The sequence below is a fragment of the Mytilus edulis genome, chromosome 2, assembly GCF_963676685.1.
Source record: "Mytilus edulis chromosome 2, xbMytEdul2.2, whole genome shotgun sequence".
In the NCBI taxonomy this organism is placed as follows: Eukaryota; Metazoa; Mollusca; class Bivalvia; order Mytilida; family Mytilidae; genus Mytilus; species Mytilus edulis.
The window spans coordinates 71,184,047-71,256,135 of NC_092345.1; the positions used below are offsets into that span (position 1 = coordinate 71,184,047).

Genomic DNA, 72,089 nt, shown 5'->3' on the forward strand with positions numbered 1-72,089 from the left:
ACTTAGTACGCCAGACGCGCGTTTCGTCTACCTCAAACTCATCAGTGACGCTCATATCGAAATATTTATAAAGCCAAACAAGTACAAAGTTGAAGAGCATTGAGGATCCAAAATTCCAAAAAGTTATGCCAAATACGGCTAAGGTAATCTATGCCTGGAATAAGAAAAACCTTAGTTTTTCAAAAATTCAAAGATTTGTGAACAGGAAATTTATGAAAATGACCACATTATTGATATTCATGTCAGCACCGAAATGTTGACTACTGGGCTAGTGATACCCTCGGGGACGAAACGTCCACCAGCAGTGACATCGACCCAGTGGTATAAATAGTTATCAAAGGTACAAGGATTATAATTTAGTACGCCAGACGCGCGTTTCGTCTACATAAAATTTATCAGTGACGCTCATATCGAAATATTTATAAAGCCAAACAAGTACAAAGTTGAAGAGCATTGAGGATTCAAAATTCCAAATATACCATGGTACATGTGAGCGAAGAGCGTGAGAGAATTTACCTGTCAACAATGAACAGTTACGACCTTGTTTCCTGTTGTAATTTGGGTAGCTTGAGAAGTCTGTACTTCTGCTTCATCTTTGTCTGAGATGAAGTCTTAATTTTTTTCTAAATCTGTATCATCATCCATACTGCAAAAAAAATCAATGGATACAAATATCATTTAAAGCAATGAACCAATAAGTATACATATTAAAATTTCCGATAATATCAAGCTTAATTATCTTTTCCATATTCTTAACTTGTACATTATCTGCAAGACATACGGGTAACTGACGTCTACGTTTCCCCAACTAGTGGTAGATTGTATGTGTTACTTTATTGTACATGTTATAAAATTCTTGGTTTGAAGACTTTTAATTCGTCCATATTTTGAATAACTGGTCTACATCTTTGATCTTCGTTTAATTCCGGTTCATTTGGATATCTTCACAGATCTAAAGTCTATCAATACTCCATGTTGTTCCGAAGTCAGAGTATCAAACACAGGGTTTGAGTTTATAAGTAATCTAGAAATATCAAAGATTAAATAATTTTTACGCCAAATCAGGCAAATGTATCTGCCTAAATTAAAAATTTGATTGAAAAGGAGAACTTTTGTATAGCATTCCATTTGATTTCCGAGGACACAACACGGTTTCTAGAATAACCTTCATAGTCTAAGCTCGATACCAAATATTTCGTTATCTTAATATATAAAACAGTCAGAGGAATATTATTGTAATCCTTTAGTTTGGATGTTTGTTCATTCTGTTGTCTTGCACATTACATTTTTTGAAGATTGTAGCATTTAACATTATGGTTTTACGTTGGCTGCTTTATTATATTCAATCACTAAATTTTCTTACAGTCTTGTTTAGAAAGTTACCAAATTAGTGGAAAGCTGTACTATCGATAAAGTCCCCCTCTCCATCTGTAACAATTGACATTTAGGAATGATAATAAATAATGAAAAATATAAATAAAATATGAAACTTAGCCCAGAAGAACCACTGCTTGAATGTATTGATCATCTTGACCTATTCAAAATTATTTATGACCCAATGACAATATGATAGGGATAATAGTGATATGAGAAATTGAATGAAAGAAACAGTACGAACTCTATTTGTAAAATTTTCACCAAAAGAACATTTACTGCATATCTGCCTCTGTCTTGCATTTGTTTGTAGGTTTCGTGTCATTTGGCGCGTATATAGTGAAACTTTTGATCCTTTGTCCTTCAGGCTTTAACAACTTTACTATGGCCTTCTATTAATGTTACGTATTGATTTCGAGAAATTCAAACTTTCCTCAAGTTCTTGAATATCCAAAATTTAACACAACAACTTTTCAAAGATACCAGATTATGATTGTGTATGCCAGACACGCGTTTCAAACGATTCACCAGTCGGGCGTTCGTTTGACATGGATGTATCACTACTGGTGTTGTGGTTGTTGTTACACGCATTAAGGGCCGCACGCCTCTGTACCATTTCTAGCTTATATTTATATTCTGTTGTGTGTGAATCCAAAAACTACAGGCATATTCAAGTTTTGGTCTCACTATGGACTGGTATGCACGGGATTTGATATCGGTGTTAGATAATTCTCCTCAGGAAGGCAAGAGATTTATTAACATTTGATACGATGTTGTCATATTAATTGTTCCATTTTAAGTTTGATTGTATGGTTACACCGAGATGTTTTGCTTAATAATAAATCCAGGTGCTGTTTTCTTCTCTTGACGAATCATTATTCATGCATGTTTCGTTCGGGTGGAAGTTATGTAATACAGAGCTAGACAATTGTAGCAACACCTGTCTGTTGTCTACGACTCCATGATGTCTTTTTTTGATGTTGTCTCGCAGGGGGTTTGGTCTGTCTTATTAAAGTAGACTCCAGTTCTACTTTTCATTTAGGTAAATAACATTCAATAGGTCTCCTTAATGGGTCTTAAAAGTTCAGCAAACGTAGATATCTATCTACACGTAGTGTTGAACGTCTTATTCTGACCAGACATGACTAAGCATATTTATACATCCCACACAGCCAATCTAATGAACTCATTAGGATTGTGTTTGCTGCCAAATATCCATATTTTATACCCGAAGAACGCATTCAATATGATATCCGACGTCCCTATTCACACAGGACATGACTGCATATTTATACATCCTGGTAAACGTACAGGACACCACTCTGGTGATAAACTGCTGTATGAGAGTATTCAAGGGATTACCACATTTTCTTTAAGACTGTCAACCCAGGTGGTTGTTCGTTTTTAGAGCAAATACGCTTTCATGAAAATCTTTAGTAAGTTTACAATGAAATTAATTAAAACATCGACAATATATAATATATATGAGTAAAACAAATAAGAATATGACAAACAAGATGCATCTATACTAAACGAGGTAATATGAATATAAAACTAGATCCTGGGAACAATATTTACATCGGTTCTAAGCTGAACAAAAATTCTATCAAATCAAACCGACAAATATAAATGCAATTTAATGAGGGTGAAAGGCTTTAACCTGGTTTTTTTAGATAGAGGGAAATAGTTATGCAACTGTTGGTAGGGAAAGATTTGCAATCCTCAGGACAGTATTAAACACAGAAAATTTTAGTCCACAACAAAGACGGTCAAGATAAATACGTTTCACTGTTCATGACTGTCAACATGCAGTTTAATACAGCGCAACTTTCCACAAACACATACAAGTAATAAGATATATTTTTTTAATGTTGATAAGCATTAAAAATATACTTTGTAAAACGACACCATTGTCGGAGCAGAAAGTTGATGGGCCAGGGGAATGTCAAAAAACGTCTCGTTCTTTTTCTAAAAAAAAGTTCATCGGAAAATACTAAGATCTGGTTGGTAAATATTACGTATCAACTTCAAAAAAAATTATAAGTATAAATTCTGTGTAATGACGTTGTTTGTCATCTTAATGCGTGTTATAGTATTTTTTAATTTTTATTTATGCATATTTCTTTTTGCTATTTAGTCTATTTTTTGCTCTCCTCGACGTAGACGCAGTCATGGTCATCGTCATTATACATCACTTACTTTGCATGATGTCTCTATAAATGACTTGCTGACATTAATATAAAAGCCGTTAGGTATTCATCACATTCGCACAAATTGTATTTATTACCCCTTTTAAAACTTCATTCTCTGTTCAATTTATGTTTGGAAAACACTGGTACAAACGTTAACACTCATTCAAACCAATACAAACTTACAACTTACATTTCGGATATTGCACTAGTTCACATAGGAAAAGATGAAAAAGAATTTTTTTTTCTGACACTTTTTTGGCCAACTAAAGGTCTCGATGGTGTCAACTTAGGCGATAACCTTCATTTCAATTGAGATAATTACAGGCTTGAGTATAGTTTCTTTTAATCCTTATGTATTTGTTATGTGTTTAAAATAGCTATTTACTAACTTTATCCTCTTCTCTGCATACTCTTCTTGAGTGTACTCACCGCAGCTATATTCCGAGGGATGTATACAGTTCCTTATATCTGTACATACCATGCATGTCCAAATGGAATTTCGGCACAAACACGAACAGCCTAATAGTTACTAGGATTATAACTTAGTACGCCAGACGCGCGTTTCGTCTACCTCAAACTCATCAGTGACGCTCATATCGAAATATTTATAAAGCCAAACAAGTACAAAGTTGAAGAGCATTGAGGATCCAAAATTCCAAAAAGTTATGCCAAATACGGCTAAGGTAATCTATGCCTGGAATAAGAAAAACCTTAGTTTTTCAAAAATTCAAAGATTTGTGAACAGGAAATTTATGAAAATGACCACATTATTGATATTCATGTCAGCACCGAAATGTTGACTACTGGGCTAGTGATACCCTCGGGGACGAAACGTCCACCAGCAGTGACATCGACCCAGTGGTATAAATAGTTATCAAAGGTACAAGGATTATAATTTAGTACGCCAGACGCGCGTTTCGTCTACATAAAATTTATCAGTGACGCTCATATCGAAATATTTATAAAGCCAAACAAGTACAAAGTTGAAGAGCATTGAGGATTCAAAATTCCAAATATACCATGGTACATGTGAGCGAAGAGCGTGAGAGAATTTACCTGTCAACAATGAACAGTTACGACCTTGTTTCCTGTTGTAATTTGGGTAGCTTGAGAAGTCTGTACTTCTGCTTCATCTTTGTCTGAGATGAAGTCTTAATTTTTTTCTAAATCTGTATCATCATCCATACTGCCAAAAAAATCAATGGATACAAATATCATTTAAAGCAATGAACCAATAAGTATACATATTAAAATTTCCGATAATATCAAGCTTAATTATCTTTTCCATATTCTTAACTTGTACATTATCTGCAAGACATACGGGTAACTGACGTCTACGTTTCCCCAACTAGTGGTAGATTGTATGTGTTACTTTATTGTACATGTTATAAAATTCTTGGTTTGAAGACTTTTAATTCGTCCATATTTTGAATAACTGGTCTACATCTTTGATCTTCGTTTAATTCCGGTTCATTTGGATATCTTCACAGATCTAAAGTCTATCAATACTCCATGTTGTTCCGAAGTCAGAGTATCAAACACAGGGTTTGAGTTTATAAGTAATCTAGAAATATCAAAGATTAAATAATTTTTACGCCAAATCAGGCAAATGTATCTGCCTAAATTAAAAATTTGATTGAAAAGGAGAACTATTGTATAGCATTCCATTTGATTTCCGAGGACACAACACGGTTTCTAGAATAACCTTCATAGTCTAAGCTCGATACCAAATATTTCGTTATCTTAATATATAAAACAGTCAGAGGAATATTAGAACGAAATTCATAACAGTGTGGTCGACAGAAAAACGTTTATTAGTAATTGTACTGAAAAGTTTACCTTTAACTTGTTTGTCGTGGGCGATGATTTTATGCTCACCCAGTCTATCGGAGGCCTTCAAGTGGGGATTTAAATAATCATTTGTTACAAATTCTGATACATAAAATGAAACTTTCTTTTCACAAATCATTTAAGGAATTTATTTTAAATAATTGTTATAACATCACTTACAACAGTTTCACTTTTAAGAATATTAATGTCCGGAGCTGATATCAATAAATAATAATAATAAAAAAAAGTTTTTTCATGGTAAAAAAAAACAAAAAAACTTTTAAGTTAATAGGGACCCGCGTTATTTCAGAAAATATCTTATTGATTAAGAGAACAAAAACTTCTACGTTGTGATCATTTAAGAGTGGCCTTGTATTTATTCAATACTAACCATGTGGGCTTTGTTTTTTTTATATACCATAAATCGATTCGTTCATTCAGATATTTGTCAGTTTGCGTTGGCTCTTCAAGTCCAACACACAACTTCTCACGAAATTGGTATTTTTCGTACAAAAATTACATCCATGTGATGTATTCTTTTCATGGAGAATGAATGTTGCACCTTATTTTATTTGTTAACGTGTTTTTGTGTGTGTATCATTGACGTATAAGACAACCTGAATCTTCTTTATTCAAATTTGAAACATAGGAGATGGCAATTATGACACAAAATAACTAAATTAAACATACAGCAGAAGAAAGATAATGAACATCGCTTTTATAGTCTTCTAAATATCGAAGACGCGTGGTCTTTTTAAAAATGATGTAAATTTATAAGGAAACAACAAACAAAATAGTTTGAATATTTATATTGGAAAAAGTAACGGTGTGTAAATCATAACAATTATTTTATTTCAATGAAAATCAAACTGTTGAATTTTTTTCCGCTGCGAGCAAATTTTTAATTTTGGTCGCATTTTGAAAATCAATAAATCTTGTATTCTTGTTGGAAGCTGCACTGTGTATATACCCGTTTTTTTCAATGCATGGGTAGGCATTATATTCGTGATTATTTTTCGAAAAACTATTATAAAAAGTGTCCTAGTTCAGTGAAAATGTACGTCATACTTATTTCCTAAACAAATAAATAAACAAACATTAATTAACATACAACACTACCAAAGGCCAGAGACTCCTTACTTGTATGATTTTGTAAAAAAATGCATCTTTTTAAAACAGTCGAAAACAAAATTGTCTGTCCAATGGAAAAGTCGAAGCCCAAAAAAGATGAACAGTGCATTATAGAAACATAGAAGCTGGTTGCAAAAGTTGACGACAAGATCTATTTTATAACTTGAGTATGGCCTAATACTATTAACCTGAAATAAATATATTTATAGCAATTCCCTTGATACGAAAGATCTACATGTTGCCTTGGGCTTTTTTTTTCCTTTTTTTTTTTGCTCTTTGGTTGGGTTTTTGTCTCAATGACAATTCAATTTTCATTCTTATCATAGATATAACTGCATGTTAAAATAAGAATATGAAGTGTGATAGACAATCAGACACATTCTTTCCAGGGACCAACAGGCGTTATCAAGCTATAGGTCCCCGTATGGCCTTCGACCATTAGCAAAATACACACTTTATAGAATGAAAGCTCCAAGAGGTCTTGGGATGAAAAAAACAAACATAAAAGATGAGCGAGAAAAAAAAAATAGGGATACCGCATGGAAATTGGAAAATGGTCCGCAACATTAATTTAGTCAACTCACTTAGTTGAAATTAAAGACCTGGCGAATTTTAGCCTTTTACAATGGATGTGATGTATGTTTAAAAAAAAATCATGGTTTGTTTGGACATTTTTATAAATCAAGTCTTGTTTTTAAATTATTTGCAAGTAAGTTTTAAGTCATGAACAAATAATCTCTCACAGAAAGACGTCAAATCCATCAACAAAAGAAAAAATTAATAGACGACCGACAACGCACAGAATATCATGTATGTGTTCCGGACCAAATGAGTATTTGGACCATACGCATATATCATGACCATAAGGGTATACTAATATGGTCCAACCATACACGTATGGTCCAAATACTCATAAGGTCCGGAACATATTTTATTTGCGATCACAAATGCACGAAGACGTCCATTTCTATGTAAATTGGGTCGATTTTTTTTATATAGATAAGATGAATGCGTTTCTGTTGCCAAGTGTTTTTCACAAGTATAGTAGCAGTATAGCAGAACGGTTTAAGTTTCCTATATACACCAAATGATACATTTTGCCAATACAATAACGTAAATGCATGCAAATTTCACAAGGTTTAATCCAAATAGCTTTCTGACTATCCAATAACATTTAAGTACGAAAAAGACAGGGCAGAAGTATATTTTGTCTTTATGTTTCGTATTTGCACAACTTCTGAAAGTGGATTATGCATTCGTTCTAAAATAAAATTAGACCAGATAAAAGTTAAAAGATTACATAACTCGACAATCGAAATTGTTAAATCCGAAAAAGATAATCAATCAATACATGCATTCAGTAAGTCATTCTTTTTTCTGAAAGAACATGGCTTTGCGATATCTTATTATGAAAATTGATTGTCAAAACATAAGAAAAACACAAGTAAAGGACGTTTAATTAATCAATATAAATCAAAACACAAATTCCTGATTAGTATTTCGAATTATTTTATATAGGCCTTGAGAACCTTTGGTGACCCCACGGTTTAAATGTTTATATTAAGGACGTCGTGAGCAATGGGCGTTATAGACGATCGTTCACCTAATCTGTCCCAGTCAATGGGATATTAAAGTGCGCCAATCAATGTCCATAGCCACACTGTTATGAATTCGATACTATTGTAATCCTTTAGTTTGGATGTTTGTTCATTCTGTTGTCTTGCACATTACATTTTTTGAAGATTGTAGCATTTAACATTATGGTTTTACGTTGGCTGCTTTATTATATTCAATCACTAAATTTTCTTACAGTCTTGTTTAGAAAGTTACCAAATTTGTGGAAAGCTGTACTATCGATAAAGTCCCCCTCTCCATCTGTAACAGTTGACATTTAGGAATGATAATAAATAATGAAAAATATAAATAAAATATGAAACGTAGCCCAGAAGAACCACTGCTTGAATGTATTGATCATCTTGACCTATTCAAAATTATTTGTGACCCAATGACAATATGATAGGGATAATAGTGATATGAGAAATTGAATGAAAGAAACAGTACGAACTCTATTTGTAAAATTTTCACCAAAAGAACATTTACTGCATATCTGCCTCTGTCTTGCATTTGTTTGTAGGTTTCGTGTCATTTGGCGCGTATATAGTGAAACTTTTGATCCTTTGTCCTTCAGGCTTTAACAACTTTACTATGGCCTTCTATTAATGTTACGTATTGATTTCGAGAAATTCAAACTTTCCTCAAGTTCTTGAATATCCAAAATTTAACACAACAACTTTTCAAAGATACCAGATTATGATTGTGTATGCCAGACACGCGTTTCAAACGATTCACAAGTCGGGCGTTCGTTTGACATGGATGTATCACTACTGGTGTTGTGGTTGTTGTTACACGCATTAAGGGCCGCACGCCTCTGTACCATTTCTAGCTTATTTTTATATTCTGTTGTGTGTGAATCCAAAAACTACAGGCATATTCAAGTTTTGGTCTCACTATGGACTGGTATGCACGGGATTTGATATCGGTGTTAGATAATTCTAAGTTTCTCCTCAGGAAGGCAAGAGATTTATTAACATTTGATACGATGTTGTCATATTAATTGTTCCATTTTAAGTTTGATTGTATGGTTACATCGAGATGTTTTGCGTAATAATAAATCCAGGTGCTGTTTTCTTCTCTTGACGAATCATTATTCATGCATGTTTCGTTCGGGTGGAAGTTACGTTATACAGAGCTAGACAATTGTAGCAACACCTGTCTGTTGTCTACGACTGCATGATGTCCTTTTTTGTTGTTGTCTCGCAGGGGGTTTGGTCTGTCTTATTAAAGTAGACTCCAGTTCTACTTTTCATTTAGGTAAATAACATTCAATAGGTCTCCTTAATGGGTCTTAAAAGTTCAGCAAACGTAGATATCTATCTACACGTAGTGTTGAACGTCTTATTCTAACCAGACATGACTAAGTATATTGATACATCCCACACAACCAATCTAATGAACTCATTAGGATTATGTTTGCTGCCAAATATCCATATTTTTATACCCGAAGGACGCATTCAATATGATATCCGACGTCCCTATTCAAACAGGACATGACTGCATATTTATACATCCTGGTAAACGTACAGGACACCACTCTGGTGATAAACTGCTGTATGATAGTATTCCAGGGATTACCACATTTCTTTAAGACTGTCAACCCAGGTGGTGGTTCGTTTTTAGAGCAAATACGCTTTCATGAAAATCTTTAGTAAGTTTACAATGAAATTAATTAAAACATCGGCAATATATAATATATATGAGATAAGCAAATAAGAATATGGCAAACAAGATGCATATATACTAAACGAGGTAATATGAATATAAAACTAGATCGCGAGAACAGTATTTACATCGGTTCTAAGCTAAACAAAAATTCTATCCAATCAAACCGACAAATATAAATGCAATTTAATGAGGGTGAAAGGCTTTAACCTGTTTTTTTTTTAGATAGAGGGAAATAGTCATGCAACTGTTAATAGGGAAAGATTTGCAACCCTCAGGACAGTATTAAACACAGAAAATTTTAGTCCACATAAGACGGTCAAGATAAATACGTTACACTGTTCATGACTGTCAACATGCAGTTTAATACAGCGCAACTTTCCACAAACACATACAAGTAATAAGATATATTTTTCTAATGTTGATAAGCATTAAAAGAGGGACGAAAGATACCAAAGGGACAGTCAAACTCATAAATCTAAAACAAACTGACAAAGCCATGGCTAAAAATGAAAAAAACAAACAGAAAAACAATAGTACACATGACACAACATAGAAAACTAAAGAATAAAAATATACTTTGTAAAACGACACCATTGTCGGAGCAGAAAGTTGATGGGCCAGGGGAATGTCAAAAAACGTTCTTTTAAAAAAAACAAAGTTCATCGGAAAATACTAAGACCTGGTTGGTAAATATTACGTATCAACTTCAAATAAAATTATATAAGGTGGCCGGCCTTGCAGTATAAATTCTGTGTAATGACGTTGTTTGTCATCTTAATGCGTGTTATAGTATTTTTTTATTGTTATTTATGCATATTTCTTTTTGCTATTTAGTCTATTTTTTGCTCTCCTCGACGTAGACGCAGTCATGGTCATCGTCATTATACATCACTTACTTTGCATGATGTCTCTATAAATGACTTGCTGACATTAATATAAAAGCCGTTAGGTATTCATCACATTTGCACAAATTGTATTTATTACCCCTTTCAAAACTTCATTCTCTGTTCAATTTATGTTTGGAAAACACTGGTACAAACACTCATTCAAACCAATACAAACTTACAACTTACATTTCGGATATTGCACTAGTATAGTATAGATGAAAAAGATTGTTTTTTTCTGAAACTTTTTTGGCCAACAAAAGGTCTCGATGGTGTCAACTTAGGCGATAACCTTCATCAGAAATTAGTTCAGTCAAAATACCTTTTTATTTTAAAGATCAGTCTGTATCAATAACTTCCTATACCTATACTGAACCAATTGCAAGTAAAATTTTCAATTACAAATACGTTTTGCAGGATCTCAACATTGATGACTTAAAGTCTAAACCTTCTGATTGCACCTGTGCTTGTTCCCAATTTACATATAATGCGGCTTGCCAAGTCATTACCGGAGACTGCGGCATTATCAAGAACACCTTCCTGTGAAAAGGTCCGAAATATCGTGAGCCTAAATCCATCAATTGAAAATACAACTTCAAAATACTGATTGATTCAGTCAAGGATTATGCCAGGCAATGGGCTAAACGCGAGAAAGAAGACTCTTTCCGAATGGATTAAGGCTGTGATGTCGTTGATACAAATTCGAATTAGGAAACCAAATGAGTCTAACAATACTCATGTTACGTCAATCTTTAAAGACCCAAATATTGCAAAACACTTGTCCTACTACCATGACAAATATGTTTCTTGTCCCCTCAGATAATGCCCTAACAACATCGTTACTGTATGTAAATCTCATTACATACACTGCTTGATAAATGAATTAGGTATTGACAATTCACTTGGAAACTCAACATATACCCTCACGACACTTACCAAAGAAGAAATCCTGGTAATCATAGGTCTGTTCTATGTTCCTTTGAAATTTCTACCAAAGATGAAGAACTGGATCTTCCATCACTGTATCGGATACCTAAACTACATACGTGTTCTTAAACACAAAGGTATATTGCTGGGTCTTTCGAGTGCTCAACAAAACCTCTTTATAAATTATTCAGCACGCAAAGCAGGACATCAAAATAATTGTGAAACTGCCTATTCTATTGGTGGCGTGAATCAGATGTGGATACTAAAAAATTCCAAAGATCTTTTAGAGTACATACAATCTAAGGCTCTCTAATCTTGCAATAGTATTAAACATTTGACTTTTCTACACTTTACACATGTATTCCCCATTCCAAACTAAAAGACAAATAATTGAAAGGTGTTGCTTTGTTTCATAAAAAGAATGGCGAACGTAGATACATGTATCTTGTCTTGGGGAGTGATAAATCCTACTTTGAAAAGAATTGCTATGATTCAAACAAAAAATTCCCTGTAACTGACATTATAAAGATGCTTGATTTCTTAATGGACAACATATGTGTTACGTTTGGGGGACGTGTTTCTCAACAGACAGTCGGAATTCCAATGGGAACCATTTGTGCGACTTATTTCTTTATTATTGAGGCTGACGTCATACAGGAAATTCTTAGGAAGAAAAATAAGAAGTTACATTTGTAGCAATTTCCTTTAACTTTACGTTCCATTATAAAGATGATGTTCTCTGACTAAATAATACAAAATTTGGTGACTATGCTGAAAGAATATATGCATTGAACTAGAGAGAAAAATAGAAAGGATACTACAGATAGACAAATCTACCTCATATCTTGACTTACATCTAAAAATTGAGAATGAGGGTCGGTTGAAAACAAAACATTACGACAAAAGATAGGATTTTAGCTTCCCAATTGTGAACTTTCCATTTCTATGTAGCAACATTCCAGCACCGCCTGCATACTGGGTATATATTTCCTAATTGATACGATATTCCAGGGCTTGTATTTCCTATCATGACTTCCTTATTAGAGGGTTGTTGCTCACAAGGAAGCTACTAAACCAAAAGTTTCAAATGGGGAAGCTGAAATCTTCCCTTCGTAAATTTTTAGGACGCCATCACGAGTTGGTGGACCGTTACGAAATAACCGTTTCACTGATGATATCGGATATGTTCCTTATGTCGTAACTACAATATCCTTCCCTTTTCACGAATGTCACCTACCGAAATAGACTATTTACCGGATTTGTAACATAAGTAATACGACGGATGTCACATGAGAAGCAGGATTTTGCTTACCCTACTGGATTATCCAGGTTTTGGTGGGGTTGGTGTTGCTTAGTCTTTAGTCATCTATTTTGTGTTGTGTGTACTAAAATTATTATTTGTCTGTTTGTCTTTTAATTTTTTAGCCATGGCGTTGTCAGTTTATTCTCAATCTATGAGTTTGACTGTTCCTTTGGTATCTTTTGCACCTCTTTTTTTGACGTGGCTCTGTACTTTTACATCCCGTCATAGTGCCATGGTTAAATTTTGTTTTCTTCCTTCATTCATCCTTGCTAATGTGCTTTTTTCTATATGCCTTTTTGTGCTTCTTTGTTACACATGTCGTAACTCTGTACTTTAACATCCCGTCATTGTGTTAAATTGCCAAATTTTTGTATTCTTTATTTTCCTTTTTGTTAATGTGCTTTGTCTCTATGACTTTTTGTGTTACAAACTTGTTTGTTTTTAAAGTGGTTGAGATTATAAAACAATGTTGACTGCTGTATCCCAAATTATGACATTTTAATCTATTGTGTCTGTTTGTTTTGTTCACACATCGATGTCAATATAAGGAATTTGAAGCGACTGTCATATAATTGAGAGGTTTAGCTAGCTATAAAACAAGGTTTAAGCAAATTCTGTAATTTAGTTCTTATTTTATTTCGATATTAACTTTTGTTCTCCTATAAGTTCAAAAGAAAAAAATACCTACACAAAAATACATGCATCTTTCGAAGGCAGATTGTGAGCCAATCTAATTAAAAACCGATCTCTCATCGCTCCTGTTTCTGATATGTCGCGTGGGAGATCTAACGAAACCCGCTTTGAGGTCACATGTGAGTGACCTCGTAGGTGTGTCTTTTTCGAACAATGAAATTGAGTCTTCCATGATCTTGGAAGTTTAACGTAAGGCAAAGGGATGTAACTCATTTTATTTACGACGAAATCGTCAGTCAAAATAATTCATAAACTTTTTTGATTGGCTTATTAATAGGTCGTTAACTCATTTGCATATCTTTATAAATTCATGACTTTTAGTTCACTCACATGTGACCTCAAAGCCGGTTTCGTTAGATCTCCCACGCGACATATCAGAAACAGGAGCGATGAGAGATCGGTTTTTAATTAGATTGATTGTGAGCTTGAATGAACGGTGACCCCATATTTTTATTTTATTTTTCTATTATAAGATAAAGTTTATTTATAGAAAAAAATAGCGAAATCTTATATTAGAAAAAAAAATGATTAATACCCGCGAGCCCCCTTAATCCACCATTTCCTACTTTACATAACACTACAAGGAGACAATTCCGTTAAACTCAGCAGTACGTTTTAACCACGTTTTATTGTTTAGGAAATATGAAACTTCTCAATGATCAAAATTGGTGTTTGTCGATCTGCATATATCCAACGAAAGTTTTCCGATAAAGAGTTTGGTTCAAGGTATTTGTTTTTTTTTTAAATGTTTTTGGTGGACGTTTCGTCCCCGAGGGTATCACCAGCCCAGTAGTCAACATTTCGGTGTTGACATGAATATCAATAATGTGGTCATTTTTAACAATTTCCTGTTTCCAAACTTTGAATTTTTCGAAAAACTAAGGATTTTCTTATCCCAGGCATAGATTACCTTAGCCGTATTTGGCACAACTTTTTAGAATTTTGGATCCTCAATGCTCTTCAATTTTGAACTTGTTTGGCTTTATAAATATTTTGATATGAGCGTCACTGATGAGTCTTATGTAGACGAAACGCGCGTCTGGCGTACTAAATTATAATCCTGGTACCTTTGATAACTATTTGTCAAAGGCTCAAAGTAAATATTTTGTCAAAAGTTTGAAAATGAAACAAACCAAATTTATTCAAGACCAGGTGTTTGATACCACTTTAAGATATTGCCAGTGCAAAGTAATGAATATGACAGTGGTTATCCATTCGTATGATGTATATGAAGTTTTGATTTTGCCATTTGATTAGGACCTTTCTATTTTGAATTTTCCTTGGAGTTAGTTTTTTTTTGTGATTTTGCTTTTAGTTTTCTTTTTTTAAAGGCGAACTGTTTGTGTATATAAATAAATATATAAACATTTATTAAATTGAATGGATTTGTAGTTCAAATGGGTCTCCTTCATTTAACAGCGCTTAACAGTTATTAAATTGAGAATGGAAATGGGGAATGTGTCAAAGCGACAACAACCCGACCATAGAGCAGACAACAGCCGAAGGCAACCAATGGGTCTTCAAAGTAGCGAGAAACTTCCGCATCCGGAGGCGTATTTCAGCTGGCCCCTAAACACATATGCATACTGGTTCAGTGATAATGAACGTCATACAAAACTCCGAATTATACACAAGAAACTAAATTTCAAAGTCATACCAGACTAAAAAAGGCCAGAGGCTCCTCACATGGGTCAGGCGCAAAATTGCGGCGGGTTTAAACATGTTTTAGAGATATCAACCCTTCCTTATACCCCTAGCCAGTGTAGAAAAACAAACGCACAACAATACGCACAGTAAAACTCAGTTTAAGAGAAGTCCGATGTCAGCAAATGAAACAAAAGAAAATAAACAAAATGACAATAATTCACAAATAACAACAGACTACTAGCAGTTACCTACATGCCAGATCCAGACCTCCATTAAACTGTTTGATAGATTATGTTTTTCACCTGAACGTATAAGATGTCTGCATGTTGAGTTATATTAACGAATTATTTCTTTATACTGATGATAAAATTAATTATCACATATTTTGTACTGATATGTACGTTTTTGCATGGCCAATAATAGCCGGAAGTCAAGGTTGGTTATCAGCCCTCGGGGCCGATATCGATATCAGCCCTCGAAATCCATATCAAGCCCCCGAGTTTAACTTCCGGTAATCTGTCAATCAAAGGCTATTTGTTAACAAGTTGAACACAATGAAAAGAAATTTAAAAAGTTACAAATGTGCTGTAGAAGAAAAAAGTAGAAATCACAAAAGTTCCAGTAAAATTTTGACGTCATGAAGAATTTAGAAAATATATGACGCCACACTGGAATGAGTATCGATATAGGATTCTTCCTAAGCATTTTTTAACATTTGTAATTTAACACTTTAAAGTCGTTTAATATTTGCAATTCTTAGAATTAATATGTTTATTGTTAATTATTTCTGACACTTTTCACAAAACGTTGTTAACCTACTGTGATACGAACTTTTTTTTAACTCACATTGATACATTTATTTTTTTGTTTTCGTTGAATATCTTTTGGTTTTTGATGAAATATCAAACATAATTTGGTGTAAGCTATTTGTTTTCTCTTGCTTGAAAATATGTGATAAATAGATTATAACATGTCATTTTCCATATGGTCCATGGTATCAGCCCACGACCCATATCAAGCCCTCGGGCTAAAGCCCTCTGGCTTGATATGGGAGTCTAGGGCTGATACCAGGGCCATATGGAAAATGCCATGTAATAATCTATAAGTAAATGTTTTGACTAGTTTGTGATATCGAAAAACCTGTTGTAATAATTTTTCTATCGCTAAAATATAATACGTCGTACAAGTTGAGAAATATATTCACCATAAGATGGTGACAAGGGAACGTCACCATCTAAAAATGGATAATTTACGATAGGAAATGAAAAATCATCTCTTTCATCATAAAGTTTTTGTATTAAGCTTCCCGTTAATGATATAGATATCAAGATCGAGGAAAGGGCAGTGGTCATTGTTAGTATGAGCTTTATTTAAAGTAAGTTCAACAGGATATATTTCTTTAGTATACATACTGAAGTCGTCATTATTGAGAGCTAATATATCATCCAAATATCTAAAAGTATTTTTAAATTTTTGTATCAAATGTTGTTTCGATGGGTCTTTGCTGATTTTAGTCATAACACATAACATAAACCTCCACTGAGTCATTTCGTTAAATATTCGAATGACATATTTTATAGTATTAATACTATTTAATTGATTTTTGTTTCATGCTATTGATTTGATATATGTTTGGTCAAGGCTTTTTAACACCAATGAAACGTTGTGGAATAGGCACTATATATGATATAAATATAAAGTCTTTATAAGAGGTCTAGTTGACAACAAATTAAATACCAAACATAAAGGCAAATTCGAATCGGAAATGTTCAAACGGCGGAAATCAAAAGGTCAAACACATCAAACGAATTTGAAACAACTGTCATATTTCTGATTTGGTACAACCATTTCCTTATGTTAATCTATCATGGCTTAAAACTTGTTTTATAGCTAGCTAAAGCTTTCACTTGTTTGAATATATTCCAAAATGCTAGTTCAAAGGAAGATAACTCTGGCCAGTCTTATAACACAATTGTATATTATATGTGGTGTGATTGTCAATAAGACGTCATTATGCCTCATAATTCAAATGACATCGATGCAAGTTACTACATCTCGCCGTCAATGTACACTTGTGTTTTCTATATCCAACTGAAATGAAATGTATGTCTTTAATACTTATTATTCATTAAAAACTATTTAGATCGGCAAAGCAAAGCTAACAAAATGATTACACTATCCGATTGGTAATTGCAACCCATAACTAATTCTGATAAACATTAGCACACTATGACATTACATGGTGTTGGTATAGGAGATGGAAGGCTTGTAAATGTTAACACATGAAGAAATTCGCAAAAATCATTCTAATGAATGAAAATAGGACATGCAAAATAGCAATATCTGGTTGTAAAAGTGAGAATGTTTGAATAAATTGTAATAAGGGCTTCAGGAGTACTATAGCAGAAGAAAATGATACCCCCACCTAATCCAATATCTCCTAAAAAATAGCTTATCTCCTGCGTGTGTAGGGGTAACCCAAATAAATCGAACAAACATTAACATACGAGGTGTACTATGACATTATATGGTAAATATTTTGAGAAAGTGTCCTTATATTAGGACTAAGGGTTTAGGTGGAGAAACAGATACAAATGTGTAATAAAGGGTTTAGAAGTGACGAAGTCCATCTAATCTCAGATTATTTTCCAGTAAAATTTGATGAAAAGATGAAATAAGAGGTACAAATATAACTCATACAGATGATAAAGAATTGGTGGAAAAAAAGTATTAACAGAAATAACAAACTCGAAGGTAAATTCAAACAAGGAGTAGCCCATCCTTACAAAATCAAACGGTAGATTATATTTGCCAACGGAACAATTGGAAACAAAATCAAATTCCTAACTTCGTATAAACATTGTCCGAAGAAAATGATTAGTTAAAAGCAACCTGAACCTACATGATAGTTGGGTAAAACGTTAGTTTCGTTATATTTAAAAATGAGTGAGTAATCAAAACGAACATAATTGGTTACTGTGACAATGACTAGGATCCAGCAGTCAAAACTGACAACATACTACACATCTGACCTAAACAATTTAAACAAACAAACAAATAAATCTGACTAAGACGCAAACAAAATATTTTTTTGAAGTTGATAGTACATACAGTTTAGTAAAACATAATCACATTATCACACAAACTATTTCATAATAGCATACAAAATGAAAACATCGCTATAAAAACCTCTCGCACTAGGAACAGCGAAAGCCAACTCAGCGTAATTTTAAAGCAAAATTATATCCAAGTTAAATTTGATCCGGAGGAAAAAATGTCACAGTAGTTGTTGTTGTTTTTTTATCCGGAGGAAAATATTTCCCTGGGATATTGTTTCCTTTGCTGTGAAATTCTATCTGGGTAGTTAACTTATTGAATAGTTATTAGAAAAAACTTATCCTTTAAAAAATACTATGAAATAATAATAGTGTATTTTGAAATAAAGCGAAATTGTTTAAAAAAATGTATTATAATGGGAAATAATTTCACAAATTATCCTTAAAAAAATGTCCTGAAATATTCAAGTCAATATCATCTTTTTAAAAAGAAAATTATCATGAAACATACTTATTAGGGAGGAAAACCAGAAGTAATTTCAAAGATCGTAATTGTGAAAATAATATCATGATTAAATAAGATTAGTGAAATACATGTAAAAGTGAGTTGTTTTTAGATCTCAGTACAAATATAAACTTAAAAGTAAGGTAGAAATATAGTTGCATTACTACTGTTAACAGTAATAGAAGAATTTGATTATGATGAATTTTTAACTATATGAATAGTTTTGTCTGGGGACAGAGATGTAGTTCTTGATTATATGGAAATCAGATAAATCATAGCATAACAATATATTGGAACAAAAGCATGTTTAACAGCTGGATAGTTTTTACCTGTGAAATGTTATCTGTCTTATTAAATCAAGTAAGTTGTAAGTCATCTTTTTATATAAATGAATTTATATATAAAAAATAAGATTCAAGGAAAATTTCACTATAAAATATATTCAAAAATATATTATATTAATATCTTTAAAATTTATAAATTGCTCATAATTACCTCCCTTTGATAAATTATGCAAATTTGGTCTACCTTTTTTAACATTTTATAATTATAGTCAGGTATAAATTGATTGTGAGTAACTTACATAGTAGTTAATGGGACTCTATTTCACACTGTTCTGTGAAATATAGTACGGCAAATATATACCGGTACATACTATCCACATAACACAGATAGATTTTCACTCCTCTGGAAAAAATCAACCTGTGAAATACCATGCCTGGAAAAAAATTACCGGGACAAATTATCCTCAGGATAAAATATCACAGAGGAAGAAATAAACCGTTACATAATCTCCTAACATCTAATTATTTACTAGGGTTAAGTTGGAATGTGACAGCTAAGGTGAGGAACATTGATAATTTCATTGCTGAGAAGGTTTAGTTTGCCATTGACTCTGGTACTTCGATTACCGTTGTGGTCAAATTTGAGGTAAAGGTGTTAAAATGCGGCGGTTGAAGCTGTGGCTTTTTTTTAAATCTCTATTTCGGAAGGTTATATTAACGGGAACCATTCAGATTTTGTTTTATTGATGAAAAAAAAAAATCATCAATACATATCAATTGGTCTAGCTTTTTTTTTTTTTTTATCTTCGTGCACAGATAGTTTGATTATTTAAAGATTTCTTATTTGTTTATAAGAATTCTCACTTTGTCTGCTTTACATTATTTCATTTCATTATAATCTATCAATTTAGATTTCTTAATGTTTTAGTTAGTCTAGTATATATCAAGTTATTATGGTTTTAAAATATTGCATAGATATGTTTCTATTAATTTTATCATTCATAGAAATTGAATAATGTCTGAAACAGTCATATCTGTCTTCATCACATGTGCATACTCTGTTCAAAACTCAAAGACTATTTTAAACAATGTGAGGGAAATAATGCACTACTATACTTAAACAGTAAAAACGAAATTACCTGAGAAAAACGATATTATAGAATAAAAATCAGCATGGAATATTTCACTGGACAACATCATAAAGCTATTCTTGTGTTTCGGTACTTAAACAATCTGGCTTTCCAATTTTTGACATTGTGCGTTCCTGTTTTAGAAAATACAATGAACGATGAAGAACAAAATATGAACATAATGAGATCAATTATAAAGCAACATAAACAACACAATAGCACAACAGATATATACGTGTTGACATACGGTCTTCAACAAAAAGTAATGCGGGGTTCACACATTGCCGATTATTGCTCCCCTTTGAGATCAGACAGCGATACGACACGAAAAGTGAAAAAGTCGGATTAGTATCCTCAATTATCTGGAATGTCCTAATATTGTCTGAACGCAGTCGTTTTAGTTCGTAACAGATTCCTACTGGTCTGGAAGGGTCCGAATAGTTCGGCAAAGCATCCCGACAGTTAGGTGCGTCCCGTAACATTCGGGGAAACTCAGCCGATTTTGTCTAGTCGGATTACAATCGTGCCTATGTCGTGACAGATTCTGCTGTATCGGATCGAATTCCTAACAACGTTCTGTGTATTCGGGACAGTTTCCTGTGGAACGGGAATAATCTGGAGAAATTTTTCATTGCTGTTTTTCTGCCGATTGAGTCCAAATTGCATCCAGATCTTGTCGATTGCAAAAACCGTTTTTGCCGAAACCGTTCCGAAACAATCCCGTTATTAATTCAAAATTCGTCAATGATACCCACGTTAGAGTCCCGACAATAGCATAATACAATACGACTGAGACCAGACAAAGCCGTTTGTAATGCGATAGAGCAGACCGTGAAAGGATTACGTTCCGACAGTACCTGATCATTCCGAGTATGTCGACAGTTTTCGAACGGATAACTTCCGTCAGCGTCGGTTCACTGTCTTGTCACTATCTGATCTCTGTCGGATTACATTCGGTAGAATCGGGACGCAGTACGGTGACAGACTCGATCGAATTTTACCTGGCGAAAGATACAAATCGGGTTAGAAGCGGATTTAGAACGGGATTGTCGGGATAAATTCGCTTGGAAACGGTTGAATATCGACGCTTCCTGAACAATATCTGATTGGTGTCGTGATTAAATTATTTTTTTTACAAATTTTAATTAAAGTTTGAATTTCCATCCACGATATAGGATCTTGATCAGACTTTTAATAAATTTTAATCGGGAATGGTCCTGTCAAGGACGGCAGTTAAAATCGTGAATGTGTGACCCCAGCTTAAAATAACAATATTACCGAGCTCCAAGGACATTTCAAAACGGAAAGTAATCAAATGCAAAATCAAGAGCTCAAACACATCAAACTAATGAATAACAACTGTCATAATTATTGACTTGGAACATGCATTTTCTTATGTAGAAAATGGTGGATTAAACCTGGTTTTTATATAGCTAGCTCAATCTCTCACTTCTAGGACAGTTGCATCAAATTCAATTAAATTGACAATGGTGTGTGAACAAAACAAACAGACATATTTGGTAGAAATGTCAAAAAAAGAAAAACAGCAGTCAAAATTGTGTTTAAATTTTAATATCTATAAAAACAATCAAACTATATCAAAAAGAAACACAAAAAGGCATACATCCTGCTAAACCTATCGATCCTTTAGATAAACTTATTATAAAAGATTACCAATTCAACACTGTAATTAGATCATGGTATATTGTTTTTATTGTTATAAATTTTGATTTTGTTATCAGCCAATAAACTAAATATTATTTTTGTATACATATACACATTCATGGATCTACAATCTATCGATACCTGTATCTTGGTATTGCATATGGTCGTGTTTTTCTCTGACTGTTTATGACGTTTTTACACTAAATCCATTGGATGTTGGATGTGTATTGATTGATTATTTATTCTTAGATGCATAATTTTTTTATCAGTTGTAAGTGGCTGTCAGTAACTGCAAGTACTCTCAGATCAGTGCGTGTGTATCTTTATTGTGGGGCTATACAAGTACCCTCTGTGTTTTTGTTAGATGTATTTCTATGTGTATTTTTCTGATGAGCTTTTTTTAACTGCATTTTATTGTTCGGTCTTATGTTGTACTGCTACACCACTGTCTCAGGTTAGGGGAGGGTTGGGATCCCGCTAAAATGTTTAACCTCGTCACATTCTGTATGTATGCTACTGAGATATCGTGACACCAAATCGCCTGCACTGTATCCGGTGCGCTAGACCACACGACCACCTTAGCTTCACAATAATAAAGCTTTCGTGAAGCCAAGGCGGTCGTGTGGTCTAGCGCACCGGATACAGTGCAGGCGATTTGGTGTCACGATATCTCAGTAGCATGGGCTCGAATCCCGGCGAGGGAAGAACAAAAAATTTGCGAAAGCAAATTTACAGATCTAACAGTGTTGGGTTGATGTTTAGACGAGTTGTATGTACATAATGTACACAGCCATGTATCACCATCATTGCTGGTGATCCGACGGATAAATCTGTTGTAGAGTTGTCACTGACTCAGACGTACTTATATAACTTGCAAAACCCAGAATGTTGTATACCTCCTTCAGTGTCGATGTGGCATGCAGTATGTTGGCGAGACAGAGCAGCCATTCAAAAAACGCATGAATGGTCATCGAAGTGACTACACTTGCAAGCCCGACCTACCCGTAAGTCGTCATTTGAGATCACATAGGCACGCACAAGCTGATCTCAAAAACCTTACCATCACAATCATAGACCACAACGAGGGTTGGTCGAAGGTCGACAGAGTCGCTCGGGATAGATTTTGGATAAGAAAGTTAAGGACAGTTTCCCCAGAGGGCATAAATGAAAAAACGTAGAATGAGTCACTTATTTTCCTGTCATCACTTGTTTCCAGTAACTCCGGCTTCCGTACTGGCTTTACAGTTCGAAGATTTTTTTTAAAAATACCAGTTTAAATCACAGGGCTCCATTCATTTGGGACGGATGCATAAGTACGTAGCCACGTTCAATTATTTTACCTTATTAGATAAAACTTATTTTTCTAATCATTAGTAAATTGCTATTCGTTTGGGAGGCTTAAATAATAATGTAGTTTCTGTTGCAATTACCCTACCGTTGTCAAGTTTGAAATATTATACCAACTTGGATCGGTTAGGGCATTTTTGATTACATGTACTGTAAGATTAATCGTTGACTATTTATTCAGTCGTTTTATACATATACTTCTTTTCTGTTCTATTCTTCGTAATAGATTCCTATTATAAGGAACACCCCTTATCGGGTAATATTAGATTATTAAAAAAGGGGCAAAACGAAACAAAAAAAAAATACAAAAAAATCACCATAGCACAACATAATGACTGAATATTACAGTACCGAGCTGTGTCTAATGGACTTTACCAAAAAAACACTATACAAAAAAAAAAATAATATTCATAAAAACGAAGAAAAGAATACTAAAAATACTGACGTTATTTTTTTGAAATATAATAAAAAACGTCAGTACGTAGATTTTCAAATTCAATACTATCGTTTATTATTTGTGAAGTTGATACGGATTACTAGTATTTATCAGCAAAGACTTGATATCTTTAGAAGAGCTTTTTTCAGAAAATGGACGAGACATTTTTTGACATACCCCTGGTTCATCAACTTTCTACTCAGACAGTGGTGACGTTATTCAAAGTCTGAGTAGCAGCTGCAATAAGTTTGTAAGTGTATATCCAATATACAGGCGAAGTTGGTATATTGCACATTATGTTATGGCCTTTGTTTACAAACATCCCTATAAAACAGAGTAACATTTACTTTGTGAAAATCTGCTTTTTTGCTTTTAGTTAAAAGTTTTAAAATGACAACGAAAAGATACATTAGTTTTCATTAGCAACACATTTGTTCGGTTAAGTAGAATGATTTTTAGGAGACTGTAACTCTTGTAATTCTGAAAATAACTAGATGTATATTTTACAGTGACATGGCCCTTATCACGTAAGAAACCGAATGACGGCATCGGTGACAGAAGGAGAAGAGGCTGGCGTTATCCTTTAAGCTATCATCACCAACATGTGCTATACAGATGATATCGATTCACCCGGTAATGCAAAGTTTGGTGACTATGGTTATCTTATCTCTACACCTGAACGCGAAGTCAAGGATACCATATATATGATTCATATCTTAAATTACACCTTTACATCGTGCCCTCATCAGATGAGAAGTATAAACTTAATATAATCTCAACGACAACAGACATTGCTTCAATTTCCATATTACGACATCTCAATTATATATGTAGCAGTAGCACCTGAATATTAAGTATAAATATATTTCACAGTTGATACCATATTTCTGAGCTACTACTTCAATTAATATTTTCCATATAAAGTTTGTAGTTTAGTAGGATGTTATTTTAAATAAGACTTCATCGTAATGTTGACGTAGTATGTTCCAATGTTCTACTGGCGTCATCAAACATGTACATGTTAACCGTTGATCATCTCAGTTACGGATGACCATGGATACTTGTATGTTCTATTGGTTCCAGTATTAGTTCCAAGCTCCTATCTTCCATTTTGACCTACAATGTCTCATCAAAAAAATAACTTTTTCACGTGAAATGGCCAACAAGATATGCGCCATTGATATGGAGAATTTGTCCACCATTGAGTTCAAAATAATCTTAATTCACCTCTGTTTAAAAAGTCTAATGGTTCGAACTGTTGAATTAATAACTTCAGTGTAGTGTTTGGTTTTCTTCTGTTTGTCATTAATTCGTCGTTTTTATTCTTGGCAATTGTGTTGTCTGTCATTTGATATCTTCTTGTTATTATAAAAATAAAATTGAGAATGGAAATGGAGAATTTGTTAAAGAGACAACAACCCGCCCAAATAAAAAACAACAGCAGAGGGTCAGTGATAATGAACGCCATGCTAATTTTCAAATTGTACACAAGAAACTAAAATTAAAATAATACAAGACTAACAAAGGCCAGAGGCTCCTGACTTGGGACAGGCGCAAAAATGCGGCGGGGTTAAACATGTTTGTGAGATCTCAACCCTCCCCCTATACCTCTAACCAATGTAGTAAAGTAAACGCATAACAATACGCACATTAAAATTCAGTTCAAGAGAAATCCGAGTCTGATGTCAGAAGATGTCACCAAAGAAAATAAACAAAATGACAATAATACATAAATAACAACAGACTACTAGCAGTTAACTGACATGCCAGCTCCAGACTTCAACTAAACTGACTGAAAGATTATGATTTCATCATATGAACATCAGGCACAATCCTTCCCGTTAGGGGTTTAGTATCATACCATCATAACATATATGAGAAGAACATAACCCGTGTCATGCCAACAACTGTTTTTAGAATAAATGTGTTTAGTTCCGATGCAAAGACCTTATCAGTGACTCAATATTAACGCCAAAATATGCAATCTTTAATGACTTGACAACAGTATCGTAATTATATCCCTTCTTAATAAGTCTATTCAAAGGTTTTATAAGTTTCTAATACCTTAGCTATTTTTATACTTTTAATATACACTTTAAACTATTAAATGAAACTCTGTATTGTTTTGTGCAAGCACCATTTATATATTTATATATGAATATGGTGCTTCGCAAGTCTTTAGGATTTTCTATAAACTAAAATGTGTGTTTTGTGTCTGTATAAAGAAAGAATGTGTTCACTACTATAATTGTTATAAAGTTTAACTACCGTTAGAATTTGTCTCCGAATATTGCCTTTTTGCCAACAGATGTTGTGTTGTTAAAGGCTCGACTTACATCCAATTAATGTAATAAATATAATTAAAACATTATATTTTATCTTGGTATTTTGAGTTTTAACTGTTTCACGAAGTATTAGTCTTGATATATTTGAAAGCAATTGATAATTCATGTTTTGATAATTTGTTTTGCTTGATCAAAGTAAATTTTTCGTCGCACGTATTCCATTTCACTAATTTAGGACAAAGTAAACATTGTATCTTACAAAGTGTCGAAATGTATCTAAAATGAAATAACTAATCCAGACACCTAAAAATAAAATGTAACAAGTTATAAGTCTCCAAAATACAAATACTTCAAACATGCAAACTATCATGTTGAACTTCATCTGCATCATGTTTAGATCTTATCGTTTTCTGACTGCATTATTAACCAGGAAACTCAAATAATTAGCCTCTTCAGCACTTAGAACCACAAGTATGCAAAACGGAATCAAATTCCTGCACAGTGACCACACCATAATATTCCCCATTCACAACAACTATTAATTAATTGTCTAAAGGTAGTTATTCATGTATTGATCATGTGACTCACTACCCACGTGATCCGTTTAGTCGTCTGCTAAATTCTCAGTAAATATTTATATCGTTCGAAGGATTGAAAGTGTATAACAATATATCTAAGATACATGTACTGAAGAAAATGGCTTATTTTATAAAAATGTTTTTGTTTTCATTTCTAATGAGTGGAATTATCACTTTTGGTAAGTAATATATTTATTTCTGTCCTTTTGGTACCAGAGTTGGTGAAAGTTTATATTTACAAAATTGTATACATACAATAGTAAAAATATATGAAGAAAAGTCAAAAAATGAATGAATGAATGAATAACTACATAAATATTTACAACTTATTTAAGAAACTGACATGATATTTGTGAAATATGTCCACAACATACATGTATTAACAGAGCGAACTTTCAATTGCATGACTTCTTATACTGCACATCAGCTTTTAAGTAAAGAATTGAAATGGTTTCAAGGAAAATTATATTTTAGAGGCATATCGGATCAAAAACATATAAATAAATAGTGGTGACCAATGATTAGTCATAAAATATGTTATCAATATATCTTAACAATGTAATCAATGGAATGTGATGCAGACTTAGGGATAATCGATCTACACAATAAAGTTGTACTAAAAATCTGAATCACATTTTTCAATAATGTTTTATTCATAAATTATTTGAATAACTTAAGCAATAATACTACAATGAGTTATTTGAAATCTAATTACATATCATTTCTTGCTTTCTGATACACTTCTTGAATGTGTAGATTCTACTTATAATAGAATCTACTACTTATATTTATATTGTTCATAATGAGAAATGATTCTCCATATTATCAGGGCGACAAAGTCTACTTATGCTCTCATCTAAAGTGTGAATGAAGGTTATTCTCATAAAATTACTGTGCATGTCATAGTTACAGACACAATTGATATTTACATTTACATATATCTATTATATATATAAACATGCACACTAAATTAAACTTGACTTAGCTAGGAGAGTATTATTTTATAACATGCATATTATTTTTAGATTGATAGTAGTGTCTGAGGATTTTGACACCAATATTTCATCTGAATATTGTTTCTTCCTTTATCCAAAGCTCATACTATACTGATATTTGTCACCGTAAGTCTGTCGTAGAACTTACATAGTACGCATTTTAATTGATTTTTTTAAAATAATTAAAAAATCGCTATTAATACAAGCAGGTGAATTTCATTGGCCAGTTTAAGAGAACAAGAATACTTTTTCAAAGGAAACACTTTTGTGCTTCCTTGTCGTAACTAATACTTTAGTATTTCTAACGAATCACGAATAAGATTTTAAAGCCTATAGCAATTGGAAGCGAATTAAAGCGGATGTCACCCGGTCCCCAATTGACTAGATGGAAACGCAACCAGTTTATAGATTTAAAACAACTATTGCACATGTATACATTTTGTACAAGACAATACAATATTTCTGTATGTTTTCGAAATTTTATAGAATTTAAAATGTCTTCCCTTTTTATGGTTTCCATGGTAACGGTAGCCATTTTGAAAAATCAGAAGTCAAATGTTTCATTTAAACAAGCTAATTATGATTTATGTAAAGTTTCAATTATTTTAAAACGCTTTGGATTTTTTTGCAAACTTGCTGTTTATTCGTTTATATGGCGCCATTTAAAATATTTCAAAGACCGTTTGCGCATTAACACATTCCGGGAATTCCGGGTAAGATAACAAGTAACATCAATTTTGGTCAAATTTAAAAAAAAAAAGGGATGGTAAATTATTATGGGTCACATTTCGTCAAAGTTTCGGCATAATTTTTCAATCCATTTCCATTTCCGAAACTATGTTCAATAAACTAATACAAAGATGTTATAGGATGCTCTATTTAAATTTTAGTTTTGTAGTTTCCATGGAAACGATGGCCATTTCGCATATTATAAACTCATCTGCATGTGCACAACTTCACTTTGGGGTCCTCGTTATTGTAAAATGCCATGAACATATTGCCATACAATTCCAACAACTATAGTCTGGAATAACATTAAGCAAAAGGGAAATCTTAGCAGCCCACTTATCCGGCATGCAAACAAGATGTCAATTAAAACATACCAACATTTATGCAATTTATTTGGTTAGAATACTGAAAGTTAACAACCATTAATCATTGTCTATAAAGTAACTACAAAGGACAGCTAAAATTTAACATATAATAGTATTACCTTCATCAATACGTGTATTTCTGTATATAACATTTGAAAAAAATAAGATTTTGACAAACATGAATCCCAACAAACAGCTAGAATTCCGATATAAAACAATGCAACAGACTTTTTATTCTTGAAGGTCATACAGAATTCGATTAAAATATCACCAGACACACCGTCCAAACAGAGAAAAAAGTATATATAAAAAAAAAAACGAATGGTGGTCCATGCAGTCTAAGTGATTACCATTTATTTCAAAAATAAGAAATATCATGATTACACTAACATGTAGTTATGATTAATTTGTAACATTATAACGTGCACAAGTAAGAGTAAAACATAAAGTTGTAACTAAAATAAACAAAATTTATGACAGGAAACTATATTTTGTATGAATAATTTATACCCAAAGCGCGTGTTGCTTCATTGTTTGAAGGTGTAAATTGCAGTTATAAAACTATGAACGCCATCGTATAATCTTTCTTTAGATTTATACTCTAAAAACTGATAATTAAACCTTATTTACTACAAGATTTAAAAAGAAAATGAAAAAAGCTTGTAAATAAAGATAACACGCTTTTTTAGAAAACAAACACTGAGTTTTCAAAATTATCGTTTGTTTATATATCAGACTTTACGGTATAGGTTGCGAGGGTATCACAAGCCCAGTAGTCAGCACTTCACACTTCTGTGCTGACATGAATTACCATTCAATTGATATGGTCATATTTATAAATTAACTGTTTACAAAATTTAGAATTTTTGAAATTCTAACGCTTTTCTATCGCAGGAATAGATTACCTTAGCTGTATTTGGCAAAACATTTAGGTATTTTGGTCCTCAATGCTCTTCAACTTCGTACTTTATTTGGCCTTTTTAACTTTTTTGGATTCGAGCGTCACTGATGAGTCTTTTGAAGACGAAATGCGCGTGTGTAGACAAAAAATTTAATCCTGGTATCTATGATGAGTTTATTGCTTACATCTACGTCATGAACTATGGTGAAAAGTTGTCTCATCTCCTATTTTTTATATAGGACCACGTCAAGTGATTCGCAGGACAGTATTTCCCTTTATCGCGCTCATTTTTTTTATATAGAAAATTCCATACAGAAATGATGCCAATAGTGTACCAAAGCTTTAAAAGAAAACGATTAAAGATCTACATGTCAATTCAAAAACAGTACAGAATATTGAAGATTATGTTACGTAAATAAAGAAGCCTATTACAAAAACTTGTTGACACTACGTTTAGTTCCAGATTGCTGTCAGATAAAATTTGAAATGAGCATTTTGAAGTAAAATATCTCAAGTTGCATTCGTTCTAGAGAAACTTGCAGAGCAAAACATGGGGACAGGTCGACGATAAACAGAGTACTGATAATGAATAGCATGGCAAATTTAAAAGAAAAATGTAGAAAGTTCTAAATATAATCTATAAAATACAAATATAAATCAAATTACTGAGGCAAATGAACCTTGCCAAACAACTTCATGTTCTCAGGTGCTGGGAAACGACAACTAGACACTGTTCAACAAGTGAAACTGATCGTATTGCCATGGAAAGTTAAAATTAGGTGAATATACGCATTTAAGGATATAATAACAGAGAAAAGGTGGAGGGTATTAGACTACGTCAATTGGAGCGTTTTTATTGCTATTTGTTCAACATATTTACCATGATGGTGAACCGTCAATATAAGAATTGAATATCTTGTATTTCATGATAACTGATTACGTTTAGCATTCCAATTTGTTGATCAAATGTTTGAATAAGCACAAAGCAACATAGACAGCATGCATGTCCAAACTAGGCGGGATTGGGTCCTGCAAACATGATTGTTTAAACCAGCCGTTTATGTGTATATGCCTGTCCTAAGTCAGATGCATGCAATTCAGTGGTTGTTGTTGCAGTACATGTATGTCATATTTGTTTACGTTTTTAGATTTAACAAAGAGTCAGCCTGATAGTTGTCTGGCTTGAGTAGTTTTACATTTGTATGTGCATTTTTAACTTGCTATATGTAATGGTTTGGTTTGGCTCGTTGTTGAAGGCCGCCATATGGTCTCTAGAGGAACTTTGTTTAATTGACTGTGGCATTAAATTTTCTAAATTTAGTATGAAAATCTAATTTAACTCAGATATATCTGTAACACAAACCTAAAAGATCCTCTGGTAATGACCACATCAATATGCTTGTAATTGAAAAAAAATCTACTAAAACTTCAACAGCATACCCGTATGACAGTCTTTTTTTCAGATTTATCAAATAGAAACTTAATTAACCTGTTGACCTGAGTTTTTTTTATTACATGAAATAATTACTGTCTATGCAGCCATGTGTTGTATGTTGGAATGCCTTTTTAGTTTTTATGAAATGTTTTTATAGAGTCGGCATAATCAAATTTACATGCAACTGGCTTAATGTTTGCCCTTGGCAGTGTTATAAATGACTATGTAAGTGAACGGTTAATATTAAGGTGTATATGATTCATACAAAATATCTCGCAAGAAATTGTTTAATAATTCTTAGTATACAGAACAAATGATAAATCATGCTGGTAGAATGTAGGAGATTATCCATTAAAAATTGACCTCTTACACATTGCCAAAATTATTCTATTTAAAATCTCACATATTTATACAACCATAGAAAAAAACGCTGTATGTCTACAGTGTAATTAAACTGTTGGTCTTTAGCACCATCCCTTACGAAGGGTTTATTAGGAAACACGTTGTTCAAATGGAATCGTTATTTTACGTTCTAACTACTAATGGGTGGGTAGGCTGCTGGCCTTTGATGATAAAATCTGCAAAAATGCTGGTGGCTTACTTAGAATTTCATTTCAGAGTTAATATATATTTCTATTGTAATAGTACCAACCAACTCCCCTCTACCAAAATTAACTTTAGACCATACAGACTGCTCCTAAACACTTTATTCTGTTTTTTTTTTTACATTTAGCCTTCAGTATTCTTGATAGAGTTTGTTCCAAGGACAAGTGTCTGATCCATTTTTCACTTTGAACAATAAAATATGTTTAAACTAGTAAGCACACAAATATTGGTATTATATAAAAAACAAGAATGTGTCAAAAGTACACGAATGTCCCACTTGCACTATCATTTTCAATGTTCAATGGACTGTGAAAGTGGGTAAAAAATCAAATTTGGCATTAAAGTTAGAAAGATTATATCATAAGCAACAAGTGTACTAAATTTCAAGTTGAATGGACTTCAGCTTCATCAAAAACTACTTTGACCAAAAACTTTAACCTGAAGCGGGACAGACGGACGTACGGACGGATGCACAGATGGTAGCACAGACGAACTAACGGACGGACGCACACGCCAGAAAACATAATGCCCCTCTATTATCGTAGGTGGGGCATACAAATTAATTAGTTTTCGCTAGTCCATATTTCAAGAGTATGCATCACATCAACATTGACAAGTTTTGCTTATAGTCCAGTATTGGACATTACAGTAACATGCAAATCACTTACTTTGGTATTCATATCAGTGACACTCACTTTATACACTTTAAGACATTTAAGTTTTTGTAACACAACTACCTTAAGCTGTTTATATATCATTAAAACACTAACTATGCTCTCTTTGACTTCGTTATAATTATGTTAATGTATATGTTAAAAGCAAAGCATAGTTATAATTCCAATCTGAAACCTTCTTTGTATAATAGGCTCAAATGGCATTTATCCAAGTCTTTCAAAGTTCGAAGAGAAAAGCAATTGCATTCATTGCCAGTTTCTCAATGATGAATTCTATGACGAAAATCTCAATTATTAAAAACTCGTAACAGGTGGTATAACGGATAATAATATTTATAAACTTCAAAGAAACTATGCATTATAATTGCAATGCAATAAGTGGAAACATCACCAGGTATCGTCTCACCGGTATTCAGTTTTCTCTTCAAAAGCTGATATATATTATTTTATTAACAGCTTATAAATTTTCTTTAATTTGTTTGATGCATGGGTGTGGTTTTGTTTTTGGCTTTTCTGACAGAATTTTAGTTGTATAGTTACAAAAAATTGTATAACTATGACATTTAAAATCAGTGTAATTTAATTAAATACGACAAGTTTGGTTTAGAAGAAAATGAAATTGAACAATATTAGAATAGCATCTCGGAAGAGAATAGGGGTAGTATTACAGATTACAAAGTGTTTCAAACTTCAATAATTTTTGTAAACTGAACTCCTTCCGAAGATGCACTCACTTTGTATGTTATTTTACGCTATATATACAAATTACAAGTTTGTACCTGAAAAAATAAAAATAAATTTTCTGCGATGATATTCTGCCAGTTTTGTATCTTATTTAAATAAATAAATGTATTTTAATGCAATCAGTGATGTAAGATTCATCTCTCTTTCACGCAACCAATCCTTCATAATCAACAGGTAGATAACAAGTGGTAAAAACCCTACACGTGATGAGTTCTGCAGACGATAGATGACGTATTAGAGAGAGCAAACCAAACATATTCTGCTGACTTGTAATAGACATATTGTAATTATAAATTCCCGAAATGTTATATTTAAGAATTGAATGCTCTTTTTTGTAAATTTATTGGGGTGTAAAAGCGTTGACCGCAGTACATATTTGTATGAAGCGCGGAAATGTGCGCACGGGAAGTTAACGCTTTTACAACTCTATAAAGTTACAAAAAAAAAGCATTCAATACTTATAAGGCAGCAACCATTTGATTTTCTGGTGGGGGGGGGGGGGGGGGGGCTATGTTTCTTTTTCCCTGTGCAAACTCTTTTTTTCGCGACAAGTCGAAAACAATTGTTTTTCTTTCAATTTTAGCATTACAAATAGTGGCAGCTGAGGGTGTAACAAACAATTTTTTTTTCAGAATTCAAAACAAATTATTTTTTTCTCCAAAAACTGGAAACAAATTTTTTTTTCTCCAAAAAAAACCATAGCACCCCCAGAAAATTAAATGGTTGCTGCCTAATTACATTTTTACCTATAGGATCATGAAAACACGCCTTTTATCAAGTTTTTATTTCATTTACATGTGCACTTTATTGTGGAACCTCGTGTCATTATGAATGAAAAGTTGCATTGTGTAATGCAATTGATTAAGGAATATCACGAGATTCCTAGTTAGCTAATCAGAATAATGTATTATAATGAAGCATACATCTAATGTAATTATTATATGATAATCGAACAGACTTTTTTTTGAGAATTAACGTTTATTCTGAATTTAATCAAAGAATTAAAAGCAAAACTGTTTTCCCGAGGGCTTGTCTTTGGTTAAAAACTGTATATTAACCTCTATATATGTCGTGTGTCTACTGTGTTGACACGTAGCTGTCTCATTGTCATATATATTAAATCTCCGTTTCTTTCAAATATTGATATGTAATACGTATTTCACTAAGACCAAAAAGTTGTCACCCTTTTTTTTGTCAAAAATAATTGTTTACTTTTCGATTTGTTGGCTCATGTATAGACTAGCCATCGGAGTGCATGCATGTATCTTCTAGACTGTACCTAAAGACAAACTGTGTAACCTTAGACATTGTCTGATCAGATCTATGCAGACTGTACAAGCCTTACTTGCACAATTATGATTAAACCATATCCTTTATGTTCTTTTATAAGCAAATTAAGATTGTTTATGTAGCTGTGTTCACATCCCTTTCACTTAAGAGTGCAATCTTAAGCCACTTTAACTAAATAGATGTCCCTGCTGTTACCAGTAAAACAGTAGTCAAAACACTTAACGAGCGGCGGCAAATATGTCAACAATCTTAGATCATATTTCAATCAATTCTAAGATGACTGTCTGCCATTGTAGTGTTTTAATGACAATCGTATTTCCCTTTCTAGCGTAGAGTATTAGATTTACGTCCTTCACCAATTTAGACAAAATCCGTGGGAAATTTCATTCATCCAATTAATACATAAAAACATACATGTCACGTGACCAACTAGGATGCTAAGGATAGAGGACAACTTAAGAAAGATCGAAACAATGCAATGACGACAATATATTAGACTAAAACGTAAAACGGTTCATTTTACTGTGTATTATGTATACTTTAAACGATGCGAATACAAAGATCAAACCTCTTCAGACATCGCGGGGGTGGAGGCGACAGGGTTACTTATTACATGTTGTATAATTGTCTCATTGGAAGTCATACCACATCTTATTATTCTACAAGGCTCAAGTATTAGATAATGTTAAATCATTAGACTAAGGGTTCAACGTACCAAAAAAACCTTTTTAACCTGAATATAGAGACTTTAATGAAAAGTAAATTAAACCCAATAGCACTTAAGGTGCATATTTATTGAGAAGACAGTTACAAGAAAATTTAAGTGGTCAAATTTTCTGACAGTTTTTACTTTGTATTTTATGTACACTAAAATTTATGAATTCATACAAACAATCATCGCAACTCTATAACATGATAATAAAGTTTCCAAAGAGTACAAAGCATTTGAATAAGTATTGTTGCGTATCAATCCTCTTCTCTGACTTTGTTATAAGCTTAAACACAGTTGATGTTCAAAAAATTGTTTTGTAAAACACGTGCACGAATTATTGTGAAATATTGCGTTTGAAAAACTTCCAGGATGCCATGCTGTTAATAACTCATTAAAATGTAAGCAATACATATTTTTGTGTCGATTTTATGTTGTTTTTTCTTTATCAAGGTGTTAAACGGAAATATAAAAAAGTTACTGTTGATCGATTTGAAAATTATTTCGTAAATGTTATGATTCTCTCTGTTTAACGCTCAAAGCTAACCGCAATAAGATTTAAAGATTGTGTTTTTTTTTTGCTTTTTAATTAACCCGTTTAAAACTGTCAAATTTGTAACTAAAATGGATTATATAAATTAAAAAGTAATCTGAAATTCTAGTAGTCAGACGTTACAATAACAACACATCTTTCTGATTTTTTTGTCAAGCTTCTGTCATGGGAGAACCATTGTAGCAAGTGTAGCAAATCAAGACAACTAAGATACTGGACCATACCAAAATGTTCATATATTGATATGAATGTATGTGGCTAAATCCGTTGGATGTGTACTAATTGATAATTTAGTCTGAGAAACATTGTTTATTTAGTATTCGAAATTGACTTTGACCTAGCTTTTAGTAAATGCGGTATTAATGGAAAAAAAACAATTGTAATCTAAAGTGCTTTTTTTTTGTCTTTTGTGTAGATATAATGAATCAAGTTTTTATTTGTAAGTATACTACATGCTATTACACCGCGGTTGAGGCAAGAAGTTTACGGTCTGGGTTTTGCTCATCGTTAAAGTAACCTACATCTGTTTACATCCTTGCCTTTGGGCTCTGTTAGCAATCATAGTACATCTCTTTCTGTGTTTATGGTAAAGGAGAATACACTGTTTATCTGGTCCGTATTGTATAAGACCTGATACATTTCCGTATAACCCTTATACTAAATCAAAGTCAACACTTTACAAATAGAATTTAACACTTCTTACAATATTGTTAATACTTTATATTACGGTATCTGTAATAACAAATTTATTTTTTCGAACAAAAACGAGAGAAAAAAAAGAAAAAAATATAAAAAGCATAAAACACTTCAACAAAAGCAAAAATCACCCTCCCATAATAAAACAAGAAAACAATTCGATTTGAATAATTCGGGGAATCTTTTTTTATTACTTTTGACAAGAGTTTCCTGTTTCTATATCTCTATTGATTATGATATTAAGATAAGTTATTATAAATTACTAGAACAAGCTGTCAAGGTATTATTTTTACAGAACAGTCAACCCACTTTAATAAGAAGTTGCAATGTTTAGTCCTGTTGTGTTCAATTCTAACGTAAAAAATAAGAAGATTGGATGTTATTGCCAATGAGACAACTCTCCACCAGTGGCCAAAGAATGTAAAAGTCTATAGGGATACAGTAAAAAAATCTCCCGTTGGCTGCAGTGCAATCCCCCCTACTGGAATTAAATTTATACCATGTGTACCATTATAAATCAAAAGCTATCATGTATCATTCATTGTATTGTAGCCAATTTTTTGCAACAGTCTAAACATAGGGTCAATCGGCTTTTTTTGTTAAGTAAACCTTTGACAAACATATACATTATCTTGAAAACAGTTGAGCACAGGACAAAGCTCTAACCACATGGGCGGTACTTAATGACGTAGAGTAATTTACAAAATTTACAATTTTAGGTCATCTTACGGCCTGTAACAACAAGAAAACCTCATACCGCATAGTAAACGATAAAAGGCCGATACAATTTGAATCAGGAACAAAAAACCAAACTTCTCTATTCTATGTGTTTTGGATGAGTACTGATTGACAATTTCGTCTTAGGTGAATGATTTTTATTATCATACTCTCAGATCTGTACTTTGTGTCTTTGTGTTGTTGGGATATACAAGTATCCGGCCACGTTCACTATGTAAAATATTAGTATCCATCTGATGAGTTAAGCTTTTTTCAACTGATTTTTATAGTTTGTTCTTATGTTGTACTGTTGTACCACTGAATCATGTTAGGGGTAGGGTTGGGATCCCGCTAACATGTTTAACCCCGCCACATTTTGTATGTATATGTGCCTGTCCCAATCAGGAGCTTGTAATAGAATGAAATTCAAAACAGTGTGGCTGTGGCCATTGATTGACACATTAAATTCACCCATTGACTGGGACAATTTACGTGAACGTTTGTCTGTAACGACCACTGTTCACGACGTACCTACGATAGACATTTAAACTGTGGGGTCGCCAAGGTTTCTTAACGCCTTTAATTATAAAATAATTCGAAAAATTAATCAGGAATAACCTTTATGTTTTGATTTATATAATTGACATAAATCAAAACATCGTGTTATTTCTGATTAATTTTTTCGAATTACTTTACTTTAAGGTGTTGAGAACCTTTGGTGACCCCATAGTTTAAGTGTCTTTAAAAGTACACAGTGCAGGGGCGGATCCAGCCATTTTAAAAAGGAGGGGGGGGTCCTAACCCAGGACAAAGGGGGGGGTTCCAATTACATATCCCCATTCAAATGCATTGATCGTCCAAAAAAAAGGGGGGGTTCCAACCCGCGGAACCCCCCCCCCCCCTCTGGATCCGCGCCTGTAGTGAGCAATGGTCGTTACATACATTTACAAACGTTCACCTAAATTGTCTCAGTCAATGGATGAATTTAATGTGTCAATCAATGGCCACAGCCACACTGTTTTGAATTTCATTCTATCAGTGTTTGTCGTTTGTTTAAGCGTGACATATTTGTGTTTCGTTCATTTTTATGCCCCATTTATGGGCATTATGTTTTCTGGTCTGTGCGTCCGTCCGTCTGTTCGTTCGTTCGTTCGTCCGTTCGTCCGTTCGTCCGTTCGTCCGTCTGTCCCGCTTCAGGTTAAAGTTTTTGGTCGAGGTAGTTTTTGATGAAGTTGAAGTCTAATCAACTTGAAACTTAGTATATATGTTCTGTATGATATGATCTTTCTAATTTTAATTCCAAATTAGAGTTTTAACCCCATTTTCATGGTCCACTGAACATAGAAAATGATAGTGCGGATGGGGCATCCGTGTACTGGGGACACATTCTTGTTTGTACATAAATTAGGATTTGAGTTTTCTCGTTTGAATTGTTTTACATTGTCATTTCAGGGCCTTTTATTGATGACTATGCGGTATCGGCTTTGTTCATTGTAGAAGTCCGAACAGTGGTTTATTTCTATGTCATTTTGTATCTTGTGGAGAGTTGTCTCATTTGCAATCATACCAAACTTCTTTTTTTATATTCCGTCTACATACTTTGTTAGCCTATTGTTCTAAAGTCTAAAATAGGGATGTCCATGTATTGCTTCATCACCACGTGTAAAAGAACATGACATTTTACCCTTACTGTAGTATGCGGAGTGTTTACTTAATTGTCATTTTTCCTCATTCTTTAAATTACGATGACCTATAATCGTTAATTTCTGTTTCATTTAGTCTCTTTGTGGAGAGTTATCTCATTGACAATCATACCACATCTTCTTTTTTTTATATTTAGGAGGAAATGTGGACGCAAAATACTGCGAAGATGCCTAAGAAATCTGTATTTACAAGATATTGTACAATATAAATATCTGAGATACCAAGGATACAAAGCTCATCTCGTACTTAATTTTTTATCTCACGATTCCTTCTTATCAGTTATTTGGCAGATAAGGAGTGAAATCAAAGTATAAACATCTGAAAATAACATTTAATTGGTTTTACAGAAACATCTTCTAGAATAAGTTTTCTACGTAGTTATCTAAACACTAATTAATTTGTTACTTTGCCATTAAAATTTACATTCCCGTTTTTTCCTCTGGTGAATTACCAATCGACATATTTTGATATCATTTGGTACACCCGCCTTTCCATTTATTCATTTACAGAAAATATAAACAATTCATGCCAGTATTATATAAGCAACAAAACCACAAGAACATGTACAAGTACAACAGTACTAAAAATTGATCCAAAGAAAGCTCGCAGCTACTGAAAATATAAAAGTATTTTTATAATCTGCTGGTAAACATGCATGTATATCATGTAACAAAAACTCAGGCGCAATGATTTAGTAACAGTAACAGATACTGTGTCCGAACACGTCAAGTTATTCATTTCGGGGCAAAATCGCTTGACCTAAGATTCGATAGAGATTTAAAAAACGCAGTCTGAAGAAATATTTAACTTAAATTTCTTGCGTACATTTTGAAAGTTTTGAAAGTTTAGAAAATGTTTTAGCAGATATGTCTTCAAGCAAGGCAATATTAACGGGGTGTTGTGTGTTTTTTGGGGGAGAGGTTGGCATGCATGGTAACATGCTCTTTGAAAAAAAAAAGATTTTGTCATATTTTGCATAAGCAAAATTTATGCTTTCATGTGTGGACATCTGGATCTTTATCTTATCTCTGGTAACTGTATGCATGATAGAGCATAACTAATGGTTAGTATTTATAATCTGACTTTGATGTGAAGTCTCTCACAACATCATAGACAAGTACTTTCTGATTAACTTTGACATGCATACACAAAAGTTTCTCTTTCATTCACTTTCTAAAATACTAGAATGAATGAAGATAGTCAAAATTTAAACAATGTTCTCATATCAAATGATTAAGAACAATGTGTCAATAAAACGCGTATTCAAAGAGAGCTAACTCAAAACACCAAATACCTCGCATAATGTTTTCTTCTTTAGTCGATTATTACATGCACAGCATATGTGAAGCATCCTTAAAGTTTATTTTCAAATACTTCATATTACAGTAAAACATCGTAGTACAAAATGTTCAAAGAATAATTAAAACAAAAAATTCTGGACTAGCTAAAAAATACAGACATTTCGTTTCAGATTTTATTCAATATCGTATTATCATTTGAAAAAATTACAAAAGTTTAACTTGTCTCCCCAATCCCTCAACAATTCGTAGGTGGCAGTTTAGATAGTTTTGCGGTTGACATTTTGAAATCAATAATCATTTGAAAATACACAAATCAGTTATGAATTCATTCTGAAAACGATATTCAAATTAAAAAAAAAAAATGACAAAAAAGGCATATCTTTATCTTTTATTTAAATTTCAACTTCAAAACGTCTTACCCACACAGTGCTCCATAGATAGTGCTGTCTAACCAGACTTAAGAATTTGATGTAATACATTATAATTTCATTTTTCTGTTCAAGTTATTAATATCTTTTACTTCATGCATTTTCGGCTATAGCAATTTCTATGGCATCTTATTAATTTATATTAAAAGGTTAAACGATGCATTTATGTTTTATTTCAGTGAGTTGTACATTGTGTGGTGTGAAGATATGTAGAAGGCAATACAGAGACAGTGATTATATAGAATGTAACACAGGACGAATATTGATAGAAAATGTTACACAGATAGACACAACAGAGGATGAATGGGCGCTCAAAAGTCTGAGACGAATATGTACTGGCAAAACTACTAAATGTGATGTACATCAAATATGTCAAGATCCAAGGATTCAAAACCTGCGTGTTACATACACGTGTAACGATCGTAAGTGTCATAATAATCATATACATTATATATACTGTGATGACAGCAGTATGCTTTATGACAAATCTACAAAATATGTATAAAATATCAATCTTCTTATTGCAGACTTACATGTATCTTTACACAGTTCATTTCAAATTATGGGATTGATTTATACTTAATTTCGCCAAATACATTTTGAATGATATTTATCGGACATTATGCTTTGATTTAAATGACTTTTAAGTAACATAACTTAAAAGCAATGTCTCACATGTTCGTATTTGCATTCCCTACACCCATTTTTGTTAGTATTTAACTTGTTAACTTAGAAAAATAAGTAATTTAATCAAATGAATTTTGTATCGATAGTGCCAAATTCCGAACCAGCAAAAACCTGTACGAGTGGCATCAAAGTATTGACCCAAAGCAAAGGCTTCATCTTTAGTCCTAGATACCCAAATATAGTAACCCTGTCCTGTTCCTGGATGGTTGTTGTTCCAGACAAACATTTCGCTATCCTCAGACTTCATGATTTGGAGAGACCCAGTGTGGACAGAGATAGTGGATTACAAATCAGAACAACCCGTAACTGCCCCAACAATGACATTCCACCAGGACTGGTGTATGAAATGAAAGGTCACACCAATGTTTACCAGGCATGTGGTGACGTAGACATCGATCTGGTAACCAATGGTATTTCAGGCTTGAGATTCTGGATATCATATGAAGGTAATACTAATATCAATAAGAAAAAGTAAAAAGTATCAATTTGAAAAAGTAAAAAGTATATTTCGCCACATACTATATTGTGTAGGTCGTGTATTAAAGAGGAGATCTAGAGTGCAATCATAATTGCCATAAATCACTACGGTAAGATTGAATTTTCCAAGTATATACCCGGCTTCTTTCCGTACAAAATTATTATAATTTGCCTTTTGGCGAAGGAGACAGCTTTGGGTCGGGTTCAGCATTCTATATCATTTTTATCTCTCATTCACGTACAGTACATATTTTAATTAGATTATCTCTACGTGTAAATATTTTTCATAGCTGGGGTCTTTCGAGTTTTAAATATAATACCTAAATACTTTTGACATGACGCATACTCCGAACGACAATATCATTTTTTTTCATAGAATTTTTTTTTTCTATATATATACAGGACGGAATTACACGAAAACTAAAGTGCTGTATGTTCATATAAATGCTTGTATGATGATGTTTCTTATATAGATGCAACAAATAAGAGTATAAGTAATGGTTCGAAGATTATGTAAATATTCAATCCTTTAGATTATTTCTTTCAGTAATACCTTTGGCACGGAACATCAATGTAGAATATAAAGCAATGTATTCATGTCCTGACGGTACGAGACTGGAGCAGGAATCACAACATGCATTAGTGATGCAACCTGATATACCTCCGATCCTTATCACAAGAAAGATTAGCTTCATAAATTCAAGTGAGTTAAGACATTAGATTTTCATTGTGCATTTAAATTTAACTAATAAAGTCTATACTTACCTGCTTAGGATTCAAAATAAAAAAAAATATACACACACATTTAAGTAGTCATTCAAAATTCTGTTGAATATAAGTAAATGAGGAAAATTTACAATAGAGTAACGGACGGTAAAAATACGAACACATTAAAAAGATCGGTGAAAGAAGCCGGTAATTGTTGACCTTTTTCATTTTATAAAATATTTTCAGTATTTTTTCAACAACTTAGGAGTCCTATGAATTTTCATCTGGACATTGAATAAAGTCTATCTTCTATTTTATATTTTCCGAGACCCATGTATTAGTCAGATACATGCATAGTTTTATAGACAGTACTTTAAACCAATGGTATCCCGTAAAAGACAACAGTATAGCTAGCAGATGTTCAACTCCACTATTCACATTCAACATTCCACAAAATATGCATGGACAAAAACATAATCTATGAGTGACAACGCAACATTTATGCACAAAAAGACCAGTGTGTTTTTATACTTCACTAATTGCAAACGATATTATTTTAATTCAGCTGTGCGAACTGATAATGAAACAGCTGTAGAAACGATTGAAAGAAAAGAATCAGAACAATTTAATACAGCAGAGAGAATGAGTAAGTAAATATGTTTACCTAAAGCAAAAGCCAATAATATAAAGAATATATTTGTACAACCAACATGCGATTTTGTACTCTAAAATTTGATTACATGGCCAATAGAATTAAACACTTTCACCAAGTACCATTGATCCAGCATTCCTAATCGATTAGGAACTTCTCTTATTTCAAGTATTAAAATTTAAATGAAATCACTAAATGGAATGGCTAAATGACATAACAAACAGGAATAAACCAGCCATCTTATGGGTGTTGTTAATTGTAAACAAAAGATAATATTCCCCTAATATTAACCACCATTGCATTGCGTCTAAAAAAAAAACGGATCCTGGTTCATAGTGAATTTGTTTTTTAGATTTGATTATACATGCTATCAAATGAAATTTTAGTATCCAAAACCTGAGCACTTGTGTTTATTGTTGTGTGGAGACAGTAGTTTTCAACACTTTTGAAAAAAATATAACAAATTCAAAATAAAGAAGTCCATAAAAAGGCCCCGAAATCACAAATGTAAAACAAGGACAGTGGTGTAACAGTACAACATAAGAACGAACAGATGAAAAGGCCTACATCATCAGATAGATAAATATAAATACATCTAACAAAAAACAGAGTGAATGTGGCCAGGTATTTGTACATCCCAACAACAAAAAGACAAAACGTACAGATGTGAGAGTACTCATTGTTACTTACAGCCATTTCAAATCCATTGACAACTATAATACAAGAAATCATGCATCTAAGACTAAATTTAAACTAAAGCTAGCTAGGCCACCTACTTGTATCACAGTTGTTTATAGTTCAAATATATCGACAACATGAGGTAAACAAAATAGTTCAAAAACTTTTCCGATTTTTTTAAATGAATTCGAAAATAGCAAACATATTACAAAGAAAGCCTCATTAGCAAAGTTGGAAAATAGAAAATTTTATAGAATGCTATATTTTCCAACCAAGGTACGCTTATTACGCCCCCTTTGAATCCCTCACTGCAAATGTTTATTTGAGAGAACAAAGTCTTGATAAATGTATTGACACATTTATCATTGTTAAATGGTATGTATTTTAATTTGATGTAACATCAACAAACAAGTCAATAAATATCATATTTGTTTTTCAGTATTCTACGTTGCCATAGCCATTGCATTCCTGAGTGTCCAAGCTCTTATAATTGTGGTCGTTGTTTGTATAAGGTAAGCAATTCTAACCAGGCCATTGACAAGTCAGCATGATAATACAATTATGAAATGTGGAGTAGTTGCCAAAGCTAACAACACTTCACCAGTGACCAAATGATGCACATGTAAGCGAAGTTCCCGCTTTCATATGTTTGTGTTTGTGAAACGCAAAATTATTCATATATTCTGAAAATGAAAGCTAACAGATATTATAAAAATATAAGTAGAAAGATAATACTATTTTGTTCCCACAATCAATTTATGGTATCATTTTGCAACGGTACTTTATAATAAATCTCGCTCTGTCAGAAACTATTTTAATGTTTATGTATTTTTGCCGCAATTTAGAAAATAGCCGACGAATAATGGCAACAGCAGTATACCGCTGTTTGAAATTCATAAATCTATCGAGAAAAACAAATTCGGGTTACAAACTAAAACTGAGGTAATACATTTTATTTTATAGCATTGCAAACTTTTTTCTAGACATTGATAATATGAAAACACACAAACTCAATACAAGTCCGAAGATCTTTTATATGTGACGACGTATGTGAGTCAGCGGCCAAATTTACACGATAATAACCTGTTACTTTGTGTAATTTATATAATTCAAATACCGACTGTCATTTAAGTGAGAGCTTAGATAGATATAAAACCAGGTTAAATCCACCATTTTCTACATAAGGAATGGCTGAACCAAGTGAGGAATATTACAGTTGTTATATCAGTATTACAAACCTAACCTTGAATTCCATCCTATTTTTGGGAAATGTTTAGAAAGTCTAATTGGGACGTCACTTTGTGTGTTTATCGATTTGGCTAACTTGGCTGTGTATTTTTATATGTGCTGGTTTAGGTTGTTTTATGTATCCGTTTTTATTCTGTAGATAGTCACCACTTCGGTTTTATCATGTATATCTATTATATAGTAATTTTATTCACTGTTTGCAAAAGTATGAATTATTCTAAATAATAAGGATGTTCTTATTCCAGGCAGAAAACACTAGCCGTACTAGGCATAACTTTTTAGAACTTTTGCTCAATGCTCTTCAACTTTGTACTTGTTTTGGCTTTCGAACTTTTATCTGAGCGTCACTTCTCAGTCTTGTGTGTAGAAAACGTGCGTCTGGCGTATTAAATTTTAAACCTGATACCTTTTGTTAGCTATACTTATTCGTGTGCTTCTCTGTCCTTTATGTTCTCCCATTTATTTGTATTGTAGTCCTGTCATGTAATGTTGTCATTTTAATGTTATATGTAACATTGCAATAAAAGCGGGAGGTTTGGCATGCCACGAAACCAGGTTCCAGCCACCATTTTTTTTCTTAAAATGTCCAGTACCAAGTCAGTAAAATGGTCATTGTTATATTATAGTTCGTTTCTGTGTGTGTTACATTTTAATGTTGTGTTTCTGTTGTGTTGTAGTTCTCCTCTTATAATTGATGTGTTTCCCTCAGTTTTAGTTTGTAACCCGGATTTGTTTTTTTCTCAATCGATTTATGAATTTAGAACAGCGGTATACTACTATTGCCTTTAGTAATCCATTCGTTTGATGTGTTTGAGCTTTTGATTTTGACATTTGATGACAGACTTTATATTGAATTTTGTAAGACTTCGGTATTTTTGTTATTTTACTTTTCAGGTATACCAACGGTATAAAATTATGTTAAAGTCATACTCAAAACAAAAATGGTAGCTAAAGACCTGCAAATACAATACTTAATATCCTAACTGAAGATAAAATTCAATTTTATGTTTTTCAGACGACAAAGACATCTTAAAGCAAACGGACCAGTTATCGACCATTCTTCCATACCGTCAACATTCCCGTCACCCTTCAACCGCCCTCTTCCACCAGTTCAGCCACAACATCAACAACTTTCAAATTCTCCTTCTTTAATGGACGGATACGGTATTGTTGCAGACGAGATTGATGAAAGTTGTTATGAACAGAGTTTTGAGTCGTCTGCTTATGCAGAAGTGGACGACACTCTACCATATAGGTCAAATATAAATGCATATAGTATGGATAAACCTAAACTTCATGATACAGTGGAGAATGTTTATTCTGAACTAAAAGACAATGAACGAGGTGGTTATTGTGAAATAGCTGATACTGTATGGCATAATGGCCCATTACCTCGAAATGATCAGGCAAAATTAATCAAGCCTGATACTAAAATACGCCGAAGTCAGTGTTCAAATTACAGTGGCAAATCAAGGAAATCTTCATTTGATGGACCTTTCTCACATTTTGATGAACACAGAAAATCCCACATGACATGCAGTGAACAATCCGATTCAGAGGACAGTTTGTTTGGTAACGAACAATATGATTATATTGAATCAGCACATGTGTGATTCTATTAATAAAACTTGTGATATCTCCGAATAGTTATATGGTTGAGTTTTTAGTCTTCATTTTAGCAAATTCTATCAATACAAATTCTCAAAAGCAATTTTAACGTCCATAAGTCCGAATTAAATACACAAAAAAAAATGTATAACTGCATGCTCTGCCTCAATTAGGACTTAATAAAAATATTTCAAGTAAATGTGGACGAGATCATTTCTCATGCACTACATATAACAAAAGGCGAACAAATCAAAATATAAAGTATCTCTCCTAGTGGTCATCACAATTATCAGTAAATCATTTTTTTGGCAATGTCGACCAGAATACTGAAGTCCGACTAAAAATGAATAATGTGTCATCACGTTATATAAGAATGTTGTCTAAGGTACACTTGAATCTGTCAAACTGTATTTTTGAAAGATCAAACAATTTAGTTAGATTTATTTGCATTGTGCAGCTTGTCCCTATTGGATTGCTTGAAACACGAAGAAAATCATTATAACCAAAACGAACATAACGAACTATCAAAGGAAAAGTAAAGGCTCTGACCAATTCTAAGCACATCCAGTGTATGCATTTATTGAATGTTCTACTATTAAAATGACTTGTAATGCACTCTAGTTCTCAATCTTAAATCTATGGTGATAATCTATTTTTGGAAGTATATCGAATGAAGGAGTTGCTTGTGTAAAATTTTGTCCATTGCAACACATTGAAATATTTTTCTGACATTATGAACCTGAATGTATATTGTTTAACTGGAATCCGAAGTCTTTATAAAGTTTGACTTGTATGCTGTTTTTAAACCGACCGTGCAAGGGCTGTATAGTCAGTCAAGGTCGTTAAAAACTTCCATTTGTTGTATGCTGTTTAAGAACACCGATTTGTACCTTATATTGAGCAGTCAGATGTAAATTAAAAACTAATGATGAACAAGCCTATTTCAGACTACATTTATTTGATATATCTACTGGAGTAGCCATCCCGAAAATGTTGATATACCATGTACGTTACTTGCAATCCTACCATCTCCGGCAGCTACTGAATGGTTCCGAACATAAACCGTATTACTTTTTGACACACGCGCAACAACTGTACCACTGACTGATCCATTCTCCCCATTTTTGGCACGTAGGAATGTCGTCCCGTAAACGGAATCGTTTATCATAAGGTCAGTTGAATGCTCGCTTGCCCAAATTCTGATGACCGAGACAAATACGTAGATCCCGGTATTTGGACATGTAAAAACCCCAGTATGACTGTTGTAGCCCTTTCCTTGGTTTGTCTTTGTTACATCAAAGTCTGCGGCCAGCTCCCGGAAACACGTGATTTGAAATGTAAGCATGAAATGCAATAACTTGAGGGATTTACTCACCGCCTATAATTCTACCAGTTACGCTGACTTCATATCGGCCTACAAAACCGTTAAATATACATCAATAAAACAATATTGATTAATATAAAATTCCGATTACACAAACATTTAACCTCTTTTCTGCATAATGAAAACTGCTTTCAAAATTGAATTTTAACTGTAAGATATAAATTAACGGTTAGATAAGAAGCCTTCCATGATAGAACATTGTAGTGTGCTTACCGTCTGTTGTTTTACAAGAACTTTCAGCAGATACATAACCAGTTATAACAACAAGGACAAGTATTAAAGACGTCAACATTTCAAGTTGTCCGAATAAAAAACCGTTATTTAGCTAATAAACGTTTTGTCAAACACAAATGTCATAACATGAAATGTGATATCTTTTACAAAAGGCATCAAGTTGTTAAAAAAAAACCGTAAAATAATACTGAAAAAACTGCGTTGTCTTCAATTGTAGACAAACTTTTCTGTTTCCCCTTTCACTTCTCTTCAATAGTTTAAGTAGGTTTTAAAGCTTTTTAAGCTGCAGAAGACTATAAGAATCTAATATTTAAAGATAAAACAGTTGATTGCAATTATGGTTACAATTGTTATAATGTAAACATGTAAGTTTTATTGCTAAAACCACAGAACATTTCGTCGCTTCAAAACTCATCATATTATTTGTTTCGTTACTTAAGACTGGTGTTAACACACCACAATCGTTAACTAATTCGAGCTATCTTTCTTGTCATAATGTTGTGAAAATCAAAAGTTATAGGTAGCATCTTTAACGTATTAATGTTTGAACTTTACCGATGTGTAATTTATTACATTGCTAAATCTTTTTTTACCCATGTCCTCAGTGATTGATATCATCTTGCATCCAGTTCGTGTTAAGTTATGGGGATAGAACAGTCTATAGGAGAAAACCCAATATAAGATAATATCCTATACATTTTGGAAACAAAAATATGGACTACTATGCACAATTTAATGTGTAAGAGCACACTGGATATAGCCTTAAATTGTTTACAACAACTACTCTGGAAATAAAAAATGAAGCATAATAATTAACAATATTGTCATATAAAATCTTCTTTACCATTCGAATTAAACAGCAAACACAAATGTACAAATCCACTTGCCCTCATTTAATTATCCTGTGGAAATCGCATTATCAGACGCTAATGAAAAGGTGTTTTCCTTCAGATATTTGATTGCAATTCTTGTGTGTTTTTTTTCTAATGTTATCTCATGCTCCTCAACCCAAAATTCATACATATAATACCAATAATAAAATCTAAATATGGGAAGAACCTATCCACATTAGGTACTAATGGGTGGGAGAGGGTCACAATATAAATAAAGGCAACAGTAGTATACCGCTGTTCAAAACTCGTAAATCGATAGACAAACAACAAAATCGGGGTAACAAACTAAAACTGAGGTAAGCGCATTCAATATAAGAGGAGAACAACGACACAACATTAAAATGTAACACACACAGAAACGGACTAAACATTAGACAAAATCCGATGAGAATAACAAATATATCATCAAAACCAAATACATGAATTTGGAATAGAAAAGTACCGTGACTCGTCCACACAAGACCCACCAGTGACGCCCAGATATAAAAGTTCGAAAGCCAAAACAAGTACAAAGTTGTACAGCACTGAGGAGCAAAAGTTCATAAAGGTTGTGCCAAATACGGCAAGGATATTCTGATTGGGATAAGAACATCCTTATTATTTAGAACAATTTATGCTATTACAAACAGTAAATTTTATCAAATGAATAGAAAAGATAAACATGATAAAACTGAAGTATTAACTAATTACAGAAAACAAAACCCGGACAATTACATAAAAAAAACCCCACCTCATCAACCTAAACAGTCAATGTGTATTGCCTAACCAAATGAAGTCCTTAAACAAACCACTTAGACGTTGACAGAATGAGGATGTATCACATGTAATGCCGCCAAAAATGTCGACCGATGAGGTTAAACCCATATCCTCAGTGATTAATATCATCTTGCATTCAGTTCGGGTTAAGTAATGACAATAGAAAACTCTGTTGTCCAAACAGCATATATGCAGGCCAATTTCAAATTACAACAGTAGCAAGGCTTCTAAAGGAAATGTATTCCCAAAACATAAACAAATAAACTTTTACAAATATTATTTCTTTATTTCCTTACAATAGTATTTCGTTATTTCCTTACCAATATTATTAACCATTTCAAGATATAGGTTCACAATTCTTTATAAAAAAAACTCCAAATTCAAATAATCTTGCATTTCAATTAACTCTCATGAATTTGACCACATACAAACTTAACATAATTGCGTAAAGGCAGTGCATTCATATCGAAATGAATTTTATTCGAATCAAATCTGCAGCATGTAGAAAGCTTTCTGTAAGCAAAGGGACTTCACCTCAAAGTGTCAACCATGGTGGTTTGTCTCCCACTTTTACTGTTGTTGGATCAAATCCACTCTTTATAATCCAATCCGAAGCATTGACAAATGTATTTCCACTTGATTCTTCTCAACTCTGTAAAAATATATTGACAAATAATAACTTGTTTGTTTGTACTTACTTAGCCAGCATAAGTCACTCTTTGAAAATGAAAAAAATCCTTTTGACTACAATCCACGTGGCAAAACCACTAGGGAATCAGTTTCTCTTGAAATGTAGACAAAGCAATGTAAAAAACAAAAGTTCAACCCGACATTATATTTTAGTATACATTATTATAAAAAATTATTCAACAGAATATTTTTTGTAACAAAAAATGTTGTATAAGCTTCATGTCTTTTAGTAAATGTAGTTTCTTCAAAACCCTAAGTACCACGAGCTGAATACAAAAATTTCAAACAGAACCGCTGAACTCGGACCTCGAAGAAGACACCTTATAATTCAATACACATCACTACTCCGGTCAACAAAACCAATATCATGTGACAAGTAATTCCAAACTAAATTCTTTCACTTTCTCAATCAATGTAGTTATTTTAAACAAAGTCTTAGTAGAGCATTGTCTGCATTAGTATCTACGATATTGATAATATATAAAAATCCGTAACACACAAGAAACAAGAAACATGAGAAACTACATTTACCATATAAACAATGTATTATTCTTCTTTCAAATGCATGTCTCCATATGGTCAGAGCCCCATTTATACATAAAATATTTCAACTCGACAGAACATGGCCCGGCGTTTAACTATTAAAAATATCTAGCCACCAGGATTAACAATTACCACCTCAGTGACAAGGTCTTCAATCAACAAAATGTTATTCCAATATATTTTGCCACCAATGCAAGTCAGTGAATATAGCAACATATTTTGGCTTAAATGAGATAAAGAGTTACAGACTTTTCTCGTCTAGGATAAGACAGCAAATGCCGCAAATTAACTATATGTATTTCAGTTCCGATCAACAGTCTCGAATTCCTGTTCGTTTTGTTATACATAGATTTAACAAATTTATTCAATATTGAAATATCAATGATTAATACGTGTTTATTTGCTTTGTTACTATGCAATTTGTACGATTTGGTTTGCTAAACAATGTTCCTATTCAATGTTTACAAAAATGCATTGTCTGTATTTTATAACTTCTGAAAATTGAGGCACACCTTCAGAGAACAAAACACAACTATATGCTGCATGTGCTCTTGACATGTAAGCAGATCTACGGATCTAAGAATAAAGTCAATAACGATGATCGACAATGCGTTTAATCGTATTGAAGAAGTTGTTTGAGATTGGAAGGTTGTTGATCAAAATAAAGAGATACCGACTTGTTGGTTAATGATTGCCATTGTTTGAATTGGTTTATAATTGTTTCTCGATTGTTATTCATATTAGACCGTTGGTTTTTCTGTTTGAATTTTTTTGGCAAAAAATTCAAACAGAAAAACCAACGGTCTAATATGAATAACCGTTGGTATTTCTGTTTGAATTTTTCATGTATGGACATGACTAGTGCAAAAAAAAATTCAAACAGAAAAACCAACGGTCTAATATGAATAGCAATCGAGAAACTGGGCTCTTTATAGCTTTCTGTTGGAAGAGAGCCAAACTGTTTACTACCTTTTACACATTGTGATTTGTAGATGTAGAATGGTTTCATTGACACTCATACCATAACTTTTTAATTTTATATATGACCTATCGGTTTGCATCTTCAAAGACCCATATGTTGCTAAGCACTTGTAATGCCTCCGTGAAGAGTATTTTATCGTTCCCAAAATCTCAATTCGACTTTTTACAGTTTTGCCTTCACCAAGAACGATCTAATATAAACATTTGAAAGCCAGAGATGTATGAATAGTTTAAAACGATAGGAGTATTCTTTTTCATTATCTAAGGTTGATATTTCCAGAAAGAGTGGGAACCTGATTTTTTTTCATTATTATCCTTTTTAAAGTATAATTTTTTTTACGATTGTTATAGATCATGTTAGTAAAAAGTAAAAGAACAAAAATACCAAACTCCGAGGAAAATACTAAACAGATATCCCTAGTCAAATTACAAAAAAAAAAGCTTAAACACATGAAACGAATGGATAATAACTGTCATATTTTTGACTTGGTACGCGTACAACAACATATTTGTCATGGAATTTGAACTGGGGTTTACAACATTTGGATCAATGAAAATAAATAATGGTTCATAGACCAATTTAGTTATTTTATTCCAGTTTTTTATCAAAGACCTCACAGCTTTAAATCATTCTTGCTTTCTATGACTTTTTAACATTTAAAGCATTGAGCCTGGCATAATCCTGACAAATTCTCTGCATATCCTCGGAAACGGGCTCTTTTATTGGATTTAATAAGGTATTCGTAATTTTATTTTCCCAGAAAATGCATGCATTAAACGTTTCGACTTTTTTTAAAAAAGTAATGAAAACTCCAGTGCTTTCTATTGCATTGTATATATGGTGTTTATATATTTTTAAAAGCATACCAAAGGACGGAATTCAGGCTTGTGTAACATTTTGCTGCTTACAAAACACATTGAAATACTGTATCTGTCATTATGTAAATGTACATCTGTATTATAATAAAACTGGTTTTTTTTTTGTAGACACTTTAAAATTTTCTGATATAATTCATTAGGAATTAAAAAAATCACACATGATAAAAAAGTCTATTTCAAAATACATTTATTTTGGTTGATGTAAACAATCTACTGGAGTATCCATCCGGAAAACGTTGATTTACCATCTTTGTCACTGGCAATCATACCAACTCCGGCTCTTGCTAAATTATTCCGCACATAAACCGTATCACCTTTCGACACATGTGCAACAACTGTACCACTGACTGATCCATCCACACTGTTTTTGGCATACAAGTATGTAGACCCATAAACAGAACCGTTTATCATCAGTTCAGTCGAATGTTCGCTTAAATGCATTCGGATGACCCAGACAAATACGTAAATCCCTGTCTGAGGACATGTAAATACACCAGTATGACTGTTGTAGCCTTTTCCTTGGTTTGTCTTTGTCACATCAAACACAAGTCTGCGGCCAGCTCCTGGATATAAGTCTTTTGAAATGTAAGCATAAAATGCAATAATTTGAGGGGTTGTCTCAATATTTATGCTTTTTCCAGTTACGCTCACTTCATATCGGCCTGCAAAATCATGAAATGTTCATTTTTTTAAAAAACATTAATGAATGCATTTGCACTTCTGTGTTGACATGGATAATCATTGATAGGACATATTTATAAATTAACTGTTAACAAAACTTTTGAATTTTCAAATTACTAAGGCTTTTCTACCTCAGGAATATATTACCTTAGCTGTATTTGGCAATTTTTTTTTAGGAATTATGGTCCGCAATGCTCTTAAATATTCGTACTTTTTCCACATTGATGCTTTCATTGCCGTAAAATGTAAATCACTGTTTTATAAAAATACTTTCCAGAAGAAAAAAAATGTAGTGTGCTTACCGTCTGTTGTTTGACAAGAACTTTCAGCTGAAACATGGCCAGTAATAACATCAATGACAAGTGTTATAGACGTCAACATTTCAAAACACTATCAGTCCGAATAAAACTCTGTTATTTAGGTGACAAAAAAGATTTTATAAACGTTATGTCAAACACTAATGTCATATTTGCGTGTTCATAACATGAAATTTGATATCTATAACAAAAGGCACCAAGTTGTTAAGAGAGTAATACTGAAAAAACTGCGTTGTATTCAATTGTAGATGTCAATCTACTGTTTTCCACTTTCACTTCTCTTTAATAATTTTTAGTAGGTTTTTAAGCTTTTTAAGCTGCAGAAGATATTTTTTAGCATGTAGTATTTAAAAATAACAACAAACAGGCAGGTTATTGCAATTATGTTTACAATTTTTATAATTGCAAACATCCATTTTTAAAGCTAAAAACACAGAACCGCTTTAAAACTCATTATAATATTAGTTTTCACACAAGAATAAAAATAATTCGAGTTATCTTTCTTTTAATAATGTTTATGCTTGCTATTTTGAAAATCAAAAGTTACAGGTAATATTATAACGTGCAAATGGTAGTTCTTATTGTGTATAATTTTTACTGATGTGTAAGTCAATTGTCTGTATAATACATTGCTAAAAAAAACTGCAAGGAATATTCAAAAAGGAATGCCATTAATCAAATGGCAAAATCTAAAGCTAAATTAGCTACTTGGATTATTGTTTTCCCAATTTAACTCAATTGGCATTGTTTTCTCTAAACATCACATTTCGTTATTCGTAATATATAACTGGATTATGTTTTAATGTAAATCCTGACATTTCTATCAATATGCCATAGGTATCCTGATTATTTTCCATTGGTCGTTATTTCAAACTAAAAACAAAGATGTCTATGGAAGTTTTATAGAACCGAAATGGATGGATTTAAAAAGATATTTTTCAGAATATATGTATTCTACATGTTGAGGGATTAAAGAAGAAATGTATTGTATGAGTCAATAAAAAAACAGCACAACACCCTACAACATATTGCGGTAAAGGTACCAGTTTTCAATAATAAACATATGTGTATACCAAACCATGAATTCATCGAGTGTAAAATAAATCTATTAAAGTTGTGCTAGTAAAAAAAGTGTATGTCAGCTACTAAATTTCGGTGACAATATATACAGCAACTTCATGAACAAAACACGATCTTGGTCAAAGTTATTGTTCAAAGTTAAAAGAAAAATTGTGTACAAAAATTTGAAAAAAAAATAGAAGACACTATACAGGATACATTGTATTCGTTCTTTAAACAATAAATAATCGAATTTAAATTGATATCATTTCCCAAAAATAATGCATGTATTTTGTTACCAACATGTATGACCATAAAATCCAATAAAAATATAAAGGAAAAGTTTTTGTAAATAAACAAATTATGAAGTAGGTTTGATATTTACGAGGGATGGCAACGAGTACTCGAGTACTCGGGTACTCGATCGGAAGGCCGAGAACACGAGTACAGTTTTAGTACTCGGACACTCGTTTGCCTGTTATACATCTTGAGATATTTCTATTCACATTTCACTCACTTTAGTTTCGTTGAAATATCCCCTTTTAATACTAAATAAAATCAGTGAACAACAAAAATTTGTTTATCCTGTTTATATTTTGTCTGAAATTGTTGACCAGATCATATTTCTAAACAAGAATAAAATAAAAGTGACCTGCGGTGAACCCTACGCACCTGATTAGAGACATTTAAACGGTGTCTGGACACGGATCAACACCTTCAAGGATTAATAATTAACTCATCATAAACCGTAAAAACTTACCTTTGTTTGTTAATCAGACTTCTATGTAAACGTGATTGGTATTATATGTACATTTGAATTAATTTAATTACTCTGTATTTGAAACTTAACTATTATTGTTTATTTTTTACAATTTTAAGATAGGAGAAAGTGCGAGAGCGACATTCAAACCCAAAAGTCGAAAATAAACGGACAACGTCATGGCTAAAAAAAATAGAATATGACAAACGAGATAGTGCAAAAAAACAAAACATAGAAAAAGATAAGACTGAGCAACACGAAAAAGCACAAGTAATTTGAAGTCCAATATTATTGTCAGGGATGGGGTAATCGTAATCTGTAATCGTAATCGATTGTAATTGATTACATTATTTCCAGTAATCGACAGTTATCTGTAATCGAAAACATTTTTGATAACATGTAATCGTAATTTAATCGATTACAGCAAAAACTGTCATGTAATCATCGATTACTTTTCGATTACATTTCGATTACTTTTTAGTAAACTAGTTTGATGAAATATAACCTATCTCAAATGAAAATAAGTATGTATTCATCACTATGTAGTACAGATACAATAGAATGTTTTAATATGACTTTAGAGTTTTTCAACTGCCTTATATTGTTTCTAGCTGCATTGATGATCAACCAAATTGCCTACTAAAATTGTACTTTATATCTAGCTTTTGAAACGAATGGATTAATGTCCTTGTTAATAAATCCAGACCTTTTAATATTAAAATAAGAAAATAGATTTAAAATAAGAAATGTGGTCTGCACTACATTAAAGTAGTAAGCTTATTTGTATTCAAATTTCTTAAAGCATAATTTTCAATAAGAGTTAGAATTTAAGCTTAGAATAGATAAACAGTTGATTTATTATAATGTTTTGATATACATGTATATGAATGTTAAGAAAGTAAACAAAATCCTTTGAACAATGAACCGATGCATGGCTATGCATTGAAATTCTTTTTAGAAATAAATATATGAATCCCTCTTTGACACATAAATATATATTGTTTATAATTTGATTAGAGATAAAAAAAAAAATCTTCACAAACTTCTTGTCTTTACTAATCAGATGATTAAAATCTTCTAATCAATCAGATACAGACATTGTTTTAATTACAATTACTTTATGTCTAATTAAAGAGATTTACATTATTTTGCCCAATGTTATACATTATACTCCCTTGTCAGTTTTATAACCTAAATTAGGGTGGTTATCCATACAAAAGGATTAAATCATGCAAGCCATGTCATTATAATAATAATTTTTGATCTTTAGAATAAGCCGAACAAATTACTTATTCTTCATTTTTATATTTTTTTCAGAGAAAAAATTAACTTTCCTCAAATATACCCGTTTTTAATGAGTAAAAAACAAAAAAGCTAATATAAGTCAGAACGAAAGTAAAATATTTTGAAAAAAAAAATCTAAATAAGTTATTGGTACAATTCAATCAATGTCTTCTCATTCATGTTGAAATCAAAATTTAAAGATTTATTTTATATTATTGATCCTCAATAAAAGATTCTATCTAGATAACAACTGTCAACTTATAATTTGGAGACAATGCGTTTAGGCAGTTTTTGGTCCAGTTCTAAATTTCCACTATACAAACGTTGAGCAACATAATTGTGTTTAACTTAGTATATTTTTTATTTGAAATTTTGAAGCATGTAATTGACAGTAATTGAAAAGTAATGTAATGACTTTAGATAAAGTAATCGAATATGAATAATCGATTATTAATCGATTGCACAAAAATCCCTTGTGTAATCGATTATTAATCGATTATCATCTCTTCCTAATGAGTTGGTATTTTTCATAATACGACTTGTCTATTAATTTGTCAACAACAATCAGGGATGGTCACGATTACTGACAAATGTAATCGATTATTCGATTACATTTGTCAGTAATCGTGCCCATCCCTGATTGTTGTTGACAAATTAATAGACAGGTCGTATTATGAAAAATACCAACTCATTAGGAAGAGATGATACATAAATTTGTCGGACTTTATATGCAAAAATTTAGGTTCATGAAAACGTACACAAACAATAATTGCTATTATGATAGGTTATTTATAGAAACAGAGGTCGGTAATTCATTGTTAAATTGACACAACAAACAGAGGATAAAGCTGTCTTTTTAGTACGTTTGTCTTTCGTTAATATGTTTATGAAAGGTTATGACAAAAACACTGCATCCCGCATAAAATCTAAATTTTTCAACAGACGTATAAGATTCATCCGAGTATACAGTTCTTTTTTACCTTTTAAAAACGATAGTTGTTTTAAGTAGTGACATTGTTTAGAAAGTAGGGCCCACTGTTCGTTATTTGTAAACTTTTTTTTTTTATATATAGTAGTGACATTAAACAAGTTTCCTTTTTGTTTCTGCATCATATCGTAGAATGCATAAAAAAGTTTGTGTTGAAATGTAGTAAAGATATATTCAGTAACATTGCTACTAATTTTCTGGATCAGTTGTCCTGTATTTACATTGTATAACTAACATTCAAGCCCATCGGACAAACACAATAGAACAGAGTACATTATTTACTATAATTTTAAAAGCTATATAATCAGACATTTCAGATTGACTTCATATCGCTAACAAGATACACATCACAATAGTGAAGGTTAAAACATAGGGAGATCCAACATGGAATGGCGAATATCATCACAACAACAGCATGAATCACCCAATGGCCAAAAGAAAGAAAAGAGAAAGACTATTACATCGTTGCTAAACGACAAAACTCAGAAACTAAATCGATTCACAGCGCTTTAACTTTTTAAAGTCATAACTGCTTATGTAATACAGAAGACTTTAATTTTAAAACTACAAAAGAAGGACGAAAGATACCAGAGGGAGAGCCAAACTTATAGATAGAAAATAAACTGACAACGCCATGGTTAAAAATAAAAAGACAAACAGAAAACTTGCAAGAAGGCACAAGAAATGTTAACAACCGAATAGGTGTCATCCTAGAACAGAACAATCAGCAAAAGGTATGAAATACAAAATGTAAAGAAGGGAGAGGATATTATGAAAGCAATCCCCCTTCGATGAAAAGGTTTTATAATTTAGAATCATACAATTGTTAATTCGTAGACATGTGAACTCTTCACAATGATATTTAATTCTTTGAGGCATGTCAAAAATAGAACTTGAAGAAGACCTTGACCTTTGACAGTCTATCTTGAAAGGAGATAGTCTGTGAAATCGTTATATACAGAAATCCTAAATAGTGGAAAATGTTTGCGTCATTAGGTATGAACTTTGTTAAATTTATTTCAAAGTGAATTTTCATTTCCTGACGGAGCATAACCTCTATTAACGGTTGAATTGTGTAACGACATTAAATGTTGTAACTCTTAAACCAAAGAGACAGAACTCTTGTTTTTTGGCAATGACATCGAGGACCAAAGTCATAAGGTCAAATATCAAGGTCACATTATATATGTTAACACCGTTTGTGTACCCTTTTGTAAGATTGTTATGTGTTCGAAATATTTTCAGTACTTCTTGAATCTATTTGAGTAAAATTGAGAATGGAAATAATGAGTGTATTTTTTACAATATTACAAGGAGAACCATCTCAACATTCATTTTGTTAGTCCAAATCGCAAGTCTGCATACCACTTTTCCTTTATCAGGAACACTCAAACCTAAATATCTGAAGACAAGGACGTATAAGACAATAACATATATGAAGAGAAATATTATCAAAAGAAACCTTGATGATACCCAAATTATTTTAAGGTCAACTTTGCCTTTTGAAGTTGGACCCTTAGGTTAGGATAATGAATGTAATAACGTTATTAATAAACGATGAGTTTATGAAAAAAATAATTATCAATGAAGTGAGAAATAACTTTTACGATGTTTTACGTAAAAGTAATATGGTAAATTCATTTGCTGCATCTCATATAAAGCCTTCAGTAAAACTAAATAAAGGTGAATATGTTGAAAACAATTACTTGAACTGTGATGAGATTATTGCAGCTGATACTTTACGTTTCTATACGTTTCGTAAATACGGTTTATTGACATGTTGTAGATAATCCAATTGGCAATGCGTTATATAATCAAAACGAACAAATACACTTTCCATCGAAAAGTATAAAGCTCTGGCCAATTCTAAGCATTTCCTCGTAAAGGGTCTATTAAATTGTATATGCTAGATATTGAAGTATTTATATTTGTACTGTGCATATTGTAAACAATAGTGATTTCAATTGTATATATGGTGTTAATATATGTTTAAAACCTATCAAATGACGAATCAATACTTGTACAACATCAAAACATTTTGAAATTCTATTTGACATAAGGTACATGTACGCGTACCGTATATCTTTATGGAATAACCGTTTCATAGATGATATCGGATATGTTCCTTATGTCGTAACTACCATCCCCGTCCCTTTTCATGAACATGACCTACCGAATTAGACTATTTATCGGGTTTTTAATAACATTAACAACACGACGGAAGCCACATGTGGAGCAGGATTTGCCTTCCCTTCCGGAGCACCTGGATTACCCCAGTGTTGTGGGGTGCGTGTGGCTTAGTCTTCAGTGTTCTATATTGTGTATTGTGTTCTATTATTGTCTGTTTGTCTGGTTTTTTTTTTTTGGTTTTGTCTTTTTTGTTTTTAATTTCAAACATTTGTTTTTATTAATAATCACTTGTTCAACAACCCTAAATTGCCCAGGGAAGCAACTAAGGGTCCCTGATTTTTACAGTCTCATTGTCGTGGAAAACGCAAGTGAGAAAGAAAACAAATCCCATTATAAGTAATTAACATCTTTCTTTATAAACATCATCAATCTTTGTACAAATGTACATGTAATTATCATCTTTCCATATATTTATACATCTCACCATATATAAACATTTGAATAAAGTATTCATTCTATCTGTATTTTTTTTTCTCACAAGAGCTACCTGTATTTATTAAGCAGTTTCAATTTCATAGCACTTCAACCCGGTCTTTCTTTTTTAGCCATGGCGTTGTCAGTTTATTTTTGATTTATAAGTTTGACTGTCCATCTGGTATCTTTCGTCCCTCTTTTAAACTAGATTCAGAGGAATCTTATTATAAAATGGAATGAAATATCTTATTTTCTGGTAAACACAATAGGTATAACGTTTTACGTGCAAATTCTAAATTTGTGTTCTCTTTAAAACTGTGACGTTCCTGGTATCATATATTGAGCAGTTAGATTTAAAAGAAATGACAAATAAGCCTATTTCAAATTACATTTATTCACTGGTTTTTTTTAACGAGTAGCATTCGGCCATAGAGAGCTCAAAGTTGCAGGTATGATTTTTTTTGCAGACTGTAGTTTGTCTTCTTACATGTTTTGACATGATTTAACTAGTTGATTATGACTTATAATTTTCCATTTTCCCCTTTGTATTTTCCGGCTTTTTTTAAAAACAACATACTAAATTTTGTTTATGGTGACATATTTACAATAACTGTATTATGTTGATTCACGTAAAGCAGAAATGGCCAACAGCTAGGACACTTAAATTTTCGATCATCAGCCTACTGACAACGATGCTTATGTCGATATGGACAATACCGATACAATACATTTTACACTTTGATGAATATCAAGAGTTATTTCCAAATGTAAAACAAAAACAACAAACTGTAAAAATATATATAACAGATGAGCCATGCGTTCACTAGAAGGTTACATTGTAACGTTCAAAAAATACTTCACCAATGGGTACGATGAACTGAATTAAAAAAAAAGTTTGAGACTGAAAAAAACATTCACAGCACAAATATCAAAGAGAAACTGGCAGCGCCAGGACAAAAAACACCCTAAAACAATAGCAAACATCATTATAATTATGCAATACTTATGCGAGTTCGCGTCAAAGACAAAATTAGAAAAAAAACGTAATCCTGGTATTTTTTAACACTCTTTCGTAGACAGAATGGAGTACATCGAAATCAAGAACAGCATCACCTTATGGTTTATATGACAAAACATGATTGTGTAATATTGTTTTCCATTTTGCAGCTCAATTAATGGCCAAGACGCAACCATTTTCATCGTCATCGTATATCACATAGTCTCAATGATTCCAGATATAACACAACGTTAAAAAAGCAAAGCCGGTGAGAAAGCAACATAAAAAAGACACATTCTTTCGATTGATGCCTAGATCTGACATGTCAGTAACTGCTAGTAGTCCTTTGTTAATTCATGTATCATTGTCATTTTGCTTAGTTTCTTCTGTTACCTATTCTGACATCGGAATCAGACTTCGGTTAATTTTTTTGCCCTGTTTTTGTTTATTCTACATTGGCTAGATGTATTGGGGAGGATAGAGATCTCATAAAACATGTTCAACCACTCCGAGTCATTGTACCTGTCCTACTTCAGGAGCCTTTGGCCTTTGTTAGTATTGTATGTTTTATATCTTTTTTTTTTGTTTTAGTTCATTAATATGTTTTGCAGTTTTGTTTGACATAAATTTTCACTGAATTAGATTACCTTAGCTGTATTTGGCAAACTTTTGGTCCTCAATGCTCTTCAACTTCGTACTTTATTTGGCCTTTTTACCCTTTTTTTTTATTTCAGCGTCACTGATGAGTCTTTTGTAGACGAAACGCGCGTCTGACGTAAATACAAAATGTAATCCTGGTATCTATGATGAGTTTATTAAGTAACTTTTTTTATTAAGCGGCTAGCTGAAGTCCGTTTTCGGTGGCGATTTTCTGGATATGTTGAAGACCCCTTGGTGGACTTGTGCTGTTTTCTACTCAACGACCTCCCTTCCTTAACTAACTTTATTTATATGGTTAACAGCATTGTCGAGCAAAACTCTCGAATGAATCCTTAGATCAGGGGATCTGCTTTCTCTTAAAGATCAATGAATCAACCCCGGGTTTTTATTAGACATTGTGTTGCTCAGATTTTAGTTTTCTAATGTTGTGTTTGAGAGGATTTTAGTATTTCCCATGGCATTGTCCGTTTGTTTTCGACTTATTATTTTGAATGTCCCTTTGGAACCTCTTTTAAGAGTATGTTTCAGTTGTGTTTCCAGTTTTGTACTTTGTCATACGGTATTGTGTGAGACCGTAGATAAAGAATAAGAGGACACCGACTTTATATGTAGATGACCAATCGTGTTACATAATGAAAGACCTTTCCGTTTATACGCATTTATTATGCTTCCAACAAGAGTACCGTATGTTATTGTTCCCGCGGACAAAATCTCAACATTTTTTTTTTTTTGGTAAATCTCATTATATTTATTGCTTAACAGTTCATTTGGAACTAAACCAAACAAATCTGTATACGAAACGCGATTTTGGCATACAAAGTTAATAAATCTGAGGGTATAAATCTAATTCCTTTGATTTTAACCTAAGCTGAAGGACCTTGTTTTCCTTCACTCTACTGGATACCCAAATTTCATAAAGAAAATATTACTTGATTCATTGTAAGCGTCAAAAACGCTTTTATGGATTTACCTTCATCCCGATCAGTCAGGTCTAAACATTTGAAAGCTTGAGATATGTATATAATAATCGATGAAGCTATATTGCCAGAGGGAGTGGGAACCTTTTTTTTTATATTTTCAGAATTTATCAATGGACTTTTTTTATTTGGATCATGTTAGAACCGATAACTGACTACTGAACTGATGTAACATAAGAAGACTTTCAGTTCATCAGCAGCGGTATCGATTAATGAAAATAACACTTGATATAGACTTGCGGGGACAACAACGTTAACATATTTGTCATGGAGAACGGCCGGTGACAACAACATATTTGTCATGGAGACTCGACTGGGGCTTTCAACATTTTGATTTTTGTTCAAAGACCTACATTGTATTAGGTTATTTTTCTCCAGTTTGTACAATCGACTTAAAAGCTTTAGTCCGTTATGGCGTACTACCAATCATTAAGCCTGGCATAATCCTTGCCTCAAATCGCATTAAACACAATTAGAACACAAAAATATAGCCATTCATGATCTACTTTGCCTAGAGAAGGAAGAAATATGTTATATCCAAAACAAACAAACATATAATATGGTTAAGACCAATTACTAGTATATGCCTTTCCTCGGAAATAGGTTCTTAAATTGATATAAATCATGTATGTGTATTCTTATTTTCCAGTCTATGCATTTATAAAATGTTTCGGCTCTTTAAAAAAAGTAAAGAAAAATTAAGGGCTTGCTACTGCATAAACGCTATATATTCAAAGTTCAGAATTAACGTTTGTGTAACATTGTGTTGCTTACAAAAAAAACTGAAATATATCTGTCTTATGTACATGTACATGTAGATTGTTAAACTATAATCATAATAGATATAGGAAGATGTGGTGTGAGTGCCAATGAGACAACTCTCCATCCAAATAACAATTTATAAAAGTAAACCATTATAGGTCAATGTACGGTCTTCAACACGAAACTTTGTCTCACACCGAACAAAAAGCTATAAAGGGCCCAAAAAATTACTAGTGAAAAACCATTCAAACGGGGAAAAAATGGTCTAATCTATATAAAAATAGGCTTTTTTCTTTATTAAATCTGAGAAAATAATTAATGTTCTGATATCCCTGATTAGGATAAAAAAAAATGTAATTGCATAATAAAAAGATGAAATTCAAACTATATTTATTTTGGTTGATGTATTACGTAGTCTACTGGAGTAGCCATCCCGAAAATGTTGTTTTACCATGTGTGTTACTGGCAATCGCACCATCTCCGGCAAGTACTGAATGGGTCCGAACATAAACCGTATCACCTTTCGACACATGTGCAACAACTGTACCACTGACTGATCCATCATCACCTTTTTTGGCACGTAAGAATGTGGACCCATAAACAGAATCGTTTATCATCAGTTCAGTCGAATGCTCGCCGTTTGAAGTTCTGATGACCCAGACAAATACGTACATCCCTGTCGTAGGACATGTAAATACTCCAATATGACCGTTGTAGCCTTTTCCTTGGTTTGTCTTCGTCACATCAAAGACTAATCTACGACCAGCTCCCGGAAACACGTGATTTGAAATGTAAGCATGAAATGCAATAACTTGAGACCTTTTTTCAATGTTTATACTTCTACCAGTTACGCTGACTTCATACCGGCCTACAAAATCGTTAAATATTCATTAATAGAACAATATTCATTAATTTGAAATTTCGATTACAAACACACACACTTTAGAAAGAATTTGCCTTAGCTGTAATTGGCCAAACTTTTAGGAATTGTGATCTTAAATGCTCTTCAGCTTCGTATTTTATTTGCCTATTTTACTTCGAACGTCACTGATGGAACTTTTGTAGACGAAACGCGCGTCTGGCGCAAATGTAAAATTTCATTTCAGGTGTATGATGAGTTTTTCAAATTAAAGCTCTTTTGCTCATAATCATAATTGCTTTCAAAATTGACTATTTTAACTGTAATATATGAATTAATTGTTAGATAAGAAGCTCTCCATGATAGAACATTGTAGTGTGCTTACCGTCTGTTGTTTGACATGAACTTGCTGCAAATACATCTCCAGTAACAACAACAAGAACAACTATTATAGACGTCAACATTTCAAGTCTCTAGTCTCTTGTCCGAGTACAATACCGTAATTTTGAAGAGCAAAACATGTTTTTATGAACGTTTTGTCAAACGTTAATGTGACATTTGCGTGTTCATGACATGAAATTGGATAGTTTTTACAAAAGGCATCGAGTTGTTAAAAAAATTGTAAAATAATACTGAAAAAAACTGCGTTGTCTTCAATTGTAGACAACAATCTTCTGTTTTCCCCTTTCACTTCTCTTCAATAGATTTTAGTTGGTTTTAAAGCTTTTTAAGCTGCAGAAGGTACTTAACATCTAATATTTAAAACTAAAGAGTAAAATCACAAAAATACTGAACTTAGAGGAAAATCAATTCGGAGAGTCCATAATCCCATGGCAAAATCAAATAACAAAACGCATCAAAAACGAATGGACAAGAACTGTATTATTCCTGACTTGGTACAGGCATTTTCAAATGTAGAAAATGGTGGATTCAACCTGGTTTTAATAAAAGAACCAGTTGATTGCAATTATAATTACAAACATCTTATTTTTATTGCCAAAACCACAGAACATTTCGTCGCTTCAAAACTCATCATATTGTTTGTTTGGTTACCATGGTTACTAACGACTGATGTTAGCACAACACAAGAGTAAACATAATTCGAGTTATCTTTCTTTTCATAATGTTTCATGCTTGTTATTGTGAAAAACAAAAGTTACAGGTAGCCTCTATAACGTGCTAATGTTAGAACTTTACCGCTGTGTTATTCATTTTATTTGTATATAACATTGCTTAATCTTTTTTTACCCATATCCTCAGTGATTGATACATCTTGCAATCAGTTGGTGTTAAGTTATGAGGATAGAAAACTCTATAGGAGAGAACTAAATATAAGATAATATCCTTTACATTTTGGGAACCAAAATATGTCTACTTTGCGCAATTTAATGTGTAAGAGCACACTGGATATAGCCTTGAATTGTTTACGACAACTACTTTGGAAATCGAAAATGAAGGATAACAATCACAATATTGTCATCTGAAATCTATTATCTTCTTTACCATTCAAATGCAAAAGCGAACAAAAATATACGAATCCACTTGCCGTTATTCCACACTAAATTCTTTCACTTTCTCAAACTTAGTAGTTTTTCAAACAAAGTCTTAGTAGAGCATTGTCTGCATTAGTATCTACGTTATTAATAATAAATAAAAATCCATAACACATAAGAAACAAGAGAAACTATATTTACCATATAAACAATGTGTTTTTCTTTTTTCAAATGCATGTCTCCATAATGGTCAGATTCCAATTTACACATTAAATATTTAACTCGACAGAACATGGCCCGGCGTTTAACCATTACAAATACATAGCCACCAAGATTACCAATTGCCACCTCAGTGACAAGGTCTTGAATCCACAAAATGTTATTTCAATATATTTTGCCACCAAGAGATGTCAATATTACTGACAGGTTTTTTTTTACCACCAAGGCAAATGTAAACAGTTATAAAAATGACCACCTATGTCTATTTAGAAGCAACCAATGCGAATATAAATGACCACCAAGGTCTACGAGCCACCAAGGCTAGCATATTCCATTTAATGATGCCACCAAGGCAAATGTAAAAATTAAAAAAAATGACTACCTAGGTCTATTAAGAAGCCACCAAGGCAAATATAAATGACCATCAAGGGTGTTATTTTCCATTTAATGTTGCCACCGCGTCAAATGTAAATACACATTATAGAATATAATTACTTTGCCACGACCGACCCACAGCTTGGATGTAAAAAAAAATGAGGATGTATCACATGTACTATCGCCAAATATATCAACAAATGATGTTAATTCTGTCATAATTCTTACTGTATAACTTTATTATCTTTCAATGTAAATTCTGACATGTTTCTATGAACGTTAACATGTCATAGGCATTCTGCTAATTACTAATGATCGGTATTTCAAATTAAAAAAAAGAAGATTTCTATGGAAAAAATATGCACAAAACAGTCTATAGATCATGATGGAATGGGGATAAAAGAAAGTTTTATTGAATTGAAAATCGATGGATTTATTTAGATATTTTTCAGAAATTTAATGTATGCGTCAATAGGAAAACAGCACCACCACCTACATCATCTTGAGGTTATAGAACATGTATGTATACCATACCAATCTATCAATTCCTCGAGTGTAAATTAAAATCAATTAAACCTGTGTCAGGAAGAAATTGTATGTTAGCTGCTGAATATCGGTGACAATGTATACAGCAACTTCATGAACAAAACACGATCTTGCTGGTTGAAATTTAAAAGAAAAATTGTGTAAAAAACATTTTCAAAAATCATGAAGACACTACAAGATATATTGTATTCATTCTTTAAAATGTAAATAAGCGAATTTGAATTGATATCAAATTCCCAAAATACTGCATGAATTATGTTACCTATGACTTTAAAATCTAATAGAAAATTAAAAGGACGAGTCTTTGTAAACAAAATTCGTAAGGGTTCCAGAGAACCCAGTGTCTCGCCTACTTTTGCGTTTAATCGAGGACTCAACAAAAAATGAGGAAAAAAATCAATAAAAATATTCCCTCTTGATACTATCTTTTGATTGTAACATGCTTCTGTCCAAGTTTGGTAAAAATCCAGGATAGTTTTTTAATCTAATAAATGTTTTTAAACCTTTAACTGCAGACTGTATGTAATGTTAACTGGAAGTAAAATTTGGTCCATTTATAAGTTACATGCGGAAAACATTGAAAATCAAAAATTACTTCTGGATACTATCTTAGGATCAGAAACAAGCTTCTGTCCAAGTTTGGTACAAATCCAGGATAGTTTAAGAAAGTTATTAAAATTTTAAATCTTTAACCACAGAGTGAATGTAATATTTCCTGGCAGAAAAACTAAGTCCATTTTGAAGTAAAAAACGATCAAATGGAATTTTATTTTTACAAAATTTACTTCTGGATACTATCTTGTGAACATAAACAAGCTTCTGTCCAAATTTCATATAAATCCTGGATGGTTTAAGCAAGTTATAAAAATAAAAAAATAAAAAAAATTTAACCAGCGAGTGATTATTTGTGGACGCCGCCGACGATGACGACGACGCCGACGACGCCGAAGCCGACGGAATATAGGATCGCTATGTTTCGCATTTTCGATTAAGTCGAAGGCTCGACAAAAAAGTACAAATTGTGCAATATGCTTGATATTTATTGAGTTCATTTTTAACTTTTAAACGGTAATTGTTTTAACTAGTAGTGGTGTCATTGTTTAGAAAGTAGGGTCCATTGTTCGTTATTTGTAAACTTTTTACAATAGTGGCATTAAACATGTTTCCTGTTTATTTCTGCATCATATTAGGAGAATACACCTCAAAGTTTGTGCTGAAATTTAGTAAAAATATGTTCAGTAGAATTAATTGTTACTTATGTTTACATGGTGTATATATTTCAAATGGGCAATACGATATAAACAAAACGAACATATACATTTTCCATCGAAAAGTATGAAGCTCTGACTATTTTTAAGCATGTCCTCGTAAATATGCAATTGAATTGAATTTGATAGATATTGAAGTATTTTCATTCGAATCGTTCAGTATGTGCAAAATTAAATGTTTCGACTCTAAATTTTTTTTTACTGCAAACTAGAGTGCTTTCCATTGTAAACATCAGTTACATGAACATTCATATTTTGAAACTAGAATCAGAAAGTATACAATTTTACGTTTAAATTGTCATTAAAAATGTGACACCGATTGGTACCCTATATTGAGCAATGAGATGTAAAAAAAGAAGCCTATTTTACACTAGATTTATTTGGGATCTGGGATCTTTCTGCCGATTGTATGTGCTTTCTATACAACTGTTTGCCTATTTCAAACGAAAACAATCAGCGATAAATGCATATGTTTTTTGGGATCATACGACAGCTCATTTCACAGCAATGTACAATCAGTCTACCGTGCGTGTCATTCGACCGAGACAGCATTTATTCGTGTGCATAATGACATCACTGTTGCACTTGATAACGACTGTTGTGCCGTTTTACTAATGCTAGACCAATGGGCTGCTTTCATAGATGATCCTATTCTGATTAAGTGGATGGAATACTCTTGTGGGATAACCGGAACCGGACTTAGTTGGCTGAAGTCGTATATTAAGACGAGGACTCAACGAATCGTTATTTGTTCTGTTCTTTCAGATGAGATTCGTCTCCCTTTTGGTGTTCCTCTAGGATTGGTCCTGTGACCAAAACTTAATTGCATATTCCCACGACCAATTGGCCAAATATCTAAACGTCATAATATGATCATGATTTATCACTGTTATGCAGATGGTACACAAGTTTATCTCGTATTCAAACCACTTGATAATTGGACGAACATATCAAAGCGACTTGAGGCTTGCGTAGCTGACATCAGCAAGTGTATGTGCTCGAACATGTTAAAATTAAACGAGGATAAAACGGATCTGATAGTATTTGCTACAAAAAACCGAGTGAAGGACCTATTAAACTTGAATCAAAATTTTGATTGAAACGTTGCAAGTGATGCTGAGTGCGTAAAAAACCTAGGCCTTTATTTTGAGAAAACTTTGGCAATGGACAAACAAATTAGTGCTGTTTCAAAATCATGTTTCAATCAGATCAGAAACATTGGACTTCTTCAACCATTTGTTACCGAAGAAGCATGCAAAACGCTTGTTACCTCTGTTGTAACCCCAGAACTTTAGTTATGGAACGAATTACTGTATGGACTCTCAACAACATATATTCAAAGATTACAACGAGTCCTAAACACAGCAGCCAGGGTCATTACAAGGAAGAGTAGGTACGACCACAAAACACTAATCCTCAAGACTCTCCATTGACTGCCCGTGACATATCGATGCCAGTATAATCATTTTGTGTATGTGTTCAAGGCTTTGCACGTATAGGCACCGGTCTAAATACAGGAACTCGTTCAAATATACAAACCAATGCCAGCACTTAGATATGAAAATGCTCTGATTTTAACAATCCCACGTGTAAGAACTAAAATATATGGGGAAAGAAGATTCGACAAAGCAGCAGCCGTTCTTTGGAATGATTTACAACATATTCTACGGAACCTCCATTCTGTGAACGCTTAAATAAAAACAAATGTAAACTCGACAAACGACATAGTTTGTAAACCATAATCTAAGACGTGATTTAAATGTCGTTAGTTTGTTTGAACACGGACACATCCTATAGATCAACCAATTCGTGATGGTGTCCATAACATTTACGGAGTGTTATTTTTAATCTTACCTCCTCATAACTCTGTTTGAGCATTTAATGTGTGATTAGCACACTCCTGTATATGTAGTCTGTAAAGTGGGAATATTTTCTAGCATAACATATCAATTGAGATGTGTAAACAATTTACGAAGAGGTACAAAAGGTGCCAAAAGAACACTAAGAAGTCGAAAAAAAAACCTGACAGTGCTATTGGAAAATACGAAAACTCAACAAGTCACATACAACAGTAAACAAAACACAACAATAGAAAACTAAAGACGGAGTAACAAAATGTCAAATAAACAACCGTTGTTGATTCATGTGCTCCTCAAGGATAGGCAGAGGCACAGATCTATTGATGCAGTCGATAATTATGCTCAATAAAACGTTTAACCGTTTAAAAGATTGGTTGAGGGTTGGAGTTCGTTGATTAAAATAAGGAGAAACCGACTTATTAGGTTTATGCTAAGTCATGAACATGTTGTTAAGGGTTGACTTGTCATTTGTTGATTGGTGTGTAAGTATTTTTTTTTCTCGTGTTTTATATAGATTAGACCATTGGCTTTCCTGTTTGAATTTTTTTTACACAAGTCATTTTTGTGCTCTTTATATGTTGGTTTTCGGAGTGAGCCAAGGCTTTGTGTTGATCATCGTACTTTGACATATAATGTTTTAATACTTTTTACACATTGTAATCTGTGGATGTAGAGTTTTTTCATTGACACTCATACCACATCTGCTTACTTCTATATATGACCAATCGGTTTGCATCAAAAGACCCATATGTTGCTAAGCACTTGTTATGCCTCCACGAAGAGTATGTTATTGTTCCCTGAATACAAAATCTCAATTACTGTTTTGTTAGTTAATTTCAATATATTATATCCTTGGCAGTTTACTTGGAAACCAAACCAAAGAAACTTACAAAACGACATAACTGTAGGTGAAACGGAGCGTTTGACGTACACACTAACAAAGAATTGTGAATTTATATTTTTTACCTTTTTTAAGATTTTATTTTGATTTTAGTGTTTTTACGTCACTTTTGAGGAATGCTTTTGGGCTATTTCGTGGCAGCCTGTTTTTATTGGTGGAGGAAGATAACACCATCAACCTTCGATAGGAAAACTGGCAATCCTATTCAATTAAGATTGGAGTATAGTGCATCTGCACGAGCCGGGTTCAAACTCACAACCTCGGTGTTGACTGGATAGTGATTACAGTAGTAACCACTTATTCGGCCACGAGGCACCACCTTCATCAAGAACAATCACATATAAACATTTAAAAAGCCGGAGAGATGTATGAAAACTTTAAAACGATAGTTGTGGGATATTTTAGAAAGGTACATAAACAGAGGGAGTGGATACCTGATTTTTGTTTTTAAATTTTCATAATTTATCAAGGAACTTTAAAAAAAAAAATTGTTATAGATTATGTCAGTATAAAGTAAATCCACAAAAATGCCTAACTTCGATGAACATTATATCCTAGGAGAATAACAGGTCACCAGCAGCTGTACCGACTAATAAAAATAATATTTGATACGGATTTGCGGGGACAGCAACATATATCTCATTGTGACTGGATAGGGGATGCCAA

General features: G+C 32.6%; 3 protein-coding genes and 1 pseudogene across 3 annotated transcripts; 1 reads left to right on the plus strand and 3 right to left on the minus strand.

Moving 5' to 3' along the window:
* The first annotated feature begins 26,323 nt into the window (after window positions 1-26,323).
* LOC139512833 (uncharacterized) lies at window positions 26,324-46,496 on the plus strand. The gene is made up of 7 exons (XM_071300766.1): window positions 26,324-26,728; window positions 40,576-40,818; window positions 41,170-41,529; window positions 42,108-42,263; window positions 42,834-42,914; window positions 44,038-44,110; window positions 45,862-46,496. Exons 1-7 carry the CDS (start codon window positions 26,668-26,670, stop codon window positions 46,457-46,459), a joined length of 1,572 nt encoding a protein of 523 aa, XP_071156867.1. The 5' UTR covers window positions 26,324-26,667; the 3' UTR covers window positions 46,460-46,496.
* An 829-nt stretch (window positions 46,497-47,325) lies between these two features.
* LOC139510997 (collagen alpha-2(VIII) chain-like) lies at window positions 47,326-48,130 on the minus strand (annotated as a pseudogene).
* Window positions 48,131-53,024: 4,894 nt separating this feature from the next.
* On the minus strand, window positions 53,025-53,876 carry LOC139510998 (complement C1q-like protein 4). The gene is made up of 2 exons (XM_071297562.1): window positions 53,798-53,876; window positions 53,025-53,476 (listed from the first exon to the last, which is right to left on the minus strand). Exons 1-2 carry the CDS (start codon window positions 53,874-53,876, stop codon window positions 53,025-53,027), a joined length of 531 nt encoding a protein of 176 aa, XP_071153663.1.
* Window positions 53,877-64,270: 10,394 nt separating this feature from the next.
* LOC139510662 (complement C1q-like protein 4) lies at window positions 64,271-65,231 on the minus strand. Its single transcript, XM_071297211.1, has 2 exons — window positions 65,148-65,231; window positions 64,271-64,771 (listed from the first exon to the last, which is right to left on the minus strand). Exons 1-2 carry the CDS (start codon window positions 65,224-65,226, stop codon window positions 64,320-64,322), a joined length of 531 nt encoding a protein of 176 aa, XP_071153312.1. The 5' UTR covers window positions 65,227-65,231; the 3' UTR covers window positions 64,271-64,319.
* Window positions 65,232-72,089: the final 6,858 nt, after the last annotated feature.

Bases quoted from the DNA above. Each gene is read 5' to 3' on its own strand.
- LOC139510662 (XM_071297211.1), bottom strand. From the start codon at position 65,226: ATGTTGACGTCTATAATAGTTGTTCTTGTTGTTGTTACTGGAGATGTA. The intron at 64,772-65,147 runs GTAAGCACACTA...ACGATTTTGTAG, and splicing joins TTCATGTCAAACAACAGACG to GCCGGTATGAAGTCAGCGTA.
- LOC139512833 (XM_071300766.1), top strand. From the start codon at position 26,668: ATGGCTTATTTTATAAAAATGTTTTTGTTTTCATTTCTAATGAGTGGA. The intron at 41,530-42,107 runs GTAATACTAATA...TATTTCTTTCAG, and splicing joins ATTCTGGATATCATATGAAG to TAATACCTTTGGCACGGAAC. The intron at 44,111-45,861 runs GTAAGCAATTCT...TATGTTTTTCAG, and splicing joins GTGGTCGTTGTTTGTATAAG to ACGACAAAGACATCTTAAAG.
- LOC139510998 (XM_071297562.1), bottom strand. From the start codon at position 53,876: ATGTTGACGTCTATAACACTTGTCATTGATGTTATTACTGGCCATGTT. The intron at 53,477-53,797 runs GTAAGCACACTA...ATGATTTTGCAG, and splicing joins TTCTTGTCAAACAACAGACG to GCCGATATGAAGTGAGCGTA.